The sequence below is a fragment of the Mya arenaria genome, chromosome 5 (assembly GCF_026914265.1).
Source record: "Mya arenaria isolate MELC-2E11 chromosome 5, ASM2691426v1".
Classification (NCBI taxonomy): domain Eukaryota; kingdom Metazoa; phylum Mollusca; class Bivalvia; order Myida; family Myidae; genus Mya; species Mya arenaria.
Window position 1 is genome coordinate 3,949,314 of NC_069126.1, and position 72,089 is coordinate 4,021,402.

Below are 72,089 nucleotides of genomic sequence, written 5' to 3' on the forward strand. Positions count from 1 at the left end.
AGTCAACTTCTTTAGGCGATATTGTACGTACATAGAAAAGTAAAGAGTAACTCTTTAAATTAATGTTATGTCTTCGATCAGTCAATGGCTCGACTGAATAAAATCATGAACAAAATCCCAGGATAAAAACTTCCAACGCAGTAATTATAAGATAAAAGATAACGAATAAGTTTAACGAATTGTGGGGAACACAGAAAACAAACACGTAAGTCTCACTTTGTACTTAGTTAAGGACCATAACCAAAGTTATATGGACATCGAACGCATCAGACAAAAAATGACAAAGTGCTTATTGGTCCTAGGACGAAAATATGTTTTCTCAAGATCTAAGAAACTCTTCGATTATTCACACAAATGGAAACCAATTTCCGACTTTGTACTCGGAAGAATAAGCAATACCAGATACAATACGTTTCAACAGCTACTGTACTGTAATGAAAATCAAAGAAATAGTCGTAGATCACTTTGACATTTTGTACACGAATAATGGCCCGGTTTAAGAGCTTGTATCGGAGGTGAAACGTTAATGTCAACTAAGTACCAGAACAGCCGATATGGTACATTGCCAATGTATCTGGTTACTATTACACACGTTATGTGGTTGGTTTACTACTTATCAACCGACCGCATTGTTCCATGAATCTATTCTTTAAGAAAGATCATCAAGAATACAAACAATCTCGTTTGGTTAAAACTGTTCATTGGAATAAGCAATACTGCCATAGCCAATGAATAAGCAGCTCATTTTCCCAATCAATGCCTTATTTAATCTTAACCCTACAGGAAAATAATATCAATTTCCTTTGCCAGTACGTGACCTTGTTAGAAGCACTTCGAAATAAACAGAACCCAAATGTCTCTCAGTCAATTGTTTGTATTTAATCAGATGTTCAACCATGTCCCGAATAGTTCACAATTGTTTCTCAGAAATCAAGGCGTGAGTTTTGTTGTTTCTGATATGCAAATAACATAGATATGTAGTAATCAAGAATTGTTGTTTACTTACAACTCCATCCTAGCAGGCAATACAAATACCAAATTCCATTTTCTAAGAAATTACTCGAGCACAAACATCTCCTTCTAGAACTGACGTGTGACAGGAAATAATACCTTTATTTGTTTTAACCCAACGAATCCTTAGTATTAATTTTACCCCCAAACAGAAGATAATACAAAAACGATGTTGCAAAGTATTCTCTGTTTTAATTATGTGAAATCACTCCAGAAGGTATACCGAAAGTGACAGAACACGATGATGAATAGGTACTGTGGTCGCTTGGTTAGTGTAGCGGAAACTAGATCAATAGATCCCGAGATATATCCCCGCTTCGGGAATTTTCAATGATTTACTGATGATCACACAGAAATGATAAATGGTTTTTCTTGAAATGTAAATAGCTGCATTCAAAGCTGAATATATTATCAAAGGTTTTCAGGGCGGTTGATGCGTTTTCCTCTTTGCAACTATAAATAAATCAAAGTTCAAACCTAGCACAAAAGACACATATAACCGTACAAACATAAAAGACCGCAAACGCGTTAAAGTAGCCTTTTCAATAAATCATTGGACTACCGCCTTTATGAAGTTAATGAAACATGTACTCTAGAACGCAGGGTCTTTAGGGATTACCGCCTTTGAAAAGTAAGTGATACATATCTCTGGTTCACAATGTCATAGGGAATTAATTCCTTGGCAATACCAGGAAATCATGTGCTCATGTACACAATGCCATTATGGACTACCGCCTTGGAAATGTCAGTGAAACATGAGATATGATAAACAATGTCATAGGAGAATACCGCCTTGGAAATGTCAGTAAAACATGTGATATGGTACACAATGTCATAGGGGATTACCGCCTTGGAAATGTCAGTGAAACATGAGATATGGTACACAATGTCATAGGGGATTACCGCCTTGGAAATGTCAGTGAAACATGAGATATGGTACACAATGTCATAGGGGATTACCGCCTCGAAAATGTCAGTGAAACATGTGATATGGTACACAATGTCATAGGGGATTACCGCCTTGGAAATGGCAATTAACCATAACTATGGTACACAAGGTCATTAGGGGTTATCGCCATTAAGAGGTCAGTGAAACATGTCTCATGGTACACATTTGCATGGTTAATTGTGAATGTGCATACACTTCAGTGCCAACTGTTTAAACTTATTTTTATCTTTTTGACGTAAAAAAATCATTAACAATTGGCAAAATTTCCGGATGTTACAGTTAGCTGCAAAACAATTAAGTAATTGCTGTTAGCACCAAAACTTTCTGAAATATTTATCAACTGCATGTGTCTCATCGCCTAATTGATAGCTTAACAGTGTTTGTTATCATAACCTGGCGTGACCCTGAAGCACCCGTATTTGTGTGTTGTATTTAGGACTATGATTTCACCAAAACAATGTTTTCATTTTTATAACCTAAACATGTAGGGGCTTTCAGGCTTATATTTATAATAAAAATATTAATACGGCTACAAGTACTTCACTGCTGCTCAACCGAAACAATCTATTGTTAGAGCGCTATATTTATCAGATGAGCCCAGGCCAAAATGATGGATCTTCTGGAAGAAAGGTTGATTCATACTATCAATCAAGAATGTCTGGTACGGATCAGAGCCAGTATGCCACCTTAAATAATAATTGTCTGAGGCAGTGGCCACTACACATATAAATATACAATTTGTTTGGAACTATTTCACATAATTATTGGTAACCATTCTATCGGATTTATCCCTGTGCAGTGTTTTGAATGAATTATTGCAAATCATGACGCAGTGAAAGTAGCATCTATAAAGACGGTTTATCGTTCAGAACTGTTTTTGCGGACATTGAAACCAAACAAGAATAGGTTTAAAAGGAGGGACGCATGTTATTGGCGTCCACCAACAATTTACGTCCCGTTAACATCAATCCGTGTATCCACTCCTGAATATCTACATGATATGACTTCTATTTTAGTCATAACGTGTATATGAGCTGGTGTTAAAACAAACTTCAAATAAAATAGCAAGAGTAATTGTTAATGTTCTCGGCGGGCATTGTAGATGAAGCCAGTTTTCCTTCGTGGTGATGGACAAAAGCTGGTTGATTTGCGCGGCTTCAAAGACTATGACTGGCTTATACAACAACAAAGTATCTATCCATGAATTGTTGTTAAATGTACATGAAAAAAGCGTAAAGAAATGGTAGTTTTTTTTTTTCTCGGAAATGCACCTTAACACTATTTTTACTCCTTAAAGAAGAAATTGAAGTTAAAATATAAACGAGATGTAGTCGAACCCATGCCGGGAGACTGAAAATATGAATATCGGCGCGTTATCGTCTCGGCCAACTCGACTCTTTTCTGAATTTGTACTTTTTCCAATGTTTATAATTGTCATAGCAAGAACTTAGTTTAACATGCCTTTTACTGACTGTTACAGGGCTTAACAACGATAGCATTGGCTAGCGTTTGACATCACGCGCTTTTTTGCACGAAATAGCTGTCTAAGACATAGTGCGCATTTAACGATACCATAAAGGCATAAACGTTTCAAATGGTAACCTATTCTCCAATAGTTTTTAAATTATTTGAACGATAACATACCACACTACCCAGCTTATTTAAAAAATCACAGTAAATAGGACTTTTAAAATTAGTTGTGTAAATGGATTCCCACTGTCTAGATTTACCCCAGAAAAAACACAACCATTCAGTATGCATCCACAAGCATGTTTTCGCAGAAGTTCTTGTCCGCATTCTGCGCTTTGGTTTTATATAAGGCAGTTGTCATACGCATGCGTCAGCTTATAAAAAGCTTACTTCATATCACTAATTAATGGCTAAATAGAATCTGTCAAAACAGTTTTGTAATCTGATTAATTGATATTTGATTGTCAGAGGAATTTTAAATAATCAAATATGCCATGCGATTTTATTGTCTGATGCATGGGCGTGAACAGTAAGCAGTGTTTATCTTGTGAAAAAGGAAAATTAATGAAGTAAAATCTTATAGATCTTTTGTTGTCTTTTTGTTAAATTACTATATCGAAAAATGGACATGCGAACATTAATGGATGAAAGCGCAGAATGGTAAAAAATGGTCCAGATTTGATCAACTTATTCAGAACAATTGGAATAATGTTGAACATCCATTTCCTCGGTCTTCGGTGACATTGTGTTCAATTAGTTCTCTTTAATACTTTCTCGAATGTACCTTTGCTTATCTTTGATGCAGCTCTTATTTGGTATCTTGGCGGTTTGCGTCATTAGGAATGAATTTGCTGCTTATTTGTGACGAATCAAGTTTACTTTTCTTTTAAGTCTTGGAGAATTATTGGATTTTCTTTTCCGAATGAAATAACAACAACAGCAACAACAACAACAACGCATATCAAATCTCAAAAAGTAACTTGTGCCTTTGACAAAATATATCCGGTGCCGAAATTTATATGTAACTGTTCATGATAGATAGAGGCTTCGTGGAACCGACAAGCTAGAAAGTTTATTTCCGTTTGTTTTTATAAAAATGAAAGAAGAAAGAAAGTAAATAATTCTTGTTTGGATACGTTCTTTGAACAAAAAAACAACAACGAAAGTATCGGGATTGAAATAGGTTCTTGTATATGAGTTCTTGTATTTTATCGATAGTTTAACAAGTTTTAATTTCGGAATCAAATCACAAACATACTAGAAACACTTACTGTTTGTCCAACCGACTTCAATTTTCAATGCAAAAATGACGGATAGATTCCGCATCGGCGCCGGATAGAGCCTGGAAATGCCGAATGTTGACGGAAGTATTTCGTAATGCATCATTTCCGTGATAAGGCAAACGGTTTAAAAATGAAGGAAAACAATTTCTTAAAATGATAGATGACTTTTAAGGTAGAGACTCTCAGAAATCTGTTTTATGATTGTTTTGACACTGGACAATATGTTAACTTATTTTGATTGAAATAAAATAATTAATCATGGTTGATTTTTTTCAAAATTTTATTCCAAAAATCAATCGCAAAACACATCATACATTAAAATACCTTTAAAATGGTTCAACAGTTCGCTTTTGAAATCTATTATAAGAGACTTATTAATAAATATCGTGAATAAATCAGATCGGATCAGACAGGAAATATATATAAATTAATTTATACATGTGTTTGATATACTGCTCTACTTTTCTATACCAAATTTCAGTGAGTCTTATAGCGACGGGTATTTTGTCACTGCCGTTTCCCTTCAAATGGAATTCAGGGATTTGCGAATGAGTAATCGGGACTCAAGAGGGTAGGAACGCGGTACGCACACACTCCAAATGTGACCCTATTTGGTACGAAGTCCTAATAATAGTTAAAGTGACACTCGTATTCAAAAGCAATAAATACACATGTATAACAAACATAAATGTTGAATTATAAACCTTAAACTACTTAATAAATAATGCATTTCTTAAAAATATTGATTACTGGTAACAAGATTTTAACCGTGTATTTAATAACTCAAAACGCAAAAAATATTAAATGATTGGTGAATACTAAACGCTTTATTATAATCTACTATTGTCTCATAAGGTAGAAATACCGTGTTTTCTGCACATTTCTTTAAAATTAAAATCGGTATCCTTCATTAGAACCATTATTTTCGACATGTATTCATGCTTTCTGGAATAATAAAACAAAAGTATTAATTGTAGTAATTTTGATGTGGGAGTAAGAGTGCGTCCTTAAATGATGTTCGTTATTATTTCTTAAGTGTGTAAACATTTAAAATGAACAGTGTTTGTTTAGTACGTGTGTTTGTCAAATGAGTCGAAAATGATGACAAAAAGTAATGTATAATTTTGACAACGGAATGTTAAGGTCATGAATGGGGCATCTGTGATATTTCGCCAAGACCATCGAGCTTTTATCTATCACATGCAAGAAAATACTTAAGTCTCAATTTGTGAATGTGGAGATGTTTTGCCTAGACAAACATTTGTTATATCTCGTATGATCGAACGTTCCATCGTCGATACAAACAAATGGGAAATCAACTGACCTTAGCACACTTTATCTCCCGAACGACACCTCAGCAAACAGACCATACATTCGATATATTTGTGTTTAGATATATACATACTTACACCGCTCGGAACATAATAAAAAGGAAAACTATGTTCGTTTCAGTGTAAGATCGCATTTATAGCGTTTGGTGCTCACTCTGTAAAATAATTGCAGTATATATAATAAAATGGCGTCATTATATATTTGTGATGGCAATGTATTATCTTGCGACGTATATATCATAAATAACAGCATTGCAATTTAGGGCGTGATTATTGTGGCATTTATGTTCTTAGCGCTTTAAATCTATAAATACGTAATTATGATGTGGACAGATTATCCCGTTCGTGCTCACTCAATACGAAGATGGTCAAGCCATAATGACTGACTACTTGTGTATATCCTCTACGTTACATATAGATATTTACTGTCATGACCAAATGTTCATCACAAATGAATTTCGGTCGTATATTGTACTTAAAACTCAAGTTTTTAAACCCCTCGTCTGTTGATTTCTGGTTAACAGACCAAGAAGATTGTGTGAATTTACTTAAGTATTCTAACCATTCATCACTGTCTAAATGACGAACATTTAAGATTAAAAGCATCTCATCAAAGCAATTTCGCATATTTTTCCTACTACAGTAAATAAAATTAACTATGAATTACATGTTTGCGTAAACACTTTGTTTTATTTCATCGCAAGATATAGTTGTATTTATTATTTCACATTTTCATAGTTCTCTATCGGAAAACTTTCCTGCGTCTTTCGCCAGAGCTGCTATCGTTATATTGTTCGGCACAAAGTAATATTAAACAGGACGTGCTTGGAAGCTAGTGTTTTGAGGAGGAATTGTCAATAACACAGTGTTGAACTTTCTCGAAAATTTATGTTGTATGCAAAGTACGTAGTCAGAATCGTTTCGTAGAGACTGGATATATTCAATTAAAATGAAATTAAAATAGTTTAATATAAGGTCTTTAACATCGATTGGAAGACAGAAACAAACTTAATTTAGCTAAAAGGATTTGGGCTGATGGATGGATGGGTTATTCAATCTTATATTTAGATTGTAGGCTTAAGTTTGCTTTCATCAATCAATACACTTGTAAATAAACAAAATCAAGTATTGTGCTTGTTTCTTCCAATATTGGTTTATAAGATAACGTCCTGGTGAAATCAAACAGGATTCCGATATGAGGATATCATTCGTATCAGTTTATTAAAATGTTTCACGAGGCTCTCCTAATATAGAGGTGATGGTGAACATTATACAAACAATGGAAAATATGTCAATAGACATTACAGTGGAAGATCCGGAGACGATTGAGGTGGAAAGTTTTCTGGAAAGGAACCCTGCTGTTATGGAAGAAATTTTTCTCCGAAAAGCCGACCAAAGTCTTGTCAGTAAATGGCTACAGAAGAACGGTTACTGCAGTCTGGGCGAGATGAATAGCCCCAAAATGAACAGTTCGTCAGAGGGAAATGCCTCGCCGACGTCACCGGCTGAAAACAGAGGAGATATGTTCTTCTCAAAGCACTCCAGAAGTAATTCAAAGAAACACCTAAGAAACGATTATGCTAAGTCAAAATGTAAGCATATGTTCAGAACATACGAGCCTACATCCACCTCAGACAAAGCCACAGACGAACGCAGAAATAGCTTGAAAGAAATGAAAATCTTCAGGTCTTTACCACAAAATTCCAGCAATATTTTAAGTCTTCTCATTGAATCTAAAATACGGCTTCCTCGATATCCAAGTAAGGACATAGAAAAGAAACGCGAAGAGAGACATAGCAACGAAATGGATTTTTTCATGGACATTGTCAAAGACATTTCAAATGATCTTGATCTACGCAGTTTAAGTGAGAAGATCGCCGCCAATGTGTGTGTACTTACAGACGCAGACTATGCGTCAATATTCATGGTTGAAGGACAACATTCCGGCAAACCCTCACTGGTCTCCAAACTCTTTGATGTTCATTCTGGTACCCAATGCATGCCAACTACTACCCCCAGCAATATTTTACGGGTTCCCTGGGGTAAAGGCATAATTGGCAATGTCGCAGAAAAAGGCCACACTGTGAACTTGGCGAATGCAAATGAAGTAAGTTGTTTTTAATTCACTATATATAATGCATGTTTCTGATGATTGATTAAATGATAAATGAAGGGTTTAAGCAGAATAAATGATATTAAATTAATATTGTTAATACATTTTCACGTTGGTTATCATATCTAGCATACTTGTCAATTTTCTGCAAAAAAACACTGAGGCGCCTTGTATCAAGTTTCTTAAACAATACAGGGGGCCTCTTCCTGAAGAATCATTGGAAAGTCTTCGTACGTAAGGGATATTATCAACTGTGTAGAACTACTGTTATATGAATATCTCTAGCAATAAGATTGCTTCTTAGACTAAAGGTGAAGCAATCCCAAGCTATAATGCAAGGCTTCCATCATGCCATTTAACAAGTTTTTCTAATGCACAAAGTTGAAAACTGTTATTAAGTCTTCTGATGTGAATTCTACACTTTCTTCTTTAAATCGTATGAAAGAGTAAATAATGACCCATCATGCATGGTGAAGAACTGATACGTTGTTGTACGGTTAGTGCACATTTTTGTCGCCGTTTCAATCTACAAAGGCACGTTAAATGGTTTACATCCGAGTTTATTATTACTTTTGGGGTACAAAATGCTGTTAATTGATATAAAAATGGAATAAATAGCTCAAAATACCCACCTTAGCAGGTACTTGCGTGACGTCATAAGAAGTGTTTTTTGAAAGAATGAAATTGCTGCTTAGATTATTGATGAAACAGTTCCGAGTTTCAACGCAGGACATTCACCATGCTATTTCACCGATTTTTCCTAATGCACAATGCTAGAACTGTTATTAAGTCTTCTGTTGGTGTTTTCTTCAGTTTCTCCTTATCATTATGTTTAAGAGAAAATAAAGACACATCATGCATGGTGAGGAACTGAGTCGTTGTTCCGGGTTAGTGCGCATTTTCGAGGTCGTTTCCATCTACCGAGGCCTTTTTAATGGTTTGCAGCCCGAGTGCCATCATTGCATATAAAACATAGTATCAGTTACTTTTGCTGTATGAAATGCTATTCAATGTTATGACAGTGCAAAAAATGAGCTCAAAATAACCTCCTTAATAGGTGTGACGTCATGAGCGGTGTTTTTGAAAAAAAAATAACAATACGCTCCTTCAGGGCCGCAACAATACAAGAGAGTTGCAATTTGGCTATAAATTTTCAGTTAAAACACTTTCGCGCTTGCTCCACGGTGGATTGGCGTGAGTGGATTGATATAACAAAATGTAACTGGCCAGTCTTGAACAATATCGAGACTCTGATATACTATTCCATCGTTTTTGAACAAAAGTTTGCATCGTTGACACACATTGAGCCTGATACCATGTTGCTCAGTGTCCACTGTTATAATGTGGACCCTGATAGCCTGTATGTAAAACAAAAAATACGGTCGTTTACAGCACGTGAATATACTTGAAAAAGCCCGTTCCTGCCGATAACGTCCGGTGTTGGTCGTTAACCAACCGCCATAACGGACCGAAAACACACATTTTAAGAAATATTAAAAAAAAAATTGTTAAAGATAAGAATACAAGCAGTCACGAAGAAGAACATATTCGAGTTTTGACCAATGTTGCTTATAAACGACCAAAAAATCAGTTGAAATGTGTACCGCGTGTGTGATCCGTGTGTGGTGTTTGTACGCATCTGTCGCTAGTTCCGGGTCGTTTGTTACATTACTGTGTGCCTCTAAACCGGATGTATACGTGAATGCTTAGGTACTGGTCTAGTCCCTATAGTTGCCCTTGTGTCAATATAACATATTCGCGTTATGGCCAATGTGGCTATTACATGACAAAAATCAGTTGAAGATGTGTACTGCGTTTGTGTTCGTTTAATGGTGTATGTACGTGTGTGTCTCTCGTTCAGTGACGCTTGAGCCCGGTTATGGTACATGCTAAGGTTTCATTATTTAAATCTTGCCTTATGGGCTTTTTAATCCCTGTAGTGTTCATTGTAATAGTAATAACAAATTTGACTTATGACCAAGTTCCTTGTATATGACAAAAAAAATGGTTTTAAGATGATTTGCATCATTGCTTGAATTTACGGATTGTTTAAACATACCTGGATGGAAAGTATTGGCTACTGTTATCATAAATCTGCGTGGGTCAACTGTTTCCATCGTACCAACGTATTTATTTACTACGCCTACTTTTTCAGAGATACCAGAACTAATTATTTGAAATATAAGATCTACTTCTTCATTAACCCCTTCAATAAAGGTATTTGATACCACTGCGATTTTTTATAGAAATAAAAAATACAAGAAGTAATGAGGCATTATTAAGTTGATTACATCCGCAGTGCGTGGTGGAACTCTGATCGCGAGTATTGAGATATATGGCCCAGTGTCGAATAAGCTGTCATTAGAAAGGATTAGAAATGATTTCTGTGCCCTCTTCAAAGGGTAATAATGACGTCAATATCACCAATAACTCATATGCCCTATCATCAAACTTCATTACTTCCGAGGAAAATTGTACCTAATGAAGTTAATTCATAACAATTTGTTTGCTTCGTTGATAGTGGCACGCGGCAACAGAGAGAGGGATTGATTAGGTGATCATTAAACTATTGTATCTTTTGATGAAACTATGTTACCTTTTACCTTTGTGAGAACGCCGATTATTTTCAATAATATGTTTATCTTCCAAACTAATATTAATCAATTCTTGTGTTTAATACACAAACCATGTTTAGGTATTGAAAGATATATATAGATGAGATGGAATAATTATGTCTAAAACATGTTATGTTCTGTTCTGTTTATCGATATGTTTATGTATTTGCATAACGTTTGGTAGGTTTTTTTTAAAAATTATCTTGCAATACTGCCATTTAACGTTTGAGGTGTTACTCTGCTTCGATAGAGAAACGCAATTAGTACCGATATTTAATTATTTTCATTACGTTAATTCATTAAAAAAAGTTTCATTTTTTGCTTCAATAAAAAATATACGCTTTGAATGACAATTCTTTCAAAGATATGATAGAAGAAAGATGTGATTATTTGAACTTTTGCTTTTTTGCAGAAGATAATTTAGGGTACATAAAACCCTCATTTGTTCAGCGAACAATCAACTGAAGAGCTTCGTAATGTTATTTTTTCAATGTATATTGATAACGCTATCGTTTATGAATACTTGGAGAACCAACATCTAGCCATTAAATAACAATAATCACTAAAAAGAATTATTTTTTAAAAGTGGCTTGCAAAATAATGAAAAAAAAATCTAATAACATACGACACAAGTCATTACATTTTCATTAAACATCCATACTACAATTTGTTTATTGTATTATAAAAGTCATCGCGGTTACGAATCTCTCAGGTCTTAGCCGGTTTAACTTCCCACATATTTCTGTCGCGTTGAGAAAACAAAATGTGGAATAAAAGCCAAACATAGGGCGAGCACAACATTTTCTCAGTTATAAGTCGTAATTACAAAATGTGTTTTTAACTGATCCAACCGACCCTATTTTTTTCATCCCGACCCTTAAAATGCCGAAGTGTTTATTTTATAATTTCCAATATAATATGACCTGATTTACCAATACAATGCAATCTACAAGGCTCATATATAACGGTAACAATAGAGGTACAGTGTTCAAGGCTTAATCCTCAAGCCTTAATTATAAAATTTAGCATACGCTTGATCTTATTAGATGGTCATGGCAGAAACATTAATTGGAAATCAATAAATTCATGACAGTGACACATGCCACCTTTAAGATGGAACGATGCTTATATATTGCTTATAAAATAATACGGAATGAAAGGTCATTAAAAGTTAAGAAGGCTTTATCACTTTTTACGGCTTTCGTGTTTTAATAATTTCAGCATGTTTTATAACAGCTTAACTTCATGAGGCAAGAGTTATAATGTCAATACTAAATATTTGTTTCTTAAAGTTCTATGACAGCTATTGGCCGGTACCGTTTCCATTTTATTTCAGTTTGTTCCTGGATGGTATAACTCTATTGTATATCTGCATGTATTTGATTATTTTGCCATCCGCTCATAACCAGTTTCTTAACCGATACCAGTTTGAGCGATGTATGAAGTCATGTATATGTTTTGGTCTGGTCTGCTTTTTTACCAAAAAAAATAAAAAAAATAAAGGTCGATATTTCTTTCATAGGAACGATTTGCAATGCAATACGCTATAACCTCTTCGTTACTTTAAATTTAATTTGTAACATTTCTGATACATAATTGATTGGAAATATATATGCAAATGTTTATGAATTGCCCTTGTATTTTAGATCCTTTTATTATTTGGCTATGTGCCAGTATTCTTCTGTTGCAAGCGACAATGGAATCGTGGAAATTCGATTTGTTTTTTAACCAAATGTTAACGTGTTTCAGCGCTTATTATTCTTATTTTCTTAGACATGTTTATAAAGCATTGAATTTCCTATTACTTTTTATTGACCTTTTTGTAAATATTTGTGTATCAAAATCTATGAACTGTTTTTGTCCTAGATAAAAGCATCTTGCGTCGTCCGTCCTTCGTTTAGTCATTATTCAGAGTGTAATATATTCCAAAATCGGTAGCCTCGATTAAAAAAGGTTAACTGTTAGGCCATACATTTCATTATGTTGCAAATATATATATATAAACGCAATATTATACAGGAATAAGCTATTGACGTACTTAGTTCGAAATAAAGTATATGAATACTTAAACTGTTGGCTTAGAGTAACCAATATAGTGTTTACTACAAGTGGAAGCCGGTCAAGATCGTTATATCAATAAGGAAGCACTTATTATTTTCATTCGTATAATTATTCTAAATACTTATATTTATAGCTTGTGTTAGATCCTTATTAGTTAGGACCAATATTTAACAAATTACGGAATGTCTAGTGAAAATAAAGCAATGGAATACGCATGTGATCCATTTTAGAAGGTGGATCAGATTTTATTGATTAACAGGTAACAGAAGGCCGATGTTTACAACATGTTGCCGTTTCGCTCTTTATTAAACGGTCAGACAAGTAGCAACATGTTTCCCCCATGTTAACTCCTTTGAAGTGTGATAAGTATGCAGAGACTGCAAACAGTCATTGATCTTCAAGACAAATTTGCCATGCAAAACCTGTTCGTCACGTTTATCGTTTAGGAAAATGTTTTTATGTTGTTCTTTATAAAACGATATTATTTTTTTTCATTTTGGAATTAAAAAAACAATAACATAAAATTGAATCCATCGGTACATTGAATACCATACATTAGGGCTTCACGCCATGTAGGTACGCCCCTTTTATGACATATGCACATTGAAATATGACAATGATTGTGTTCATTAATGGTGCCATGTTTTCTTAATGTTTTATATCGAAAGTAGATCCAAATGAAACCATCTGTGAACACATCTGTGGTTTTAAACGAAGTAGCAATTTAACGTCTTACTTGCGTAGGCTGTTTGAAATAATATCATGTCTAGACATATTATAATAAAGTATACAATAGTTATGTAATTCCATATTACCAATTTTATCTTCTAAAAGATATCAATGAATGCCTATATCAGACCGTTAATAATATATGGTTAGAAGAGAGAATTGCCACAGACTTCAAACAATCATTACAATGAAACTGGATGGCGTATTTGACATTGTAATAAGAATCTGACACGCAATAATAAACGTATGAAGTGGCCTTATGCTTTGTTATTAAAGTAGGACAACTTATAAAGTCATTTTTATTGTCAGAAATTGGATGCTAACTCCTTAACTAATTATGTTTATAATCTGTTTAAGATAAAAAAGACATATGAGTTTTGGAGAACTTACGAAATTGTAACCAACAGTATTTAATATTAACGTAAAGTGATCTAAACTTGATAAACATAGATAGATTATTTATATAAGGTAGTATGTATGCACTGTGTTGTTTGTGGAGTATTTTTGCTGTTGTTTCATGTTTCTTGTTTGTGATTATTTTGTTCTTGTGTTCTATTTCTTTGGCGTTTACCCTGTGCCATTAAACGGGGATAACGTTAAAACTTTTGGCTACTGAGCTTGTTCCTGTAGTATTTCACAAAAGTATTAGGAGACACAACCTGCTGGCAACAACCTTGGTGCAGTTTGTTTCTGAAATATTCGTCTTAATAATTTAACAACAAAGAAAATGTTTTCCCTCTTAATTATTAAAATCAAAAACATCTGTTTTACTCGGCAAAATTCATGACCCTTGGGCCAATGATGGGAGGATATTCATCGAAGCCGACTGGGTTATTACAAAAGCACCAATGGGACCAATGTAAAATTTGTTGCCTAATTATTCCCCTAAAATCGAGAGGTTTATCAATCACCGTGGGATCCATTCGAAGCATCGGAACTAAAAACATTGCATAGTTATGTAGAAACTTAGTTGGTGACATTATTGATCGACGCCCTTAGAAAACCAGGCCGGCACTGTTCCTAAATTAAAAGTCTAAGACTGTTTATGATGTTTTGATCTGTTATCATTGCAGGATCCTCGTTACAATGACGAGGTTGACCGTATCACGGGCTATATGACCGACTCCTTGCTGTGTATGCCCGTAAGAAACTCGGACGACGACATCGTTGCAGTAGTTCAGGTCATCAACAAATCGAGCGATCCTGCTTTTACAAAGGAGGACGAAAAGGTAGTAATGTAGATTGTTTCCTGAACTGTGTTACTATTGCAATTTTTATTCCACAAATAAAAGATCAAACCTTCTAAGTTAAATTTATTATAGAAGCAAATAGTTGATTACTCCGCCACAAAAAAATATGCTTTAATTGACTTTCATGAACTTATACGCAGCTTTCCCTGAAATCAACAAATGAAGGCCGGCTTTTTGAGAAATAGTGCTCCAATTAACTTTTTAAAGTATTTTATGTACTCATGTTTCTGTTCAAACATCTCATTAACATAAGCTGATAAATTTTAAGAAATTCTACTGTCCTTAACCGAAAGAAAGATAAACCAAACGACAATGATGTACTTTTTTATATTTGTGTGTGGTAAAAACTGAAAAATACAAATAAGTTCATCTTTAACACAATGCAAGTATTCAATACATAAAGTACATTGATAATGTGAATCATGGTTACCCTCATGAGATTGACAATCTATTGTTATATAAAAAAACTTTCCAAATCAGTTAAACCTATGTCGAGCACACACTAGGGTCAGCGCAAACTGGACTGTTCTTCAATACAGTGTCTTTCACTAGTATCTATAAATTACAACAAAAGAACAATCTAAATCATATTCAAATAAAGTAAAACCAACCTTAGATTTATCAAGACTTAGTACGCCTACATTTAAAGTTTAGTCCTTTAAAATTTAAAGTTAAGCAACAATAAACTAATTAACTCTTAGTTAAAAATCAGTACGGCCGAAGTACATTTGAATAAGATTCGTCCGATAAACTACGCAATGTCTTGCACAGAAATGGTCGCAGGGTGGTGGCATTAAATGACAATACTGAACTCACTTACAGATATACATATTGAGCTATAAGGCCTAAAATGTTTTGGTTAGAGTAACATCCTTCAAAAAATAGGTAGGGTAGGTCAGCTTTAAAAAAATATTGGGCTTTTTATAACAATTTCATTTTCATCATTGGAGAATGGTGTTTAAGTAATATTCTGTATAAAGCATTCAAGGTTTTAAACTACATATTGGAAAGCAAAAAAAAAACTGACTCAAAAAACAGTAGGGTCGTCACCTATTTCGTAGGTAGGGTCGGGTAACCCGAACTAAATGTATCTTTTAGGCGTAATACACATAATGCTAATAGCTTTTTAACAATGTGCTTACACAATAGGGAAAAAGGACTAAATTTGGGGAGGGCTAGAGCTCGATGGAATTTACAAATGGCCGATAAACAAGGTAGCACGCAACAATTTTCAAGAAGTGAGAAAGTTTTAAAAACCGGTTAATAATAATTGGAGCAGACTAAAATGGCTTCAGAAAACAACAATGACTTTAAAAACAAACATTAAATGAATTATATGAATAACTTAATACTCTTTCAGTACAGAAATACATATATATTTTGGATGAAGTTAATAACAAGAAACGTTACAATGAACACAACCTGAATATATACGACCAAATAACGATATTCGCCGTGTTAACCGAACGACTGTTTTGAAAGTTCAAAAGTGAAACAACACTGGATTATCATATTTAAAACATTTTCTGCTTAGTTCTCAAGTGTGTTTCATTGTATTTAGTCATATATGGTACTTAGTTGTGTTTTATTACACAAAAAGGTGAATTGTATATACATAATAAGAAATGCGAAACTTCGGGCGTTTTTTACGTTTTTAAAGGTTAATGTCGCTTAATTTCCTTGATAAACATATGTCTGTTTGTTTATAAATGATAGTTAAAACCTATAGCACTTGGTCTTGATATGACATAAGCACACTAAAGAATTAGTCATGTATTTCGCCATATGTCCCAACACGTTAGACCAAATGAAAATACAGGACTTCCATTGCGAGCATATGGGCTTGGAGAAAAATGCAATCCAATTCATATATCAGCTGCTGCAAACAGAGTTATTAATTAAAACGCTTTCCATCCTTTATCGCTTTGTGCTAGACAGAAGGCTATATTTTAGGAGATGTAATGGCAATTATAGCACTCGTATAACAGGAACCCACACATTTAATGGCATTACAAGACATTAATTTCTGCGACGCATGCGACTGACACAAATTACCTTGTTTCATTTCTACTTGGAGGATATTTAAGTAACACTTCACGATGTCAAGGCGTTATAGAGTATTAAGTATACAGTACATCAACTTATCGATAATGTTGATTTCTTGCATTTTGATCATTACGAGTCAGGCCAATATTTTACAAGTCAGTATTTTATTGGCAAAGTTGCAATTTTGTAAATGACATTTACATTTGTTGTTCACAATAATGTTACAACATTTGCCGACTATCGCAAACGTGTATAATACTTAAACTATTACTAATGATAATGTACGAGGGGGGTTATTAGGTCACGATGAAATGAACATATAAATAGAAAGTGGTATTCAATTTCAGCACAGTTCATATTGAATTTAGTAAATATTATATTTCCCCTATTCATAGTTCCAAAGCTACCTTATTCTATCAAAAAGGTATGTGTTGAATCTTAATCTCGTCAACATGATTCTTTTATTTTATTGTCATTTTCAATACGTAAAACAAATATTACTTTTACAAATTCCGTTTTGAAATTTCTGTAGCTATTTAACTGTGTCGATGAAGTAATACTTTTACACAAATCTTGTAAATGTACAGTATTTATCTGTCTTAAAACAGTACCAATTTGTGATCCAATATCAAGCAATACTCGAGTTTATTTATCAATTAGTGTACAGATAAAGACAATTTATAAATACACTGACCACGGCCTTTCTTTACATCTACAAATGAACCAGGTATACACTTTTATTGCAGAATTGCACAAATTTAATTTTCGCGACACGTTCATCGGCAATCTTGCTTCAATGCCGTATACAGAGGTGTTACTTAGTTTGTTGTCTTATACAAAGGATTTAAAAAAGAAAGATGAACACGTTCTTTGTCTGGCGTTTTATGGAATCCCCAAATTTCCGAACCATAATCAAGTATTGGGGTAACGCCTCTATAGTTATTTTAATCGTTTAGGTTACCTTTCTTAGTTGCAAGGACAATAATACCATTTCTCCAACTAAAAGGATAAAGAGAAATACAATGATTATCGTTTACTTATTTGTGTGGCATCGGAGCAGTATGTCTTTACATTTCATAAACATTTCCAAGGTAAACTTGTCCGTACCACTACTTTTCCATCGTTTGCGGCTTGCAGTCGTTTGAGTTTCTTCCTAAGTATCAAACTCAATTTAGAATCGCTTTAGATCTTACCATCACAAAAAAATCTTAAAATGAACCAAAAACTACGTACGTAAACTTTGTTTCTTATTATATTCTTATCATTCATGTTTTTTTTTTTTTTCGTGTAACAGATATATGGCCATTGTGCTTTGACAATACTGTTCTACAGTTATCATCACATTTGTATTTTCTATTTTTTTCCATTAGACAAACACAATTCCAGTCTTGATTGTTAACATTCCTGGTAAACACATGGTTTTTTTAATTTACGTCTACTTGTTTACGTCTAACGTTCAAGGTTCTTCCAGAAATGTTTAAAGCCTTTTAATATAATTACATACCAAAAGCATCAATTTCTGAATCAATATTACACTTATTTTCAACGATAGTGTCTAAAATATTCCAATTTTCAGTAGCATTAAAACTATTGCGTTCTAATAACATTCTCCATTGACATTATTCCACGTCAATATATTATAACATTTATGCCTGTTGGTGGTAGTTATTGACTGTATATGCCGCGCGTGTCTCCACATATTTCTTTCAATTAACTATTAGTAAAATAACAACCCCCAGGTAGACAGTAAGATCATTTTCTATATTTAATTTAAACTCCTGACACTTGACAAAAGTCCCCATTTCAACATGCAACGTCTTTTTCTGAGTTGTTGTAGTGCTGTCAGTTGTTTCGTGATAACAATACACGAACAGCATTTGTTAATCAAAAGTTGTCAAACATAAGCTATTAAATTATTCTTTCTTATTTCAACATGCTTTTTTTAATTTGGTTTACCTGTATAAGTAATTTTATAAGTCAAATATTCACCTAAATTCTATTTAACCAATATGCAATAGATACAAAGGATAGGAGTATGTCAAAAGGAATATTTGGGTTATGATTATACTAGCGGAGATTGTAACCGTATATAGAGCGAATATTGAGTGGCTTAAACTGGTCTACACATTCCTCATAACCAATTATTGTTCATCTCCTTTAATGTTCACATCAATGTAATGGGGCATTAATGGTAAAGTAAATAAAACGGCATGCCACACTTAATAAATATTTTCTCAAATGTGTTATTCTAAGCAATGTATACAATGTATTTTTTACCAACACACTAACTTTAAACCGCTAGTATTTGCACAACATATGCTTATATTGGATTGCCAACAATATGAAACCTATTCAGATTTGGTTTAATGGTCTGACGACCATATGTCTGCAAGTGCGATTACTCTACAAGGCAGAACTCTCACAATACAAAGGTTGTACAATCAACTACTCCAACCAAGCCCAGTATCTGATAATGCGATTATTAGTAAAGTTGCGGGTTACTGCAGTTTGACCATCAGTGAATCAGTAAATATTTCATTGTTTTTAAACTGTTTTACGAGTTTTCCAACCAACAAAGAAATGACATTGTTTTAATGAATCCAGCTGTTACCGAACATGCTTGGTCTGTAATATTATTGCAAGTTATAAACCAATTTCTTAAATATATCGATTACTATTTCAGCTACTTTCTGCCTACTTGTCCTACTGCGGAATTGCCATTTACAACGCACAAATATTTGAAGCCTACAGCAAAGAGTATGAGCGAAACAAGGTAACATACAAAAAACATATGTGTAATATGCGGAATCATATCAAATGTATGGAAAATAATGAACCTCATTTCTGTTATATTTACAAAAGAATAATCAATTTTACTCCCTTCCATAACAATAAATATGCAATACTATTAAAAGAATGAGGTATACTTCTTTCATGACTTATCTCAGTAATACTGTCATTTTGTAGGATCTCCTTGAGGTTGTGCACGATTTGTTTGAGGAACAAACATCACTTGATGACGTCATACTCAAAATAATGCAACGTGCTCAAATTCTTTTGAAGTGTGAACGCTGTTCGGTCCTGTTACGTGCTGAAAACAACTCAGAGGTGGGTTTGAATGATACAGAAACATGTGTCTGCTTATTTAGTTTTAAATATGTTTACAGTATTCGTCGAAACAGGGATTGTGGTAAGTTTTACCCCTACAGTCCTCTTTGTTTTTACAAATCATCACGACTACAAGTTCGAAAAATCGTGTGAATCAGGGTGTGCATTTATAAAGAACGGTAATCGACAGTTTGTATAAAAAGTAAGCCGACGAGTGTAACGTATACCATTGGTTAAATGACGTTGCGCTTATCCAATTAGAGGGCGCTGTTTAAATATATAATGACGTTATTACCCCATGTTGTCTGTACAAATGCACGTTCAGTTTTCTCTATACTTATGCACCAGTCAATTGTAACCACGGCCCCCAGGTCCGGGGAATAGCAGGTACTTTGACTTTCGGTCCAGCCAACCCCGGCTAAAATCCCCATTAAGTTGAGGCGAATATAGACAGAAGTTTTGTATGGATTTTTTAATTTTTTTTTCTTGTAACCAAACAATCAACTGCTGATGGTCAGATACACTTTAAACGAAGTATTCCTACCGTTAAATGTGCGACTTATACTCATTTTCAGATAAAATATACTTACTGATTCGGACTCGATTTATTTGTGAACGTTTTGAAGATGAGTGGCTGCAATGGCTCAAAATTGCCATTTTACCGCCGTATTCATTTTGTGTAATGCCTGTGGACATTCAATGTCATTGATGCTTTAACAGTTTTTTTCTTTCACTTTGAGCTGTCAAATTGTCAACACGCGTATGTTTTTCGTTATACTTTTATCGCGTGTCTGACAAAATCGCTTAAAACGGAAGCATATATTGTTGTTATACGTGAGCAACATGTCTGTACACTACACATCTATCTATTTAAATGACTAGGTTGTTGTCTCGATGAGAGGATACTAGACAAATGAAATATGCTCAGAATGAATCATTCGTACCGTTTTCACATTGCTGAAAAAATCTGTTTAAAGGACTTTCGGTTACAAACATTACTACAAGTTTAATTCATAGCTGAATGTCCTTAAGTATCATGGCTTATGATATTATAAACCCATGCTAAACTATTGTCTTTAAAAATACCATATCTTATTAATGGTTTTGACAATTGATGAACGCTAAACAAAATTGGAACATGCTTGCAATTATATTCATGCGTGTTTCAAGTTAACGGTACAGCAGTCTTAACGATCTTTTCTGATATATTGTTCCAACTAAATAAAACGAATCAACTCTATTCGAATCCACACTTTTATGTTTACAGACCATCAGTTGATTGGACTTGGGATTTTAAATGATAAAGAGTTTGTCATATTTCCTAGGAAATATTTGAACACCATTGATTTATGGTAAAATGCAATTAACAATACTTTTTGAGTACTTGAAGCTATTTTTGAATCATTTTTTGCAGAAAGTGTTCAGCAAGGTATTTGACCTTGCATACCCGTTGACGCTGGGCACAAATGGCCATTCAGCAATGAGGTCAGTGCTCCTTCATTTTTATTTGTGTTTGCATACCTCAAATATCTGTGTTGTATGAACAATATTATCAAAACTATTTAATTGCGAATGAATTATTATGTGGAATGAAAATAGAATCCAAAGTAGTGTGTTATTACAATTCTTGGGGATTTTTGTAAGACGTGGTAATCTCTGATTGACATACTTGCTTAATCAAATTGATCATAATTTCGCAATCAAAATATCATTAATGGGTTTTTTATAATTAAACCAATGGAAACTACATGGTCAGTTGTCAAGATACAAAACCTTATTAAAGGCTCATGGCTTAAGCTAAACACTCATCAAACAAGAGACAGAACGCTGCATGACAATATTCACAAAATACACATTTCAAAATATCACCTTTGGACAACGTTTGGATATTCTCCCTCGCACAGTGATTCTTCGGATTGCTCTTAAATTCACATTTGCATTGCAATATTACGAACGTATTTAAATAAATTGGTACTTCATTCCGCAGTTATTGTAACCGCATAACGCCATACCTATTATTTTGTAACAAAGGCGCATTAATTCTTTTAACATGTCATGTCATAAACTAGATCTAAAGATAAACTATCTCGATTTACATTGTAATAGCATACAGGCCTGCGCCATACAGCCTAAAAATTGTTGTGTCCTAAATTAGATCAAACCGTTCAAGGTGCCTTATATATTTCAGATAATATGTTTTGATTATTATATACATTTTGTGACATTCATCGTAATATATTAAAGTTGGAATGCATAAAAGCAGTCTTATACTCTTTTAGTGTTGAAGTGTTTTTGCATGCCCTTTTTCTCACTCTTTTCACTGTATATCTCTTCAAGGAGACGTCAACAGTTTTCTCGTGCAAAACTCGACGTCGGCTGTTCTCGTTTCCGGTCTCACAGTGCACCCTGCACATTTATTCCCAGGTACAAACTGGTTTAAAGTCCAATTTCTGTTCCCTTTGATAACATTATGTTCACTTTATTCTCGTGTTATGTGCCTTCCATACACAATAAACTGTTAGTTCAATTATATTAAAGGTCTGTAAGTACCCTGTTTGTGTGTCACCTATAAGAAACCTGTTTCATGTTTACATTTCATAGAGATGCTATTAAGATGTTGTTGATTGAAAGCATTAATATATAGTAACATTCTAATTTTGCTTGAGTTAAGCTAATCGGTAAGTTTATACTTTCTTTTTATGTCATATATCTTCAAAGGTTATCATATCATTTAATTTACATTACTAGTTAACAAGCCATTAGGATCGTATTATGTAATTATTATATAAATAGTTGAAATCATAATTATCCAATGTAATTATTCTCAGTATGTTAATATAAAAGTCATGTCCTTGGCGGAGACTTGTATATATTTTCGTAGTATTTTAAGTACTAATAATTCTCACTAGCTTATGTATAACGCGGCAACCTTACTTGATTGCATCGTTAAGTAAAGACAATTGGATACTGTGTGTGTGTGTATGTGCTTACGTGCGTGCGTGTGTGCGTGCGTGTGTGTGTGTTGATTTGTGTTTGTTTTACCTTAAGGATTTATGGGATTTGTCACGAATAATCATATATCATTCAATTTTATTAAACGAGTCTCATGACATTTGTAAGAAAGCGAGCCTATGGCGACCTAACCAATTTCATTAACGATTTCAATAAAACTTTACTATAAAATGACGAGTTTAAGATTATTATTTTCACATGCTTTTTCCGGTGTTAACTGACATAAGAACTAGCTGTTTTATAAGCATTGATAATTCTCTCATTACATGCATATCTGAAAGATAACTCCAGGAATCATTTCATACAAATGAGGAATCCGATTGTTGTAATTCAGTTAAAAAGTTAAGTAAATATTGAGATGATATCCAGTTGTAGTCATATAAACTGTAAGGAAATGAAAGTTTTTCTTTTTTTTTCAATATTTGCAATATTGACGTTATAGTTCTGTAATATTCGTTATGTCATTTTCTTATGTACATTAAATATTAAATAACTTTACAGATTAATTGTTTTTAAAATCAGAGAAAATAGCGTGTTGCTATCGCTTTATATATTCCTGTAAATAACTTCATTATGACAAGTAAATGCGAAATGGAGCATACAATGCTGGAATTTTGCAAATCACACATTTCTTTGAATTTATTTATTACTACATATGCGGAGTGATAGGTTCTCTAACGAATATATATGAAGCAAAGTTATATTACATAACCGCAGTATATGATTGATCGTAAAAGTTGTATCAAACCAGACTCAACGTTTAGCTTTTGATAAACGTTGTCTATTCTACAAACCAGAACCATTAAATGGATGCTGGCTCATAAATTCACTTATAAACCAGACTTATGTAGGCATTATCAATGCATTGCTCTTAATTATTTTTGTGCAGCACGACCAACTGTGCAGACTTGCAGATGGGCAATAAGATTGCTGAGTTGGTGCTTAAAACAGAGGAGACTATCAACATAGCTGATGCACACTCGGACACCAGGTTTGATAAGGAGGTTCGTTTATGATTTGTATTCTGTGCTGGGACTGAGTACAGATGTCCGCTTCCTTGTGTCGTCTGACCTAACGATGAACATTAGTATACTGGTGTTGCGTATTCAGACAAAATGTTTGAAGCTATTCGTATTTTGAGTCCTCATACACAACAGAATAAAGAACAATATTTTACCCTAAAAGCAAGTGACTTATACAACGATGGGCTCCGGTCTTGGATTGAAAATTAATTAAGAGTAGGAGAATAAGAAAACGTAGTTTAGAAATTGAACACACTTCTGTTACATAGGTGTCATTAATGTTAGTCCGACCATAATGTCGAAGTATCACCGCTGCAAAGGCTGTCTGATACTTCAATGACTAGTTCTGATAAACGGAATATAACTGCACTTTTAGCTGAGCACATACAAAAGTATGTGAGATTGCCTTTTACCGAAGGCTTGACTGGAAGACGGATTTTGTTTGCAACTAGGTGGAATTGGGTTTTTCAATGCTTATCGCACGAATTACTGTCATAATTATAATGTCCATTATTTTCGCTATCTTCTATCATGGTAATTTCGTGAATTACCTTATCGCTAATGCGTTTAGACATAATTCATATTTGAAGCTCTATGCTTACTTACCCGATGTAATTACGCCAGGACACCAACTAGAAATATATTTAAGTTTCTGACAGTCATAATGAAGTTAGTATAATTGTTTGAAGCGCACACAAATAAATCTTTTAATTAGACAAAGAAATCATTTCGACTTACATCTCCAACTCTGAGTCTTGGATGAAAGGTAATATATGGGTCATTGGTCATTGGATCTCAGATCTTTGAGCACAACAGACTGATACCTAGTGTAATACAGATTAGTTAAATTAAATAATATTTTAGAATGGAAATAACAGTGCAATGTTAAAGCTGATATAATTACATTTACTTACGACTTAATTATCATGACGGTCTAAAGCACAAATTGAACATCTGTTTTAATGTTGTTTTCGCGAGGAAATAACTAATTTCATGTCTGAATTCACATAGCATTTGAAGATAAAACTCATATTAACATTTAGTAAAATAGACTTGCGTTTAAAAAAAGTACTAACTGTTTATCTCAGATGGTATTCACGCGTTTCCTTTTGCAAAATAAAATTAAATAATCTCATAATAAGGAAGGAAATAGTTGTCAAGACAACCCATTTAGCGCTTCACGGAACACTTTGAAATTGATGTTTTCTGAAAGTTATTCACAATTCATATATACTACTCCGTCTTAATAATAGACGCCAAAACGTCACGTCAAAACCTATGACGACAGAATGACGTCAGCTGCATCACTTTGCAAATTATTGACGCAATCTAACTGTAGACATGGTTGTAACGATCAGCGGAAGTAGAGAGGTATTTCGAAGATGTCGGAAAAAATTCCAACATTGACATCACGCACGGAGCAACGCGCTATGATCAAACCCTGTTCGCAGCGGTATAACTCCTACAAATACTTAAACGTTTCTAACACGGGATAAATCAAAGCCAAGATGTTCAAGGGCTTTGGTATTTCACTTGCATGGACGTTTCAGTGACGGGCATGGTAATGTGTGCGTTTTCAAGCGGAGTGGAAGACCGTCAGTCTTGAGTGAAAGTCAGTGCTAGACATGTTACAAGAAGACCGACGGGGACAGTGAGGGAAATTGGCGAATCCGTTCAGCTAAAAAGGACAGTTGTTCATAATTTCATAAAAGAGTTGTTGGGACAGATATTCAAGCAATGGGTTGATTGTCACCGTAAGTGTGTACGTGCAGAAGGCGCGTATTTTGAAAAACTGTAAATGACGTGACGCAATGAGACAACGAAGCGCTCCGTGGCTTGTAACCTGTACTTTTTGCAATGTTTGTTGTATACGTTCACTTCATAGTATATTGTTGAAACTTTCAGGATTTGTTTATATTAGATACAATTGACAGCTTTAAATGCATCCTATGAGTGGTAAGTTTTTTATGAATGCAGTCTCAAAGCTTTCCGGACAACCCTCGTATAACGAATGGGTTTGTTAAACAAGACAAGAGGTAGAACAAAATGTTGGATATGTACAAAACTTCGATCCTGTTTCAGTTTAACTTATTGAAAAAGTAATAGGTTTGTATAAAGACCTAAATTCCTCGTCGTTGCTAATGTGTCGATGCCAAAATGATCCAACGTTTTCTTGCAGAGGGATATCCTTAGTGGACATCACACGCGATCTATACTCTGCAAGCCAGTCAGAAATAGATACGGCCAGATTATAGGTAACGTTTAAGCTTTCCGTTTGAATAAGGTTATTTTTCAAGTATTTAATAACATCAAAATTGTGTAGTTTAATTATATCTTATTCCACTTAGATTCAAACATTGCAACACTGTAAGTCATACTTTTATTCAATTGATATGCTGAAACGAAAGAAGAACTTTTACGGGTTTTTTTATAGTAGTATAGTTATCGACTTATTCAACAAAAATCCATCAAATTTACTTCAACTGTAAAGAAAGTCAATAATTTCCATTAGTGTATGGCCATTATCGAAGTAATCCTTCACAAGTCATTTTTTGAGATGCCTTACTTGAATATCGGTAGATATTTGAATAATGATACCAAGAATATTTCTATGGTTTATCCATTAATTCTATTTTACCTCTGTAAAAGATATTAGTTTCAAGGCACTTGCTAAATTACAACACTTACAATATCCGGTGTTGTGCTCTGTATTGCTATATTTGTATGCAATTCTTACTAGTACAATTACTATTTCGTTCTGATTGTTCAACAAATATACAAAGGTTCAGTTTCAAAACATGCTACATAATTTTTCGTTGGTTATCACGGATAATGAGATTTTATGTCGTCTGACCCCACTAGTTAACATTCCACTTATTTGATATCAATGCTAAAACGGAAAGCTGGCGAAGCTCGGATATTGGTTTCCCGCTTTAATTTGCTGTCTATTTGATGTCGCAAACATCTTTGGTACCTTAAACTGTCTAAGCATCTTTACATTCTCATTTCAATGTATCTTCTTTAAGGTGTTGCAGAAATTATAAACCGCATCGATGGCATGCCATTTGACGAACATGATGACCAGCTTTTCGAGGTAAGCAGAACCCTTTAGAGTGTTGCATTGAGATTGATGAATTTTTAGTTACAAGTTGATTTGAGGTATCGGCATGATTACCTGTGTTCTTAAATCTTTTAAATTCGGAATAGGTAAACACAAATGAAATTTAGGGGAGCGTAGGTTTTGTTTTGAATTCATTAGACACACATTATAAATAATACTTAATTCAGAAATAATTCAAAAAAATCAATTTGACATAATAGTGGCACGGTTCTGTGTTACATAACAGTTGTCACGAAATTAAAAGCCGCGACGTTTATACTTGGTTAGGACGTAAATAAACTGACATACCACTGTTTGATACTTGTATTGTCCTACAGGCATTCACCATATTTTGTGGACTCGGAATCAATAATGCTCAGTTGTATGAGGAAGTCGCCCTGGCTGCAGCAAAACAGAACGTGGCGCTGGAGGTTATTATTACAATGCAATTTTCTCCTTATGGAAGCAAACACAATTTCCTTTGAAATTCAAGATCATAGATTTTATATTAGTCTTTAATCTTGATAATAAAGCAATATTCATTTCCAATTACTTGATGATTTTCTACTTGAAGCTGTTTCACAATCATTGCATGCACACTTGCAACATGTATTATCATTGGTATGATAGATATTGTTTGTTTATATGAGACAAATGACATTGGCGGATGGAAAGAATAAACCATAGTATTATTTTCAGATGTTGTCGTACCACGCAGGAGTAGAGCCAGAAGAGGTGCATAAACTCAAAGTATGTTTATTATAATACAGTAACGGTTAAATCCGTCATAAGCTCATTTGTTTGTTTGAAAGGTCGAGGTATAGTCACACCCTTTGCTTCCGCGTGTTCAATATTGTCGTCGACTTTATTTGCCCCAGGAATAGGAAATTTTAATATGTATTTATTACAGAAATACTATCCCCCATTCATCGATAATTCGCACACTAAATTCAAACAATAATTATACAGATACGCTGCAACGTCTCGACGTTTAAGTAGTTGAATCTAATATGCAACTTCAGTAGCTGTGTTATCAGCAGGGTATTCTCTGATTACAGTCAGTCCATGTTCCACCGGCACGAGAATGGGGCCTAAATGAACTGATTTTCAATGACTTCTCGCTCAACGCTGACGAAATGGTGCTGGCTGGAATAAGAATCTTCAAAGACTTGGGACTTATGAAGACATGTAGGATCGATTATGATGTAAGTCGGGAACTCAATTTTAGTTGTGTATTGATCGTTTTAATGTCAAGATGGCAGAAAATCGATACCTGTATTCAGTGTAAGGTCACTACACTCTACTAGAATAATTATTTTATTTATACCCGCGTACAAGAACGGTGATATTTTAGAACAATATGTCTTATGTCAAGTTATGATTCTTTTAAGCTGTAACAATAAACGGAAATGATAGGATACATAACAACATCCTCAAAATAAATGTTAAAATTATTCATTTATATAACATAACACATTTGATATGAAATATTGTGCGGAAATGTCACTGTCAAAATGTATTAACAATATTTCCGCTCATACATATACATAGATGTTCTGCAATTTTAGACGCTATGCCGTTTCATGCTGACTGTTAAGAAGAACTACCGCCACGTTGCTTATCACAATTGGCGTCACGCTTTCAACGTTTGCCAGCTCATGTTCGCAACTATGCAAGTACGTGTTTTGCTGTTTCTTTAAATATGACACTGAATTATCAGTATGCGTTTGTGTCCTAGACTGCAAGATAATAGCATTTGTATCAAGTAACCATGTCATTTGCATCAATTGCAGAAATGTAGTCTGCGGCATTTGTTGACGAGGTCGGAGACCCTGGCTATGATCGTCGGATGTATCTGCCATGACCTTGACCACCGTGGGACTAACAATGCATTTCAGCAGAAGTACGCATACCTGTTTTTGCTAAACATTCATACTCTTCACATTTATCTACTTTGGCTCGTGTGTTGGCAGTCAACCCTGCTAAGTGAGATATGTTTGCAGCGTTAATTCCAATGCAATGACTTAAGTCGTTTTCCGCTTTGAACCCAAAAATTGATTTGCTTATAAAACAAACAGTGTTAAAGAATGTCTCTATAATGAGTATAAGGGAAAGTGTGTATAAGCTTCAGATAACAGTAAGCATACATTACCTACAAAGAGAGTTGTTATTACTCCAGAACGAGCTCAGCGTTAGCAACCCTGTATGGTACAAGTGCAACGATGGAGCATCACCATTTCAACCACGCCCTCATTATTCTCAACAGTGAGGTAACAGAAAGGGTTACACTTCAATCATGTAATATCTTAATTACTCGAATGGGGAAAATCCCTAAAAGCCCTCGATGTCAGTAAAATGTTTCAACGTGTCATGAATATTAGTAAATCTAATTAGGAAAAACTGGAAGAATATAGTGTAGATTGTTTGAGTAAACTAAAAGTTTCATATGATGTTTACAATAGCCAACAGAAATTGACGCGTAGTATCTGAGTGGTTTAAAACGACTGTATAACTAGTTGACCAAAATACTGATACATGTCTAAAGATAAGGATCGTAATTATATTGAATTCTGACCTTTTATTAGTCTTTGACACGTTTTGTTATGTCTCTCACATCTTAAACGTAATGTAATACGATTTGTATGATATTATCATGCGCGAAATATTTTTTTTTCTAAATTGCAGGGTAATAACATCTTCTCCAACTTTTCATCAGAGGAATACAGTAAATTGATCAACTTGTTGAAACATTCCATTCTTGCTACAGATTTGTCCCTGCACATACAGTGAGTATAGTTGTTTTTGTCTGCCGGCCTGGCTGTATAGTTACTGTCAAATAGTATTTAAGGATTATTTCATGTATTTCTAATGCAGATATAATAATCTGATCCGAGGACACGTTTAAAAGAAGGTAACTAGGCTACCAACAATTTTTAACTGTATTAAGTTTGGAGCTGAAAAAAAAATTTGCACTTTATATCAAAATTCGCGTTCGTTGTTCTTGACTGATCTCAGGTCGCGAAATATTTAAAAAAATCATTGTCGACGTCAATGAGCTCCGAAAAGCTTCATATTTTAACAGAAATATTGTAATTGTGTAATTTCTTGCTTCAAATAGTTCATTTCTGCCTTTTTATAATATTACGTTCATAGCAAGTTTTATATCGAAGTACTTTAAATTAATGCTCGCCATGCAACAATGCCTTATCTACTGTTTGTTTGATGTGAGTCTGTAGTCTTAATGTATGTCCGTCTTTCAACATATATATCGCGATCTCTCTCTCTCTTTCTATATTATGCCTTTCTGGTTGTCTCAGAGTCTTTTCATGTCTATTGTGCCTTTCTATTTGTCTCCGTGCCTTTCCATTTGTCCCCGTGCCTTTCCGTTTGTTTCCGTGCATTTCCGTTCGTTTGAGTCTTGGCTACTTATATGTCAATCAGTTTACTACCATTTCATATCAAAATGCTTTTATACGCATGCGATTAATTACAATTCGACTTTCCATGTAACACATTAAGCGGAAGACAATATCCCCGACGGAAGACTGTTTGCTGTAAATGGATACGTGAAGAAAACGCATTTGCGAGTACTAAATGTATTCGTTCGGCAGAAAATGGAATATAAACGTGGCAATTGTATGTGCGTTACAATAATGAAGTTAAAGGCTACTTAATGTCAAAGAATCAGAACAAAACACCGAATTCTCCGGTGTTTTATGGACATTCTCCAACAATGCAAATGGCAACGCAACATGTATTTGTTTTTAAAAATACTTTAACTATGTTTTGAGGGAAATAAACACGGACAAATATTGCAACATGAATTAAGAAAAAATATGTGTCGATGGTTCAGTATGAAATGCCAAAAGTCGTATTTTAGATGTGGAGCTTCTTAAAAAAGTGCTATCTCCAAATACCCACAAAACCGTGGTTAAATCTTGAACATTGGATTTGTTCTTTTATATGGAATTAACGTTATTGTTAAACTTTTGACTCAAGTCAATGATTAATTATTAATAGTATTTCCACTACATATAAGGACAGGTCAGAACACAGATATTTAATACAATGTGACTTGATTTTTTGCCGAGGTAATAAACAACAATTTAAATATATATCATAATAATTATTTTCAGAAAAGAGAGTTTTAATGACTTCCTAAGATTTGATCTGACCAGTGAATAATATCCTAAAGAACTACGGAAATGGGAACCAAGAAATATCTATCTTAGCTTTATACAATACCTTTAAACCTTATATATATATTTAATGATGAGTGTTAGATGTTGACATAAATCCCATGAAAGAAAGGTCTTTGTTACTTGTTTTGTTGCAGTGCGTCGATGCACTACAAGCCTTCATTCATCACATACATATTATGAATTTGCACGCATTGTAAACAATTCCCCTTGAATTTTGTTTATTTATACAATGGGAAATCCAGGAACATTAGCGATAGCTAAGCTTATAACCGATTACCTTTTCCGAATCATATGATTCAAACCGTAACAGACACTTAACACATATTTTACTGACTTTATAGTTTGCCTGTCAATAGAACCAAAACATATGTTCATCACTGGGCACTCCATGTAAACCTTTTTAATGTTCCTGGGAAGAAATCCTTGATTCCTATTCGAACTTATTTTATCAACAGGGTGCGTAACACGTGGTTCGCCATGGTGGAAGAAGGTCGCATCGACTGGGATGATAAATCGCTCAAGGAAATCTTCAGAAGCATCCTCATGACGGCCTGCGATATAGGGGCCATCTCAAAACCATGGGAGGTCTCTAGAAAGGTAAAACATAATTCTTCGATACTTATACCAAACAAACGTCTCTTAGGTGTACACGGACAATTAAAAGTACTTCATTTCAAATTGATGTGGAATGAATAAAAACTATTTTTGCTAACCATACAGACTTTTAAACTTATACTACAGAACCAACTATTACTTAGACAATAATACATTTCAACAATATAATGGTAGCGTGTTTGTGTTTTATGAACCCTTCAGGTGGCAGACCTGGTGATGACGGAATTTTTCGACCAGGGCGACAAGGAAAGAGAAGAATTGAAGATTCAACCACAGGTAGTAACTGTTTTACGCCGATAATGGCTTGTAAATTGCCTCTTACTGAAATCCTAAACCCCTTTTACTACTTGAATTGCTTCCACGTTTTCTAATATTGCAATTAAAAACAGTGTCAAGAGACTATTTAAACGGTATTAAATAAAAGATTACACGATGCTTATGTTAGATGTTTCATAAAATCTCGTCATGCTAACAATTAGAAAAGTGTTTCTTCTTCATGCACTATTGCTACGATTTAAAAAAAGATACCGTATTTTCTAGAATGCGCAGCCATTTATGCAAGTAATTAATGACGTAGTTGTTGGTGAACATGTTTTCTTAATGTGTATTGGGTAACATGTAGAGTTCCAAATGCTTACATGACGTGATTCACCTTATTGTATGCGTTGGGGAAAATGTTTCCCTGAGGTGTATTTGGGAATATTTAGAGTCCCGTTTACTAACATAATGTGATGAGATGTATTGCATGTATTTACACTGTATGATATTTAAGATAGTGTACACATTTTTAATATTTAGTTTCAATTGTATAACGAGGAAAACATGCGGACACGATTACCAAGTCGATGTATGCAAAATAAATAGGAGCAAAAACGAACATAATGTAGAACAATGCAAATTTAAATTTAGCTTAATAAGTGTCTTCGCTATAATTAAAGATTGAATCAGAGTTTTCCATTTCAGGCTCACATGGACCGACAGAAGCAGGACCAACTACCCGCCTTACAGCTTGGTTGGATCGACGGCATTTGTAGACCGTTATATGCTGTAAGTTGCTCTGCCATCTAATAAATATATTGTTGAGAAAATTATATAGAACGTTTCTTACTTGTACCTAAATTGTCTTCGTGTATGTATTAAGTCTTTAAAGTGTGTCTTAGTGAGATAAAACGCATTTCTGTGTATAGGCTAATTTGAAGCGTCTTTGGCTGTAAGTGCGGTTTTGTCTACCAAGAAATATATTGTTATGCACGACTTTAATGGTCTGAGCATTGTCATTCTGCACAATTGCATTGTCTTCTTTTCCAGTGTTGCGCCGTTACAGAAGTAATTTAAACTGTTTGTATAGAACTATATTATGCAAGTGGTATTTGATTTCCAATAAGTGGGTTGTAATTGAAGTTCGATCAAGAACTTTTCTCTAGAACGCGTTTTTCTTATTACCTTTTGATTAATGAGTATAAAACAATCATTCAAATGTCTGCTATAAATCATATAAATAGTAACAAAACTACAGAGATGAGCACAACAATCAGCCCATAACTATGGGCTTGGTTTAAGGCACATAGATCAAGCCTTAAAATATCCAAAGTGACACACAGCGTCAAAATACAACATATACATATATCATAGCCATTACAATATCATTATCGATCTATGTGCGGGTTATCATCATTGTTGATGTATCAGTTTAGAAAACTGCGATAATCTTTGTTTTATCAAATTAGGCGTTACAATAAAACCATGTTAACTAAATAAAGTCACTTATGTAGCTCATCGTATAGAAATAGAATAATACCTCATTGATGTTTTATTTATAAATGTGGAAAATGCTTTCAGAACAACCTTTCACGATAGGGTGTGTTCAGCAAAACGCACTGGCACATCAAACGTGATATATTTAATACACTTTTTATATAAATGCTATCGTTAGTTCACAAATAGTTTACTGCTATTTGACTTTTTCAGAGTCTAGTCAAGTTTGACCCTGCGTTTCAGCAAATGATGGATGGCGTTTTGAAAAACAGAGCCGAGTGGGAATATCTGGACACCGAAAGACTGAGCAAACAGGCGCGCGAGTCACTCGTTTAAAACAAGTTTATTTATGAATTATTGAATACATGCGGTATATATGATTTGAAATCGTTAAAAGTCTCCCTTCTGTATGACTATTTTATTGTATGTTTATATATATGTTGATGTAGATTTATGCTTCAGGCTTGGTATGCATGCGTTAGATAGGGCAATTAAAAGTGTACTGAAACGTGTTTAGTAAATTTATTACAATGTAAATGGCAAGTCTGTGATACGAATGTGTTTGTTTCATACTTCAAACATAAGGTATGATTAGTATCATTTGAACGTTTGAACATGCATAACCCTAAATAAATTACGGTTCCACTTTGATTAAGTTCGTTGTTTTCCCTTAAATATCCACTTGTCAATGAAGGTTTTATTCTTTAAAGCTTTTGCTACTGAGCTTAAGTAAGTTTTGCAATAAACTGTCTTATTTATATTCTTTCTTATAAACACGTCATTATTCATGAAAGGAATGTACACTTAAAGCTTTGCCAGCAATTGAATGTGTTTCAACACCTTTTCTGCTTGCATCTCTTCTTATATCTTTTTTTTTTAGTTTTGGCTAGTAATATAATTATGTTCAAGTTCAAGTTCAACTATTTTTACATAGTAATTTAAGCTCCTTTTGCTCTGAAATTGGTTCCGACCTGCCTTAATAATCAATGGCCTACCAAAAATGAATGAACGTGTCACTTACAGCTCCTTTCATGACATACAATATGTGACTCAGACATTTCTCAGATTAAGGAAGAGGGGATATGTATTGTATGGCGCCAGAAAGATGGCACAATATGATTTACAATTGGGAAATATTTGTTTCTGTGTGTCTAGTCCGACAATAATTTTGATATACGTGTTACACGGATGATATACGCGTTATTACACACGTGGCTTATATCTCCCTCACATTTCCCATTCACTTTTCTCAAACAAACAAAAAAGAGTTAGCGGTAAATATTTTAATATTATTTACCGCTATCCAATGAACAACGATCATGGTATAAAAGGTACGAGAAAAGAAGCATAAGACTGTTTATTTATTTGATCGTTTACATGAAGGGTGGGGATTTTATGTCGTACACGATCACCAACTACAGGCCAAGTTTTCTATAGGAAATACATACAATCGAACTTGATTTAGATAATATTACCCAACACACACAATTTCGGATCTTAAAATTTGTAGTGTTCATATTTCGATCCAATGTTTAGAAGACTTGTACGACTATTTTGCTCTATGATATTATATTATTTATTTGCAACGCAAAACTACTGTATATGACGCGCATGCTATAAAGACGTCTCTTAATTGAACGACATTATTCGGCTGAATAGGAGGAGAATTAAAAGTTATGTTTGAGGAACTGAATAAACCTTTTAATATTAAAGCTGTCAGAAAGGTGTGTACTTAATTGTATAATGGTACATCATGTGTCCCTGACTGTTTTTAATGATATTTTTAAAGAATGGATCAAACAAAGATACATTTAGTAAAATTTTATGTAAATTGTTTTTCAAATGATTTGATATTGGTTATTTCCAGTAAAGTGCGCATTTACACAAACAAGGAGTTAATGTTTCATGCAATTATAGAGGTATTGCATTGTTGATACCTCGTGGAAAGGTTTGATTGGACTTAAAATCATAATGTATACATTGATACACAGGCTGCCTTTAGACAAAATATGAGATATATTGGGTATGTCTATGTCATGTATAGTTTATATACTATTTCACAAATAAAAATAATAATATTTATATGACGAAATATAGAAACAAGCTCAAAAGCCAAACGTTTAAACACAGGGTAAACGCCAAAGACATAGAACACAAAAACAAAAACAAGAATCATGGGACAATAGCACATAACTCCATAAACAGCAAGGTGAATATAAACCTACTGTATATAAAGTAGGTATGTTTATCAAGGATTGTTACGTACCGCCTAGAACGGTCAATAAAAAGTAAATTCACTGGGAGTTTAATTGAGTTTACGTGTAAAACCTCACTCTTATCCCAACAATCCTGAATACAGAAAAAACATAAAAGGTAAGTTAAGTTATATATAATCAGTTATTTACATTATTTGTGGAGTTTACAATGACGTTTGAGTATGCTGTAAGGGAAAGTATTCGTTCAATGTACATGCATATTAAGTCTAGAGCAAAATATGAACATGTTGTAGGTTTTCGCCAAGAAAAATCTTTTTCCAAGCTTATTTTATATGTATTCAATAGACGAGTAATTCATGACTTATAACCAAAAACAACAACAACAACAAAATACTATAAAAATGGAATTGGGTACAAATTGTGATTGAAACATTAACCACCTTAAACTTTCACTATTATGTTGTTGCAAAAGACATGTCAGGAATATTAATTTTCGACAGCTTTTATTGTTATATTTATATTATATTACAGGGCTACAACATGAAATAATTATTGTAATTTTTCGTGTATATAATTAAAAAACATCTATAGATCTGCACGCGACATTTCCAGCCAATAATTACGATTTACACGCTATAAATATTGTAATCATATATGGGGGCTGACTTCATTCATTTCGGAGAAAGTGTGAAATAATGAGGAGGCTTTTCTCCAGAGGAAGGATGTAAATTAGTTTCATGCAAATATTAAGTGAGAAAAACATGTATAAGGAAAATTACCGATTCTTGTTTCAACGTTTTCCTGGTTAGTGGACTTTCTCTTTATATTTTGAACTTAAACTAAACCTTGTACCACCTAAAACCATACGACCATACATGAAACTACTCGAAAGAACAGACACCTTATAATACTTCGGCGCAGCAAGAACTGCAACGACCGAGTCTGTCTGCTATTTGTATGTAGTGGCACGTGTATCAATGGACAGCGGCAGACAAGTGAGCGATCAGTGAAACAAGATCAAATGGCGGAATCACGTGACTTAAAGGGGTTCTCACATTGGTCACCACGGGTCATAACCGATGTAAACACAGAAGTAAGTGATGTTAACTACTACATAACTTGTTTGAAAGAAAACCTATGCAAACATTACTTAGCCTATAAAAGAATAAGATATGTTCAGCTTCTATACGTGTGAAATATTTTTAATTTGCTTGTATTTAAATGATGCAATCATTGGTCAAACTTTCAGCGTTGTATCAATCTTAAAGAAATGAAATTTTGGCCAAGGAATACATTCTAAAGGACGAGCAAATCTAAAATATAGCACACAGTGTAAAAGTCGAAAAAACCCTATTTTTATACCTTTTCTGTCAAAAAAGTTTATTTAGAAACTGATTTGTTAACATCGGATGTGACCCGTGGTGACTCATGTGAAAACCACCTTTTAACCACGTGATTCCTCAACCTGCAGATGTGACTCCACTGCGAGTTTAAACCAAATAACGCCACTCGACTTTGTTGTTCAGCATGTGTCGACCTTCATTTACGATGCACAAAATTTGGACACCAGAAGATAAGTATTATGAGCAGAACAAGGTAGCTTTAGAAACATAATGTAATACTATACCGAGAAACCTTATTTATAACAATATTGTTACAACAGAACCTAGTCAATATCATAATTTTATGATGAACGTAATTTTTGCATTAACAGTAAAGTAATAGCTCATATTTTTATATTACTACATGTTAATAAGTATGTGCACGATTATTTCCACGATAAGACGTTACCTCATGACGTCATTCTCAGAATATTGAAACATGCGCACAAGTGATATTGATGTATGAACGTAGTTTAGTTTTAGTCCGTCTATGGGTTGAAACCACTCAGATGTTGATTGGAATACTTACTATACTGGAGTCTGCTATTTTCTGTTGTTTAGACTGTTTGTGAGTGAATATTGTTTGCTTGTTTGTGTTTCTCGTTATATGTCGTAAAGGCCGCCCTTTGTGCTTCTTCGGGGTTATATTTGAAATCGTTGAATATTTGAATTTGTCCCGGTTGCTGTTCATTACATAAATGATTAAGTGTTTGCGACTTTCCTCCTATACGTTTTGCTGAATTGGCGCTATAAAATACCTTTTTGATCCATATCTTTATGATCATGAAGCATAAGGTCATTAGTCCCGCACTTATAAATGATTAACAGATGTCCATACTTCCTGTGGCATATGTAAGCTCACGTGAAATCTAGTAGTACACTACTAACAATAATAATTAAGTTAATATTAAGCTTACCTTGAAACTCTTCTTGCATGAAGTTTTCAGGAAGGTTTTAGAGCTTGACTGCACTAAGTCACTAGGAACAATTGCTCTTCAGAAATACTGTCAGTGCATCTTCACCGCTTTTTCTGTTTGAAAAAAAACAGTGCCAACTACAGAAGACTGAAACAAAATATTAGCGGAAGAAATTGTAAGCCCATTTGGACATTCTTGTTGATTCAAATGTTTATAATAATACTGCCATCGGAAACAAAACGAACTACGTGTAATTTTCTTTCAGTCTATAACCCATGTTTTCATTATGACAACACGATCACGTGACTGTAAGAGAGACTCAATCATATAAAAACTATTCACGACATCAAACATCAACCAAATTGAATCAACGATTCAAGCAAGACTAACTTATCATTATGCCATAGTTCGCCTACCAATTAGTGGTTGTGTACGTATTGGAAAGTCAAATACCAGTTCGAAGATCACCACGTAAGATAGAAGCAACCGTTTTTGAAAATATGAATCAATTAGATATCAGTGTTAGTCAACAAATATAAGAAGCCTTTGGAAATAACTGGCTTCCTGTGCTACATCCAACGAAATGATTTATTATATTTAAACACGCGAATATGTATTCTCATTTGTCGTCAAAATCAAGAAATTTTAAAACGTCTAGCGTAAATATTTCTCTGATATAGCAGGTCTTGTGATGTCTGATTTTTCATCCATCGGGAAATCAAGCTATATAACCTGAAGGCCATATAAATAACATCGATGATTTGTGATCGAGATATATTCTGCACACTCATTCGTTATTTTTCGGTTAAAGTTAAATCGGTTGCAATTTCCCAGAAAATTATTCTCAAGTTTTCCATGTGTCGTGCAGACGTCAGTTTTTTTTGCATTGACGCGTATGCAATTGGTGGTTTTAAACTTTTTATTCAACATTGTTAAAAAATGTTGGAGAAATATTCGCTTAAGATCCTTAATGAAAACGAACTGATACAAAATTCATTTGTGATCGGTTTTAAAGATTATATTAGACAGAAGACATTGTTGAAAATCCCTTTACGACTGAAAGCTAACAAAGATTTATAAATTCGATATTGTTCTTGCAAAGGCAACCCTTTTAAGAGTATTGCATATTTGAGAGGTGTTATTTCAATTGTTTCTTTTACAGTTTGTGACATTTATCTGGTAACAAAATGTTAACAATCTTAAGATTGTTCAAGGCCAGAACTTTATAAATATTTAGGTGTCTACTTTCCACATCTTCAAGGTCGTCCACTCACAATGTTTTTGTACACAACTCGACGTTTTGTTTTCTAACTTCGGATCACACAGCGCACCTTCTACAATCTTTGACAGGTACAGACTGGTTAACATTCTCATTTTGGTTCATGACGTTTTCTCTGAGCGATAGTTCATTATTGAATAACACTAATGGTGAGTTTCTGACATACTAACTGGTAAAGAGAAAAGTGTATGGTGCTTCCTCTAATTCATGATTTATCTGCAGATATAGTTGGGATCCCTAATCACAGAGGGTTTAACTATTAGATTATTAAAATTGGTTTATTATTAAGTTTCAAGTTTTTACACACTTTGATAAGATTTACCTTAACGTTCTTCCTAGATAATGGATTGTTGGTGTGGTTATGCACACAAACGAGTAAATTTTCATTCACTGCCGGTCCCAAGGCGGTACCTAACAACCTTTGATAAACACCTCTAGTATTTTAATATGTATTTTATGTGTAGTGTGTTGTGTGTAGAGTTATGTCCTGTCTTTCCGTTATTCTGGTTAGTGATTGTTTGTTTTTGTGTTCTACATCTTTGGCGTTGACCCTGTGTCATTGATTAAGGTTTATGGTAGACATTCGATTACTGTACTTGTTATTACAGTTTTCCATTTAAATATAAATTCAATTGTACGCTCATGTGACTTACGGTTAAACAAAAGTTGAATGTTTGAAACTCTGACATACCGTTTATTAAGGAGGTTAGCTCATTAAGCTCACATAACTCACAGAATGGTCTGAAACACACAAGTAGCTGGTGGTTATTCAGATATACGGTTAAGTACAGAGGTACGCTCATAATGATTAGTCTTACATTTAATTTTAAAATCTGTCGATACAAGGGAAAGTTACAGCCCGGACACGACAACATATACTCTATGTCCTTATATGCAGCACTCCATTGTGAATAAACACCTAAGTGTGACCTTGACCTTAGAGGTAGGGACACGGGTCTTGCACGCGACACGTCGTCTTGGTATGTGGAACACATGTGGCAAGTTATTTTAAAATCTTTCCATACAAGGGAAAGTTACAGCCCGGACACGAGTTATTGAGCCGGACACACGGACGGACGGAAGGACGGACGGACGGACGGTGCGATTTTAATATGCCCACCTTCGGGGGCATAAAATGGATAAAATTGATCGACAGACCTTCATTAAGAGCCACTCATTTTAAATAAGATCCCACTTCTTATATATAAATCTTCGCAAAATAGTTTTAATTATATCTGCAGCAAGAACAGACTAGAACAGAGGATAGTTAAAATCTTGCCGAGTGGCAATGAACATCCCATTTAGTGCGTACATAACACTATAGTTCCCCCAAACAACAGACAAAACCGAACCAAAGGCACTCCAAATATGCATATTAAACAGAAATTCTTTACTTTTAACTATTGCATACCACTAGATATAAACGCATAGACAACGGCGATTAGAAGCAAGCCATTATTTATCCATTTTGTATACAGGTTCAAGTAAGTGATTATGAAAAATATAAAGCATATAGCGTTATACAATTTTCGTCAATATAGACAAGCGGGTAACTGGTTCTGCTCCTCTCTCGGTCCAAATGAGGCTGCATTTGACATCTCTTATTGCCAGCTGCTTTAATTATAGAGAAAAACGTATTCAGCTATATGCGAATGTGCTTTTGCAATATGATGGTTTGAGTTCTGACATTTATTGTTTTAGATCTTGTTAGTGTGATTTGCATCCTTTACTTATAATACAATGAATACAGTAATCGTGAAATATATGTATACCCATACGATACATTTTTGGCGATAATTAATTAATTAAATATTTGTCGTTTTAAAGACGCATATAAAAAAAACAAAGTAAAAGGCGTATTGAAATAGGAACCAAGTGTGTACTTTGAAAAAAAATGATTTAATTTTACTTATATTATTCATGAAAATTTACAACTTATAACGCTACTTTTACCTAGAAAATGCACTTTAAAGTTGTGAAAGTAGGAACAAATAACAATTCAAGACGTGTCAGGAACATCAATTTGCGAAAAAAAAGGTATTACTGTGTTATTTTATATTACATGAATAAAACATGACATGTGGATTTTTTCCGTATTAATAATTAGAAGAAATCTATAGAGACTCGCGCGACATTTACAGCCAATATTAACGATTAGCTAGCTCCAATCTTGCTTTGATCAAATGTTGAATTATTGCGGTCAATACCAGGCTAAGGTAGTTTGAAATACGACATTGATCTTGGCAGAAATACGAAAAACTGCGTCGACCTTTTTTCCTTTAGTCGGCTCATAACTCCCTACATAACGCTGCTTGAATATGTACATATTAAATAGTGTATACCCAGACTCCCTATTGCTTAATAGTTCACTGTCATCTGAGGCACTTACTCATTTATATCACCTTCAGTATGAACTTTCTATATATGTGAGTGAACTGAACTGTTACCAGTATTTAGGTTTAGAACAATGAAATAGCATGTTGCCATCTGTGATGTCCCTACAAATTTATTTTTTTTGTTAATAGCGACTAAGATCCATCAATGAAATATATGTCATGCTAATCATTTAGCTATTATATTTTTCTTTCTATTAAAAATGCTACGCAAATAAGGATGGAAAGAATTATTCCCTTTACAATATACCTTATTGCTAGACATAACATAACAAGATTTGAGATAGACAGTACATGACAAGTTTCAAGTGGAGCTCTACGTTGTTGTTTATTATATATGTTGCATCGTGACATTTATGGACCAAAGTCTGACAAATAGAAGAAAAAACAACGTTTGCTCGAAATAGTATATACAAACGATGTGTTAAAAATATATCAAAATATGTCTAATGATAGTTTATATATTCTTAGAACCACGCTTATCTTAATTAAGTCTTCCGACTACATAACATTCGCGTGTCATAAACCGAACATGTAAATGAAAACAAATGCATTTATTGAGGGGAACATATTGCGTAGATATAAACTAAAGTACTCGTTAAACGCATACAGACAAAAATGTCATTGTTCTGAAGTTCAGTGGATGGTATTATTATCTAAAGATTTAATACTTTAACGGTTCCTACACGTCAACTTATGGTTCCAGAACAAATCCGATTTCTTTAATCACTTGTCAGTTTATACACCTCATGACATGTATTATGCGATCACAAAAACAACTATATTTTAATTACAGCTGTTCTACCAGTAAACAGATACAAAATGATGAAATATCAGTTTTGACACAAATTATAATTATTTTCATGAAGATAATAAGTATATTGTACTATATACTTATATTTGTTGGCTTTAATGCTGCACTTCCACAGATTAAACGTTTTGACAACTTTTTTATGTTTTGTCTTGGAACGAGCCATTTTTTGCGAAAATGCATGGAAACCAGTGATATAGGACTGCTGACAAAAATTAGATCGCAGATTTTTATATTTAACTTCAAAAATTAATGTTTTATGCATTTTTCTTAAACCGTTAGTAACGGTTTAAGGCATAAAACAATAATTTTCGAACGGAAATATGCAAATCTGCGATCTGATCTTTTGTCAGCAATCTTTTATCATTGGTCTCCGGATAAATTTGCAAAATTTTGCTCTTTCCAAGGCAAAGAATAAAAAAAGTTGTAAAAACGGTAAATCTGTGAGAGTGCAGCTTTTAAAGTATTGAGCGCCGCATTTGCGATAAAAGAGTTCCCTCTGTTAACGGTGGGTGACTTTTCCACTACTTGCAAAACGGTTTGCACTGTTCAAGAATGTCCAGGCTTCATATGGGTATATGATTATCATTTTGCTTCGCGCTGCAGCAAATGACTGGTTGTCATATGACAAGGTTCATTGACAATTATGAAACCACTCTTGATACTCTTGATCAAGAATACAAAGAATGCTACAAGAACAAGTCCAGGGGTCAAAAATTCAACTAATCAGATGTGAGAGCCATAGGTACATGGGGTTTGGGCTGCCGTCATAAGGTAAATGAAAGTCCTGATGATCCTGCTCTTGTGGAAAGTGGTAAAACCTGTGAATATCTTGGGTAAAAGACCAAATGTGAAGCAACCACAATTAACTTCATCAAATATCCGTCAACACATTGCATATTCAATGTCAAAAAGTCAAATGCAGAAACCTTAATGAATGTCATACAGACAGTCTGGACATGGAAGGGGTAAATGCCACTAAATGCAGAGGTTTGGGAGTAGACGGTGTCAATATGATGCATGGAAAAAATCAGGTATATTGTAAAAAAAAAATACGAAGCCAGTTCGTCTAGGTTATTTCCCTCACAATTGACAGAAAAAGCCCAAATAATGTTATTTATATAAATATTCAAACATCTGCAATCACGAATCGATATTAAAGCTTAAAGCTCGCTCATCATAATCCTCGTATCAATAACGTAGCACTTCAGAGTACCATTGTGCCAAGACCTAACTTTTGTATTTTTTGCTTGATCAATATTAATTAGGCAGTGTTGGCATGTAGTGGAATAGCAAATGAAAAAAATATAAAGTCAAATGTATGTGATCCATTAATATACGGTTCTATTTTATCATTTGATAATACGAACACGAATGTCATGGCGCAATTCACTTGCATGGCTACTCAGCTAAAGTATATCCCCGTTTGTTTTACAGTGTATGGGTATATATGTCATTATATGACAGTATTTCTAATATAACTCCTCCGCACGTGTTTAGATCAAGATATCTTGCAATACTATATTTGCATAGGATATGCATACTTGCATTATATATGAAAACAGTTTATTTTTTTGTTACGCTTGTTATGTCTCACTTCGTTTACATACTTGTAAATGACTGTTTACTTAAAACAAAATCCATAAAAATCGGATATTCAGATATCATACAAATCATGAGCGAATCATATTTTGCATTTGGTCATGTGTTACATATTTCATAGTAAACAACACATACATCAGACCAATTCATATTTGTAGCATTCATTTATATTTCTTACAACTTTCAGCCCGAGCAAAAATGGGTATTTTTACCATTTATCTGCTGCTGCCATCGATAATAATAATTAGTATGCTTTGCTTTAACTACTGTTTGACGCAAGACTGAAACATATATATGGAGAAGTAAGGGCAATCAGAAAAACCGTATAACAGGAACCCACACATAATACGGTATTTGAAGACATTAATTTCTGAGACGCATGCGACTGTCACAAATCATCCTTGTTTCTTTTCTATTCAGAGGACACTTAAGACAAACTACAAGATGTAACTTTATCTTGTTTTAAGTAAAGGTATTCATTGATCAATATGGTGGATATCTGCCATTGTGTGTTTTCGCCGTGTCTACGACAGAAAGCTGCAGCATTTTATTACATGTTTTCGCCCTAATGATACAAGCTGCCAAAGTCCTCAACATGACGAATATGTTAGCGCACGTCCTTGATTTGAAATTGCAAATTGGCTAGACGAAAATGTGAACCGATGTTGTGCGAAAATGTGTCGGGATAATAATGTGTTAGGGGGTCAGGCGGAAATGTGGCAATACGTATGCACCAACTCCAATCAGAAACAGGGGCGGACGTGATTTCTTTTATGCTACTGAAATTATTCTACAAAAAATAGGCGCCAATCGATGAAAAACGTCACATACTGAACGCTTACTTTTTGCAAACTTCGAAGAAAAAGCTAGTAAAAGTTTGGTTCTTTTGTTTTCCTTTGCACAAAATAATTTTCTCACTTAATGTTTGTTCAAATAACAATTCGTTTGCAATTCCAGTTTCAAAGAGTGTTAGGGAATTTACATGAAACTACTGTATACAAAAGGCAGCTCAAAATACTAATGTGTAGCAAGAGCTACAACGACCAAGCCCGTTTGCTGAGCGTATACAGTGACACATGTATCGAAGAACAGAGGCAGACAGATGTGTGGTCAGTGAAACCAGATGTGACTCCCTTTGCTGGGTTGGATCGACCACTTGAATTTACAACCAAATAACGCCATTCGATCGTGTCAGCTTGTGTCCACCTTTCTTGTCATTGGGATTGTCATTCACAATTTTGAAGCCTGAAACTAAAAACATAAGCGAAACAAGTGAGCCTTAGAAACATCGTGTTATACTATACCGAGGAACCTTTTTTATAACAATATTATTTCTCCAAAACATGGTCGAAACCATCCATTCTATGATAAACGTAAAGGTTTTGCATTAATAGTTATGTTACTGTTCATATTTTAATATGACTACCTGTCAATGCCTGACCCTGACTGATATCAGTAATGCTGATAAGTTGTAGAATTTACTTGAGTATGTGCACGATAATTTGTTAGCGGATAAGACGTCACTTGATGACGTTACTAAAACAAATGCAACATGCGCAAGTGGTATTGATGTATGAATGCTTCTTAGTCCGTTTATGGGTTGAAACCACTCAGATATTAGTTGGAATACTAAATATACTGAAGTCTGCAAATTTCTATTGTTAAGATCATTTATGATTGTCTGATATTTGTTTGTTTGTCTTTCTCGTAAAATGTCGTTAAGGGTCGTACTTTGTCCTTCCTCTCCGGAGTCATATTTGAAGTCGTTGATGTTTTGGATTTCTCCCGTAGCTTTTCATTATATAAACGTTATATTTTCGGCGATATTTAATTAATTAAATATTTGTCGTTTTAAACACGCATATAAAATTTAACAAAGTAGAAGGCGTATTGAAATAGGAACAAAGTGTGTACTTTGAATAAACGTTAATGATTTTATTTTACTTATATTATTCATGGATATGTATTCACGAAACAACTTATTACGCTACTAATACCTAGAAAATGCACTTTAAAATTATGGAAGTAGGAAATAATATCAATTCAAGACGTGTCAGGAACATCAAATTGCGAACAAAGATGTTATTACTGTGTACTTTTATATTACATGAATAAAACATGACATGTGTTTTTTCCAAATTAATAATTAGAAGAAATAAAACTCGCTCGACATTTACAGTCAATATTAACGATTAGCACGCTTCAATCTTGCTTTGATCAAATGTTGAATTAGTGCGGTCCATACCAGGCTAAGGCAGTTTGTAATACGACATCGATCTGGGCGGAAATGCGAAACAATGCTTCGACTTTTTTTTCCTTAAGTCGACTCATATCTCCCTACATAACGCTGCTTGAATATGTACATATTAAATAGTTTCAAGAGTTTCAAGAGTTTATTGGCGAATCGGCATGTTTGCCTTTGGCCATTTACAAACTATCTACTTAATGGCCAAGACACAAAAGTATATTGATTTATGAAGCAATTATGTGATAACATTCCATATATGTTCACAAAAGCAATATCCTAATAATATATACGAAAATATAACCAATAGAAGCAGCTAAACTTCTAGCTTTTCTTGTCTCAATTTCATAGCACTATATATAAACTTAGCTAAGTTTTGTAAAAATAAATCCCTCTTTACTGACATCAAATATTTAAATTTAGCCATATTTGGCCAATTAAATTTAATATGATATTTTTTTTCTAAGATCTGAATAGGCTGTACAACAAAGTAGAAAATGGTATTCAGACTCCACAGTGTCATGTGAACAAAGTTTACATTTTCTGTTTTTTCTGTTAATATTCGTATATCGACCAGTCTCTATTTCCAGTGAATGAGATGACAGTCTAAATCTTGATAATTCTTTTCAGTGATTATCATTTTTGACACACGTTAAATATTCTTCAAATAAAAATTCTTTTTTAAATCTACAATAGTATTCCATTTTTGGTTGGGATGTTAAGTTATCATACCACCTTTGAAAATATTGATCCCGTACTCTTTGGGTTACCAAAAGAAAATAATTGTAATCTGTATTAAAATCAACTAACAAGTTACCATAACCCATTCCGTTTAACAAATCAGACATAGCTGTGTGCCATATTTTTTTACTAGCAGGACGTATGTTATTATTATGATAAATATTAAATTGTTTTGTTAACACATGGTGCATTTATGAATTCGGATTCCTATAAATTTTTATCCAATATTTTAATGCCCTTTCTTTACATATAACTAACAATGGAAACCGTCCTAGCTCGCCTAAAACGGCGGCATTAGATGTCTGTTGTTTGACACCAAGAATATGTTTGCAGAACTTTAAATGGAGTTTATCTAGCTCGCTATGATCATATGCTCCCCAAATCTCCGATCCGTATAAAATTATTGGTACAACTAGAGCATCAAACAACGATAGCTTAGCTTTAATATCTAGTGTTAATCTACTAAAAGCAGATAGTAGATGGTTGTATGCCTTTAAAGCCTGTTCATTCAGCATTTGTTACAGCATTATTCATTTTCCCAGCATAAGAAAAGTTAATACCTAAGTAACAAAAGTTATCCACCACTTCAACAAGTTCGTCATTAATTGTCCATCTAAAATTACACTGGGTTTCCCTGCTTTTAAACACACATATTTTAGTATTTTTAATGTTGATTTTTAAACCCCAGTTACATGAATACATGCACAGAGAATTTAACTGATGCTTACAGGATCAGTGGTAAATAATGCGATATCGTCCGCAAACAACAGCATAAAAATAGATAGTGTATCAATGTCTGACTCAGTTAAATTGTGAAAGTCAACAGAATCTTTAACATCATTGATAAACAAAACAAAAATAAAAGGAGGGATAATGGCACCCCTTGTTTAACACCAAGTGGTATATCGAACATATCAGAGTAGAACATATTACTAGCATCCTTAATTCAAGCCTTAACACTTCTCTATATAGATTTTATCATATTTATCATCTTGGAGCTAACTCCCGATTCTACTAATTTTACCCACAATGCATCATGGATAACAGTATCGAAAGCTTTTTCGTTATCAACAAATGCACAATATAGTTTATGTTTGCTTAGAATAGATTCTGAATTAGTTCATGTAAGATAAAAATACAATCAGAAATACTATTTCTAAATCCGAACTGTTATTCATTGTATACATTATTGTTCTCACATCATTTATGAATTCTATTTCTAAGAACCAATGAGAATATCTTAGCAGTAATATTAACTAAAGTTATTCCTCTATAATTTGCCGGATCAGAACGATCACCTTTTTAAAGATTGGGACAATAGCCCCTTTACTCCACGCTTCTAGATAGACACCCTTCTGAAATATGTAATTAAATAATTTGATCAAATATGGAGCAATAATTCTTTGGAATCTATGAAAAAATCAGCAACAACATTAGATGTGTCACAGCTCTTATTACGTTTCAGACTTGAAATAATTTTACATATCTCATCAACAGTGAAGTCGCAATCGAATTCATTGGTTTTAATAGTATTCACAGAATCAGGATAATCGTTAACATCGAAATTGCTGGGATGGGGTGTATTTGACATATTTTTGAAAAGCTGAACAAATTCATCAATACTTATGTTCTTAGAATTTATTTACCTTTATACTTATTAATATATTTCCAAAAGGATCTAGCATTTGTCTTGCTAAGTATAGCTAATGTACATTTTTAATATATGAATACCTTTGTTTAGCTTTACGCTTGGCTTTACAATACAAAGCCCTAGCATTCAAAAATAATAATCTGTTTTCAAGTGTAGGATTTTCAGTATACAGCCTTTTACAATTGTAAAAATCCTTTTTACGTTGCTTACAGGTGTTATCTGTATTTTCTGTGTGGTGAACTATTTCTGTTACCTGTAATACGAATAGTTTTACCATGTAAAGCAAATGATATATCATATATCAAGGTTGAAAAATCATCGATACAAGTGTTTAAATCAACACAATCGTAATAAATTTTCAACAATATTATCAAAATGAGACTTATTATCATTTAGTTTTGATAACAATTGTTCCTTTTTAGAAACATCCCACATAATTTTATCACATGAAAAATTTGCATTGCAATTTTTCATATTGTTTGGATTTATTGTAAAATGTAATGGACAGTGGTCCGAAAATGCATTTAGTTCATGCACTTCAAAATGATCGATCAACTGAAACATATCATAATTGACATAAAATAATCAACAACACTAGCGGCTAATCTATTCCTGATCAGATTATAGCAAGTAAATTTTCCCACTTCTTTGCGACCATTTACAATAAAAATACTGTTTTCTTTGCAGACCGTTAATATTTTATTTCCGAAACCGTTTGATTTATTGTCAAACGACGATCTTTTTGGTAAATTATCAGCAGGTAAATCATTTAATGGCATGTCAACAAATCGGTCCAGATTAATATTTTGTACAATATATGACCTCTGGCCTACCATGGAGTTCAAATCTCCCGTTATAAGAATATTTCCAAGTTGGCTATAATGCCTTATATCATAAGACAATAATTCAAAAAAGTCAAATTCGAATAATTGTGAATTAATGTTTTTATAGACATTAGAATCTTCAGGTGGAATGTAGCAGCTACAGATATAAATATCATTATCTGTTCCGAAGAATGTTTTGTCTAACTTAATCCAAACTAATCCATTAGAATTAATAGAAATGAGATTTATATAACCAAAATATTTTTGTTTATAGTAAATTATTACACCTCCACTATTACGTTTAGCTTTTTTATTACATTTTGGGCGCGGGCAAGAAAAAACAACGAAAATGGTCTATGTCTACATTTCAGAAAAATATAATATGTCATATTTGTTTATCAATTTTATAAAGTCACTGTCATTAAGTTTCGCTGTGAGTCTCTGAACGTTCCACAAAAGACAAAGGAGCTGCTTCTCGTCGAGCTCCTAGGGTATGTCACTCGCTCCGGTGGCCAGGCGCTCCTGATTCCGGTGGTTCCGGGGGGGGGGGGGGGTAGCTCCGGGACGGTACCTTGAGGGAGGCCGAGTGTAGCGAACTCTGTCTATATAATATGCCAATGACGCATCATTGCCTTGTTTCCTGGCATGAACAAGGTATGGGATTAGCTTTCTCCGTCGGTCCTGGATGGCCTTCGGGAACTGGTCGCTTAGACTGAACGGAGAACCACAAAGTTTAGTACGGGCCTCTTCCTTTACTGTTAGTTTGTCACCGTAAAAGTTGAATTTAACAACAATTGGGCGTGTGTTATCCTGTTCGTATCTGCCAATTCTATGAGCCCTACCAATATTAAAATAAGTTCTTGCGTTATCAATTTTGAGCTCTTTTTCACAAAAAGTTATGATTTTATCAGCACAATTTTCCGTCTTTCGCAGATCAACTGAGTTTTCTTCGGTGATGTTAAAAAAAAAAGATTGTCTCTCATTGAGCGTGATTGGAGATCAATAATATCTTCATTTAACTGAGAATTTATATGCTTAAAAGAATTCATTCCCTCAGACAAACTAGCGTTCTTCTCTTTTTGGTCAGCTAAAAGTTTTTCGACTTTGTTAAATTTGGTTTTTAAATCATCGCAAGTCTGACTTTCAAAACTTCGGCTTGCTTCAATTTCATTTAATTTGTAGTCCGTGGCATTCACCTAGGATTTTAAAGAAATCAACCTAGCTTCAACTTGAGACACCTTAGCAGAAATAGTTCTCATGTCCGATTCAATTTTGTCAAGTTTATTTAATTTGGTTTCCATGGTTTTCTGCCTAGATTCAATATCGCCAAGTTTATTCATATTGCTAAAAATAAGCCTTTATCAGTGGGCGGGGGCGATGTCATAGCCGCAAGCGGAGACTGCACGTAAGGAAATGCCGACGGCGGGTGTTGCGGTGAAATGAATTGGAGATGGGGAGCAATATAATGACCACCATGGGGGTGGCTCCTGTAGCTGGGGAGAAATCTGGCGGGGGCGTCAGCGTCTCCGTGCTTACGGTTGCGGAAGGCGGCTTGGTTTTGCTCGACATAATTTGACATTTGTCCGGCTGGTCTGCGGTTGATCCCGGCGACGCTTCTTCCTTTGAGCGCTTTTTACTCTTGGTCATGGATGAAACAGCATAGAGCGTCAATAACGAGACGTGACCAAAAGATCAGCAATTATGTCCACACAGTACACACTATACGCACTATAACCAATTATCCAATTTGCTTTCCTCTGCTCAATTAACTCATTTAAACCTTATTTTTCTGCACAAAAAGTTACTATAATCCACAGAAGTCCTTAAATCCAGTATATGTACCAAAAATCGCTATAAAATTCCATCAAATCTGACCATAATAAACATTTTTTTCAGAGCACAAAAACACAACCTATACGAACAAATAACTGTTAATACCCTAGTGTATATCCTACTCCCTATTGCTTAATAGTTCACTGTCATCTGATTCACGTACTCTTTTATATCAATGTTTATGTTTACATCAAACTGAACTGTTACCAGTATTCATGTTTAGAACAATGAAACAGCATGTTGCCATCTGTGATGTCCCTACAGATTTATTTTTTTGTTAATAACGACCAAGATCCATCAATGAAATGTATGTCATGCTTATCATTAGGCTATTTTTTGTTTCTTTCTAGTAAAAAGTAACACATATCAGGATGGAAAGAAATATACACTGGACAATATACCTTATATATAGACATAACATGACAAGCTTTTAGGTTGAATTAGGACTTGTTACCTTCCAGCAGAAACTATATGAGCTTTACGTTAGAGTTTATAACACATGTTTGCAACGTGACGGACCGAAGTCTGACATATAGAAGAAAAAGAACGCTTATTTAAAAACAAAAGTATAAACAAACCATGTGTTTAAAATAGGTCAAAATATGTCTAATAAAAGTTTATATATTCTGTGAGCTACAGTTCTTTTAATCGAGACTTCCGACTACATAACATTTGCGTATCATAAACCGAAAATGCAAATGAAAATAAATGCATTTATTGAGGGGAAATTAATACGTATATGTAAATACTAAAGTACTTGTAAAACGCATCCAGACAAAAAAGTCATTGTTCTGAAGTTCGATGGATGGTATAATTGTCTACGAAGTTAATATTTTAACGGTTCAATCAAGTTAATTTATGGCTCCAGAATAAATCGGATTTCTACAATCACTTGTCAGTTTATTCACCTCATGACATACATAATGCGATCTCAGAAACATCATTTTAATGCGTGATTCTAATTATATATATAGAAACAGGTATAGCTATTGAAACGATAAAACGTGAGCTGTCGTTGAATATCGTTTTACCTCGAACGTTATATACAGTAGTTTTGTGTGGTAAATAAATCTGCTACAATCTCAAAGCAAGCTGTTCCTTTGGGTAAACATGCCATTTGAACTCTCTATGACCTTAAGTTCCATATCATTGCATACAATTAACTGATATTGTCTTCGGTCTTTTTAATATATCACATATGTCACTGAAAAGTCATCCTTTCAGTATTTTACCATTGGGGACAGCTTCTGCTATGAAAATCTAAATAGAACAAATCAAACGTAGACTATACCAGTAAGGCCGAACAGCAATGATGTTCAATATAATATGTGTCCTACCCAAGGCATATTTTTATGAAACAGTTAAAAATGTATATGACGCACTATAAAAAAACTCAAATTAAGAAACATGTTCACTGCTATACGCAGATATATAAATATTAATATGAAAACTACAGATACAAGTCCAGTAGTCGAAAAGTTAAACATAAACATAACTTTTTGTACCGAGCTTGTTTCTGTATTTTTTTCACTTAAGTACAAACCCCGTGTAACAAAACAAGGTCAACGCCAATAACATAGAACACAGAATGACAAACCAGAAACATCGAACAACAGCACAAAACTCCACAAACAACACTAGGGGTGTGTATAAAACTATATTAAACATACACAGGTATATCAATGCCTTGCGTTTGCAGATAAATCGACTTTGAGCCATTTGAACATGATTGTACATCTACATAAAATGAGTGTAAGAAGCGATACAATACAAGAACTACAGTGCCCTGGCCCAGCCAAGACAGACACAACTGGTACTAATTCCTTTGTGCCAAATTACCAGACAAACATTTGTTATTTGTTTTTTCTAAAATATTGACGTAGTAATGATTGACTCTACTACAATATTGCTAAGGAAAAAACATTTGCGAATCGTTCCTTCTCATATAGAAAATGGGGATTCTTTACAGGTAGAAATGGTCGAGCAGAATCTATTAATGTCATACATACATGTCTGTCTGGAATTGGTTAAATGCCACTAAATGCAGATGTTTTAGAGTTGACGGTGGCAATATGATGTGTGCAATCAATCAGGTATTGATAAGTTGATTGGCATGGGCGATTGACTAGTCGTATTGATATACATTCTAAGATATATAATAGTGACAGTTTCTTTATAAATAATAATAATAATCATGAAGACGATAAGTTGATTTTATTGCATGTATATTCGTTGGTTTTAAAGTATTCAGCCCCGCGTATGAAATGAAGAAGTACCCTGTGGTGACGGCAGTTGATGTTAATTTGTCAACGTTTCCACTACTGGCAAAAAAGTTTGCATTGTTCAAGAAACAGTGATACTCTTATTCAAATATACAAAGAAAGCTACAAGAACAAGTCCAGGGGTCTAAAAATCAACTATAATCAGATGCGGGATTCGTAGGTACATTACGTTAGGGCTTCCGTCACAAAGTAAACCAAAGTCAACCACAGTCCTGTACATCCTGCTCTTGTCTGATGTGGTAAAATCTGTGAATGTCTTGAATAAAAGCATACAGAAAACATACATTTTCTTTTAGGGTGAGAACCCCAAAAATCGAGCAACCATAATTTAACTGTAAGAAATCAATGCAAAGATTCATAATAGGTATGAGCAAGTGGATGTCTCCAAGCAGGTCAAGATTTTGAGTGAACTTACGGAAAGCACACTCCTATAAAAGCGTATCGTGTCGATCCAGACGGATATAGCTTTTTCCTTTAAACTAAACATTGGTATCGTATGTTTTCTACATTTTGAAAATATATTATAATGTTCATGTTTTGCAAAACTTAGGATAGATAACTATGTTTTACATAAAATATAAATAAAAAAGGTTATTTGATGAAGTTTATTCGAATTGATAACATTTTTTCCCTAATCGGTAAAATGGTAGAAATATTTTACGACGCCAATTTGTGTTCCCTTAATGGACTAAAAAAAACCTGATAACTGTATTTATGTATATCTAAACAACTGAAATCACAAATCGCTATTAAGTCTGGATACGTGCTCACCATATAATTTGTTTAAATAATATAGCACTTCAGAGTACCATTTTTCCAAGACCTAACATCTTGTAGGCTTTCCTGGATCAATAACGTAGCACTTCAGAGTACCACCGTTCTAAGACCTAACATCATGTAGGCTTTCCTGGATCAATAACGTAGCACTTCAGAGTACCATTGTTCCAAGACCTAACATCTTGTAGGCTTTCCTGGATCAATATTAATCAAGAAACTTGGCAAATGGCGAAAGACCTAACATCTTGTAGGCTTTCCTGGATCAATATTGATCAAGAAACTTGGCAAATGGCTAAATAGCTAATGAACAAAGTATTATGGCATATGTGATCCATAATTCTACGGTTCTATGTTATCAGGTGACATTTGATAATACGACCACGAATGACGCAATTCACCTGCACGGCTACTAAGCTAAAGTAATAGACATATCCCCGTTTACTTTACAGCTGGGGTATGTCTGGCATAAAAGGATATTTCTTTTCTAATATAATACCTCCTTTTGAAGTGAAATTATTCCGAGAGGCTCTAACAAGTCATTAACCTTTATATAAAAGTTGTCATCCATGTTTTATGGCGTTAAGCATATATATAGAGATATCCATGTATTACGTTACTCATAAAACAGTATAGCCGGTCATTGCGTCATTAAAAATCACATACACGTGAAAACTGTTTGAATCAATGTATCTTGATGCCTGTGAAGTCTATTTGTGATGACATTGTACCTGGAGTGTCTCCCGTTTAGTGTATATAAGGTGATTACCTTGTGCCTTCAAACCAGGTTATACTTTTTTAAATGGTGTCATGGTATGTTGTAAATTGGTTGAAATAAGTCGATATCAAAACAAAGATATACTGAAATATTTCTAAAAACATAACAATATTGCAATTATGTTTTTCTTTAATCTTGTAAACACACACGAAGTACATATGATGATCTCGAAGGTCAATACTATTTGTATTCTTGTTTTCTACAAGTAGACAGGTGAAACAATGTAAAATACTTAAAAATTACTGTGACCAGCTTTTAACAAGATTTCGCCGAAGAGCAAAAAACTCTATGTGATTTCAAACGAAAATTCATTTCTACGTCTTGCATACGTATATTATTTGATATAATTGATGCCATATTACTACCAAATAAAGTGAAAGATATACTAAGAAATATAGTAAAAGCTTTTTTATTTTACCAGATTTATAGATAAAGTTAGTAAATGGCCATACATTATATTATGGGAACATAGTAACGCAACACTGTATGTCGTACAAGTAAGAAGAAAAATACAAGCCATATTAATGATTTAAAATGCACTATATTCACAAACGTATTATATTATCCTTTTAGCGGACACTACAATACAACGGTAAAACGTGTTTAATCAGTGATACTCCTGTTTATAACTAAAAATTATGCGTCTTTGAAAACCGGTCGATTGATCGATTCTTCGTACTGTATATACTAACGAATCAATGGAATATGTGATGAAATACATCTTTGTTCCAATGCTATTTATAAAACCATGATGTTTACATGGGCAAGCTCCAAGACACCTTATACTTAGTTATGACCCTATCCTTTGTTAATGCTCAACAATTGTCAAAATGCATTAAACCCGAAAGCAATTCCCGTTTCGAAATAAAAAGGTTAAAAGATTTGTCTGTTTATGTTTATAGGATATGTCCCGTAGTACATACATTCCTCTTTAATCTTGAATTATCAGTCTGCTTGGCAATATTATTGATATGAACAATTACAGAAACAAGTCCATTAGTCGAGAGTGATAACATAAGCCCCGTTTAGTGACAAAGGTTCAATGCCAATGAAACAGGAAGAAACATTCTCAGACTAGAAACACGGAACAACACCACAACACTTCGCAACAAAACGCTACATATATAATATATAAAACTAGGAATGTTTATCAGGGATAATTATGTACGGCCTTGGAACGGTCAGTAATATGTAGAATTACATGGGCGTTCCAACTAGGTTTTGTGCACAACCTAAGACTTATACCAACAATGCCGATTAAAGTAACATCGCATATGGTAAAGCCCGTCTCATTATCGTTTATTTATTGCGCCATATGCATTGACATTTAAAACAACACATTACAAGATACGATGGAGTGGTAAATTTAGTTAATAAAGTCCGTAAAATAATTTTAATAAATCTTAAACACATACGATATTGTACAACAATAAATAGCATTTATTGCAATTGTAGTAATACTTATTATTTCTTTCAACTTCCATGGAGTAGATTAAGCCGACGAAATGAGAATTTGTTTCAATATAACAGATATTAAGCACAAGAGCTATTCGTTATTATGTTTTTTGTCATTCATCATTTATTTTAAGACAGAATTACATATTTTAGAAGATGTAAGGGCAATTAGAATTCTCCTGTTACAGAAACGCACACAATTTATTGTCCAACAAGACATTAATTTCTGCGACACAGGCGCCTGTTACAAACTAACTTGGTGCATTTCTACTCATGGGTATATTTAAGTTACACTCCACGATGTCGAGGCGTGTTGTAGCTTTTAATATATATTTCAATATAATACGTCTTACTACTGAATACAATTGTCTGCAAGGCACAATATACGCTTTTTTAATTCATTTCAGTATGATCATTGCCCGATAAATGCATTATTCATTTGGCTATTTCGATGAATGTGTTGTCTATGTGTGGTGTTTCCGTGTTTGTGTTTCTAGGTCAGTGTAATTTGGGCCCTTACTTTGTACCCCTTAAAATACCTTAATTTAGTTTTTAACTTTTTCTGTAGTTTTAATTTGTTATAGTATTTAAGCTTTAAAGCTTCATTGTCAATTGTGTCAAGATTGTTTTGTTTATGAATAAATCAAGTTTCTATTTCATACGCATTATGTCACAGTATATCCATTTATTTTGCTCACACTTTGTATATTGTACATTGAAAATTGTTTGACTTAAAAATGTTGAATCTAAAGACCTAGAACTCATGGAGGCATGAACGATCTACCATTAATAGTGTCGGTGAAACAGGGAACCGTTCCATCAGAAATCTTAGGAGTGTTATTAATATTCGCGCGTAGGAAGTATTTTCAGCAGTGAAATACTACTCATCTCATGAACGAAATTGCACTCAACAGACTGTATAATTTGCTATAATGCTGTATTTAAGTTGTGAATATCATCGGACGAGTGTTTATGTCTGAACGCTTACAAAACCATAAACGACATTATTTAGAACCTGGATGAGAAAAGTTTATGTCATTTTCTAGGCATTAACTGTTTTTTATAACCTGCAGCGATATGGCATTACAATGTTTCGGATAAAGTATGTACAAATACTTAATTTTTAATCAAACTATATATCAGTTTGATATGTGTTAACATCACTACAATTGCAATATAATTCTATTTTCGATATTTCTCGATAATTTATCAACTGTAATAGTTTCATCTAATTGACGAACAACTACTACAGTGGTGCTTAATAGAACAGCGTCACACTTTCAACATGTGCATGTTTATGTTCGTAACTATGCAAGTACGTCATTTATTAGCTCATCAAATGCTTGAATTTAAAGGTCGAGGTATTGTTATAGCGTTAGTGTCGTTATCATCGGATGCGTCGTCAGCGTTCTCGTCCATGTCAACAATGTATTCAGTCATGATCATTATGTTATCGGATAGTACTTATACACGTCGTTTGTTTTACTCGCTCTCTCCGTGTCCGTTATCAGGTCTACCATGTTTTGTTATAACACGTCCTTGTGATGTTTTTTACACAAAATGTCATCGCATCCATTCCTATATAATCCAAAGAGTTCAATTAGATTTTTTATGAAATAATTGCCAATTTTTCTGAAGTTTTCTTTAACCGTACAATTTATTTGGTATATTAAATATTGAGTACAAACGTGTCGTCTTCGATAATGATACTGTTTTCCTCTTAATAATAAATATATTAAATAATTCAGTTTTTTTTTTTTAAATTTCTATAACTGCACAATATATTTGGAATATTAAATATTGAGTACAAAAGTGTCGTCTTCGATAATGATACTGTTTTCCAATTAATATTAAATATGTTGAATTATTTTCCAGTTTTTCTGAAATTTTCTATAATGCACAATATATTTGGTATATTAAATATTGAGTACAAAAGTGTCTTCTTCGATAATAATACTGTTTTCCTCTTAATATTAAATATATGAGCTAAGTGGTCTACTGTTTAACACGCTAATCATAGCGGAAGACATTCATTATGGTGTTGATATTTTGATGGAACATATCGAAAACGTTTTCTAAAATTGGATTCGTGAGCGATACGTATTTGTCAGAGATAAACGTCACAATTGAGTGTGTGTGTGGGACTAATGTATTGGCCTTATTAACGGATATAAATGTCGAAGAATCATCACGATATATCATCTTATATTGTGAATTTATGTAGTCTCAATAATAGACAGCTGATGATAAACTACCTCTAATTTTATATACAATGTTAATCAAAACAGTCGCAAAGTGAAGATTTACCCATAATTTCATAGGAGTATTCATGCTCAAAGGCAATGCATACACATATTGAGAAATAAAACATATCATAATCAATCTTAGTTGACATCAATAACTTTGTGGGGAAAGAGTTACTCATATCTTTGTCGACGATGACGTCCTAGTGCAAAGTAATAACAGCATACCTATACTTATAAAACGTCTTCCATATATTGAGTAAAATATTGTAATTTACAATATTCAAGGAAACCAGCGCTTGGCTTAATGGAGCATCCTTATTTTAGTCACACAACCATGATTCACGCATAAGACACTAACATGAAAGAAGCAATATCTTCTGGGGGGTTTTTCGCCGGTCCCTGGGAGTTCGAGCCAAAATGGTTCGACTGTGGTTAAATACTACAAGCATTACTTCTGCCTTAGAATAATACGATGAATTGATAAACTCTCTTAACACTCCATTGTCGCTATAAACTTGTCTCTTCATACACGGGCAAAGGATTGTCGTGGTTGTTGTCGCCTTATTGCGTTTACACAAAGCTTCAGCGTTTACCATGTACAATCATACGGATTTTATGTTTCCTAAAGTTTATGCAAATTTTGATCAGATTTACCTTTAACATTTTAATTTATTCAGGATTGTTGGGATAAGTGTGAGGTTGTGCACACAAACTTGATTAAACCCACAGTAAATTTAAATTTTACTGACCGTTCCAAGGCGGTACCTACCAATCCTTGATAAACATATATAGTTTTTTTTATATATTGTATGTATGCACTGTGCTACTTGTGGAGGTGTGGGCTGTTCTTCGATGTTTCTTGTTTGTGGTTTTATGTTCTATGTTTTTTTGCGTTTACCCAGTGCCATTAGACCAGTTTTATGTTTAAACATTTTGCTACTGAGCTTGTTTCTGTAACAGCATTAACGCTTCTGTTGCATACCATTCCGAATTTGCCTCGTACACGGGGCATATGTTGCCCGAGCTCAATGAATCACGGTCAAAACGTTTATTTTAATCCTGAGAGTTGACCATGTGGTACAAGAATATGCCATCTTGCAACTCGCAGGTCAGCATTGCAAGTCAGTCATGATCATTTTGTTATCAGTAATTGCTCTCGTCGTTTAATTTACTTCTTTTCTTCGTGCCCGTTATCTGATGTTCCACCTTTTGTTGTAACATATCCCCGTGATGTTGATTACGAATTAATTCATCGCTTCCGTACTGCAGTCAATTATATTGGACATCTTTTGAAATAATTGCCAGTTTTTTTTCTGAAGAAATACAGTTTACTATATCATATTATATATATCATAGATACAGTCTGAAATTTTCGACCTCGATGAAAATATTGTCTTCTTCTTTGTATAAAATATATGAGCTTGGATCGACTTTTCAAGACACTAATTAAAGCGGGATACATAAATGATAGAATTGATAATTTCATAGAGCCCATCGAACAAATGACATTTTCTGAAATTAGGCTCGTGAGCGATACGTATCTGTCAGAGATAAACGTGTCAATGGAAAGTGTGTGGGACTGATGTCCTTGTCCCTATTAACGGAATTGAAATGTCAAAGAATCATCACGAGATAACATTTTATTTTGTGCTTTGATGCAGATAGATTTTCAATCTCATTATAAAAAGCAAATGATAAAAGTACTCATATGTTATTAATTATGTTTCTCAAAAAGAGCTGAAAGATTTGCCTTTAATTTCAGAGGAGTCCATTTTGTTGAAGCAATGCATAGACAAATTGAGGTATAGTACTCAGGTTATCATAATCAAGTTCTGTTGATCTCATTAAATGTGTGTTGAAAGGGTTACTCAGATCGTAACTCATTATGAAAATTGGAAAAAAGTAACATTTGGCGATCGATCTGTCAGCATGCCTTATAGACGATTATATAAATATCTGAAAACCCGTGTATTTACTGTAGTTTGATTAATTATCAGTATTTTAAGTACATGATATCTCGGGTTGTCCGTTAACCTTGTTTGGATATTCTATTTTAGGTAAAATTGTTCATTTAAAATGCACTCTTATTCCTAAATCAGATTTTCCCTCATTTAATTCAAATATGTAAAAATAGCGTAACAAAAAGATTGAATAAATGTCAAAGACAATGGTTGTTATGAAGCATTCTTTGTATATTTTATAAGAAAGGTGCAGAAAACTCGGTATATCTAACTTATAAGACTATAGTAAATCATGGTAAATCTTTATTTAATATTTTGCGTTTTCAGCTATTAAATACTCGGTAATTATCTTGTTATCGGTAATAATCATTTTTCATAAATGCATTTTTAAGTAAGTACGTTAAAGTTTATCACTCAAATTTTGTGTTTTTTAAACATGTGTATATACTGATTTTGAATAAGAGTGCCACTCTAATGAAAGTCGAACTAATTACTAATACGAACTCAAGGAATGTTTTTACCGATGGACTGGGATGATAAAAAATATAAAATAAAGGCCCAATACAAGGGCCCAAACGACAATGAACTAGAGAAACAAACGTTAAAACATCACACACAACTACGAACACCACAAACAGATGTACAGTGGATTTCTAATACTCATGATATACTTATACTATAATATCATAGAAAATTATTTTCTCTTTATGACTCAAACTTGACAGACAGTAAGCAAAATATTTCTAACATTTGACAAAAACAAACATTTCAAAAGAAATCACAGTAATTGCACAGTATTGCATTGATGAACGATCTAACATCTGGTCGTCTCCATATGGAGATATCGAAGGTCACTACTGTTAGTTGTCTCGTCTGTGTTTTATACTCGTGGGCAGTTAAAATCAATTTAACAAATTAAAAATGACTAACCAGTTTTTTAAAAACAGTTCGTCAAAACGCAAACAAATACATGTTATTTTAAACAAAAAATTAGATCTACGTATCCCATGAGTCATTTGACATGTGTAATGATATGTCTCTACATTTTAATATCAGTTTAATTGATGAAATACCTACAAAAATAGTAAAAGCAATTTCATTTAACCAATCTTCTAAATAAAGTACAACGAGAGCCTATATAAAGCCTCCTCAAAAATATCTAATAGACACACATTATACAATGGTTACTAAGCAGTACCTCACTGTATGACGTACATGGTGATAAGAAAAAAGGCAAGTCATATTTAGGAATGGAAATTGACTAGTAAATTGGATATCACAAACTTATTATATTATCCTTTCGATGGATCCTATCATAGTACGGTTTAACGTAAGATTTAATCATATACATTCCTGTTTTTTTGAAATATAATCAGACGCGCTTTGTATAACCGGCTTAATTATCGATGTACTTCGTACTGCTTTTACTAAATTATCAAACTAAATGTGATAAAATAAATGTTTATTGTTATGTATGAATTAATAAAATATGAACGGCTTGCTCATAGAACGCTTAAACGTAACAATGCCCTGACTTTATTTTTGTCTTAACGTTTAAAACCGGATAGAAACACCCCATTTCAAAACTCATAGATTAAGCACATGTGTTCTAAAGTTTACTTTCATTTTTTTGTAGCCCTTGGTACAAACTTTGTCTGAATTAAAATCAAAATGTTTCTTTTTTTGGAAAAAACACATGATACTTTGACCCATGAGACATTTTATGAATCAATGGAATATGCTGGGCTAGCTCCCAAAAACTTAAATCCTAAGCATGACCCTACGTTATGTTTGTTGTTATGTTTGAAACCTGAAAGGAACTCACATTTCGAACCAAAGAGTGTAGACAAATTGTCTGAAAGTTTATTGTCACAGGAATACGTGGTATTTTTTTCTGCCTTAAAAATCCAAATTACCCGTTTTCTTCGGCAATTGGAACCCTTGGAACAAAGACTTTTGTCAAACAAATTCATCTCGCAATTTAAAACTGGACCAAGTGCATCTCTTGAGGTATTTGTTAAAATCACGCATATCAAAATATTTTTTGAAACACCGATGAATGCTTTGCTTAGAACTATGTCGATATAAAACTTCAGAGAACAATGCACAGTGTATATAAATGAAAACTTATACCTTTATACCAAGCCCTACTAGTGATAGAGCATTACACAATATATCAACTTCTTTCATTACAGACCTGCATACACTTCACGAGGTACAACAAACACAGACAACTTTAAAACAAAAATGAATCTAGTGTGATGAACCTCATGCTATTATAAGGTGCACAACAGAAAGTTTGTAGAATTACGACGTTAACCATATCAATGGCTTTATCAACGACTTTCTGCTGCGTATGCAAGTTAATAACTCGGACGAGGATATAACTGCAGTTGATTAAGTCATCAACAAATTTAGCTACCACGCCTTTACTAAGTAGGGTGAGAAAGTAGGAATTCACGAATAATCATCCTCAAGAAAATAGTTCCCCTTCATTTTCTTAATTCAATTAGGAAGCATTAATACTCAAATTGGATAAATGATCAAGCCCATCTTAATCAGTTTCTCGATGCCGTTCGATCAAAACATTAATGATGTACTTTTTTATATCAAAGTTGTGTCTTCGTCTTAGACGGTGTATCACTTCATTGATTGTTATACTCATTACTGGGCTGTATTTGCCTATGTTTTATTGTTATTAGATCACATAGGTAATACAAAGATGTATAAGTGTTCAAAAATAAATAAAATAGAGTATTGCATTGGATATTCTTATGACTTAAATACCATTAAGAAAGCGTTTATTTATTACGCCATAAGTTTTTACATTAAAACCAACTAATTACAAGAGACTTTATGACAAGATAAGTCAATTCATTTTAGAAAGCAAAGTGCTCCGGCCTAAAGCAAATTTTATAATACATCGAGTATAGAATATATATTGCATTTATAACATTCATCAACATTTCTTGGCATTCATTTTAGAGTTGAAATAGGTCATTCATTCAAATAATTAGCTGTTAAAAAACGTTAATTATGATGTATTTCGTTATTAAGCATTTGTTTCAAGACAGAACACATACTTTATAAGATGTAAGGGCAATTATAGCTCTCGTATAACAGGAACCCACTCAGTTTATGGCCGTATAAGACATTAATTTCTGGGACGCAGGCGACTATCACGCATTGACTTGGTTTATTAATACCCAAAAGATATTTGATTCCACGATGTTGATGCGTCTTGTACATGTTCATGCTCACAATTATGCAAGTTATAAGATCATCATATGTTTGAATATATAAGTCAGTGTTTTGTCATAGCGATTGTTTCATCATTGCCGGCGGCGGCGGCGGCGTTTTCGCCGTGTGTTAACATCTACATCATCAACATACTTACTAAATATCATAACATACGTATTATGTAAAAAGGTCTAGTTCTCAGTTCCCATGCCGACCAGTGCATGTGTTTAATTAGAGCATCATCATTTCATTCACGTCATCATGGTACACACATTATGCGGCTTCACAAAGATATACTATCATATAGTCAAACCAAGTTAGTTCGAATTCGCCTGGCTTGATTTCCTCGTTGGACCGATTTTATTCTACTGAAGGTAAGCATTCCCGCTAGTCTCGAACTTCCAGAAGCTCAAGGGTTTTGCACCAGTCCCTGGGAGTTTGAGTCAAAGAGGTTTGACTGTATATGGTCAAATACTAAAAGCATTAATATTCATGTAAGAATAATAATATAAATTGAAAATCTCTCTTAACACTCCATTAGTGCTATAAACTTGTTTCTGCATACACGTGTCATGTTTTTGCACTCGTTTCAGGAATGTAAGCCAATCATGATCATTATGTTATCCGTCTGTCCTCAATCACGTCTTTTGTTTTACTTCTTCTATTCGTGTCCGTTAATTGTTTCACTATGTTCTGCTTTGAAAAGTCCCTGCGATATCGATTTCTCATAATGTCATCGCCTCAATTATTTTCATCATCCAGAAAATTAAATTTGACTTGCTTGCATATTAATCAGTTTCATTGGCCAAGAATGTCTGTAACTGAACATTATACTTGATTTATCAAAATTTGCGTCTTACTATGTCAGCCTCGATAAAGACAAAGGTCTTCCTCTTTTTATAGGATATATGAGCTGGGGCGACGTTTTGTTATAGCTCATTATAGCAGAAGACGTAAATTAAATTCGTAATACTTAAATGGACAACATCGAACAAACGGCGTGTTCTGAAATTGGATTCGTAAGTGATACGTTTTTGTCAGGGATAAACTTGTTTATATAAAGTGTGTGAGACTTATTTCCTTATCCATATTTAAGGAGTTTCAATGTCGAAAAATCAAAACGCGATATCATTTATATTGTGAATTGATGGAGATAGGTTGACAGTATCCGTATAAGGCTGCTAATGATTAACTACCTCATATATAATTAACAATGTTTATCAAAAGAAAGCAAAGTTAAGATTTACCTTTAATTTCATAGAAGTCTTAATAATCAAAAGAAATGCATACAATTATTGCGGAATAAAAATGTTATCATAATCAAGCCCCGTTGATTTAATTTAAGTGTGTGGAAAAGGTTACTCTAACCGTAATGCACTCTAAAATAGCGAACATTGGTTGGTCGATATGTTAGCTCTATAGATGGTTATATAAAATTGTGAAAACCATGTATGATGTTTTACTGTTGTTTATAATCAGTTTACAAAGATATCTCGGGTTAACGAGTTATTTATTAACCATGATAAAAAGGCATTTTAAGACAATACCGTCCATTAATTATTATCGTACTTAAAACTACTAAAGGCAGCGTTACAGATTGTGTGCCATGGTTTGCGATAGACCTATATACTTGGATGATATATAGTCGTTATGAGAGCATTTATTCAGGGGCATCCTGTAACGGTGTGCGATAGGAGGGCCAAGTTAAATGTCTGGGATGTCTTTATATGTTCCGGAGACTCAGCAAGACGTATGATATGTTCCGGAGACTCCGCAAGACGTCGTACGAAATGGTGCACATTTGAACAACATTGAAGGTATATATCTCATGTTCAGGAGCAAAACTATGACGGCGTGCGATACGGGGGCCACTTCAAATCCATGGGAGGTATTACGCTCATATTCAAGGCCATATTTAAGACGGCGTTGTAACAGTAAGATACATTGAAAAGTACGTAACTAGTAAGAATATTATAATAACCTTTTAATAATTTCAGACAGGACAGTTTTAATCAAATCTTCATTAACTTTGGTACGTGAGTGTGCCATTCTAGATAGAGAGTGTATCGATTAGAGTGGCATCAGAGGAGGCACAGTATCAAAAGGACATATATGTATTTGTTGCCTCGTCCGAATATATATGCAGGCAATATAATTAAGGGAAAGTTTTTTGGCAGAGTAACAAATACTTTCATTGTGGGTTTAAAACAAAAACATTGACAATACAAATTGTGTGTTTCAACAAGATGAAGTAAACAATTTTTAATTTTTCGGGAATAAATTTTAAGTTGAAAATAGTTTTAGAGATGTTAAAAGTGATATATAAGGTATAGATAGGGATCCCAAGGTTAGACTTTAGAACTAGAAATACTTTGGCAGTTTTGTTGCACAGTGGTGTCACTCGTTTAAATGATCTGACTGTTAATATTAAATTATCAAAACACAATTATATGTTTAACGACACTGATAATAATACGTCATACTTCGATCTTATAAAGATGGCACATGGGAGTATTCCAAAGGAGAAAAACAAAAGGTACCAAATATAAAATGCTAAAACTACCATTCTAATTGAATATTTTTACTTTTTAAATAGATTTATATCAATTTTAAAGAAAACCATCGGTCAAGATTTATTTTTGCGGGTATTTTGTTTATGAACAGACAAAATGTTAAGTGGTTCATCCATTCATAAACTTTTCACGAAACACTGGCCATTTACTGAAAGGATCGGTATTAGTTAACGATATATCTTACAAGATGTCCATTACAATGACAGTTATACCATGTTCATGTTGTAAAGAACATTGATTTACGTCTCAAAATAGCTTTTATAGTTCTTAGAATTAATGTCTAGATATGAATATCAATGCTAACTTTGTAAGCTGCATTTGAATTACGTTGGTCCTTTGTTGTCTTCGAAATAAAGTCATCTATTGAAACAGCGGGTACCAATAACTGTTCAAGACATAGTAGTAGACGGAGAAAATTGTTATGGCTTATTTTTTAGGTTGCTTTCTATAAGCAATATATTAAATATGACATCTATATTGCGCAAATGCGGCATTATTGAACGAGTACCTGTCAGCAGTAGTCTGTTACAGAATGAAGCAAATGCGAACTTTCTTTGGACAGCCATATTTCATGCTTCTTGTCAAAGGTGATTACATAAGTCGTGAACATTGGTATTAAATGGCTTGTAAAACGGAAAATGAGCATGCACTTACTGTTTTCTTTTGCATGCGAGCTACTATTATTTTTGTCGTATTTTTCTTATTAACATAAAGCTGAATTTGCTATCGATCTGTTTCTGCTGTCAAGTTGTATCTGTGTGTAATGTTGCTGTATTGTCTTTTATATGATTTTATGTTGATACATTTTCGGTCTAGTGTGATTAAGGAAAACGTTTAAAACCCATAGAGTTTGTCTTTGAATATGTGAACTGTTCAAAAGCGGAAACAAATACAAAAACAATAGATAAAAGATTTGTTGATAATTATGTAAATTGTGCGAGTTTTTCTGAATTCCCTTGTTTCGTATTCTTGTCCCAATATACATGATCATATCAGGTTTGTTAAATTAGCTAATGTACTAAATGCTTCATGCTTAATTCATTGACGTTTTAACACGCGACAAGATACAAAAAGTATTCAGTATTCATTTAAGTAAAATATCAAGACTTCAAATGTGTGTTAAAACTTTGAATGCAGTCCCCTTGACTTGTTAAGACAATAGGGTTAAAGCTGGAAACAAACATTTGGACTGGTGCAATTTATTTGATAAGGTTATTGTAGATTAATGATTCGATACTCAATTACAAAATATCAAGAAGGCGATGACAAATGGTGACCAATAAATACACAATACTATGTTTCCGGATGAGTCAATGTATTTAATATAACAATATTAAACAATGAACCAAAAAGGCCTTATTAGATACATAACCTTTGAACTTTGGTTGTCCAAGGTTCAATATATTATCTACAACCGACTTTTCATGGCCCAAAGTGACCTGAATATCTTTAATACTTTCTGCTAAAATGAGTTACCAAAAGCACAATTCCTGCAAAAGGTTTGATTGAAAGTATTTATTGACAGCAATATTAGGTTCGACACTTTTAACAAGCTCAGTACGTGTTCGAGTCTGTGTTCATTGTGTATTAGGTCATCAAATAATCTCGATGATAAAACCTATCATATCCGAATATCTAGACAAGACAAAAACTGTTTATTTCTGTTAAGCTTAAGTTATTTATTTTAGAAAGCATTGTATTTTTCGCATTTACCCCAATATGTATTAAAATGCATGTTGATGCCTGTTGATGCAAAAGCACGCAAGCTAGTTCTGCCAATGTGACGCGGATAACTAGACATTGGCCATGGCTACAATAACAATTTAACCGACGTTGTTAATTTCCTTACAACATAAGCACATTAGCACATACGTTTTTCAACATTCAGATTTCAATACAATGCGAATAATGTAATTTTATATAATCGATACCGTGTCACTATCAATACATTGAAAGAACTACGAGCACAAACAATAAAGGAAAATTCTTGTATACTGTATGGATATACAGTTTATCCGTTATATCCATTTATTTATTGAGCACTATGTATTAGTTTCAAAACCAACACAATTCAGGGCACCTAATGCAAAAACTTTTCAAAGATACGATGCAGTCATTATTTGAAACTATGAACATCACACACAGTCCACCTTATAAAATAAAAGGTTTAAAACTGTGTGATCATAGAGTTTCATAAAACAGCATCATTGTACTAAAACTGGAAACAAATAAAGAAAACATTATTTAAAAAAGCGACATGTATTGGCTAATCTTTCCTTCCAAATGATTTGAAAATGTAAAATATTTGAAGAAAATGAAGTCACACGCCAAACTACTCCGAGTCAGTCAATAAAGGTTTTAAAGTTAACATGAATTAGCAAAATGTTCATAAAATCAAAGGACCGAAAGCTTAGTTATGTAAGGTTAGTTTTACTTCTTTTCTTCGCCGCCGGTATCCTGTATTCCATCTTTTGTTATACACATCCCTGTGATGTGATAACTAATAAAGTCATCGCCTCTATTTTATTCATATTGTAATCAATTAAATTGGGCCTCTATTTTCAGGAAAAATACGGTATACGGTTTATTGTATTTGATATATCAAAGTTTGCGTCAGAACTGTTCATCATTGATAATGGTAATGTCTTCCTCGTTATATAAAATATAGGAGCTTGAATCGACTTTTCAAGACGCTTATCAAAGCGGGTGCCATTGCGTATGGAGTTGATGATTTAAAATGAACAAACAACGTTTTCTAAAATTAGATTCGTTAGCGATACGTATTTGTAAGAGTTGTACGTGCCAATGGAAAGTGTGTGGGATTAATGTCCTTGTCCCTATTAACGGAATTTGATTGTCAAAGAAACATCAGGAGATTACATATTCTGTTGTGTTGTGATGCAGATAGTTTTTCAGATTCAATATCAGACAGCAAGGGATAAACTACTAATCTTTTATTAACATGTTTGTAAAAAAGAACTCAAAGTTAAGATTGACCTTTTAGTCCATTAGAGTCCTTATTATAAATGCAGTGCGTACAAATATTGAGGAATAAAACTCAGGTTATCAATATCAAGCCCCGTTGAATACATTAAATGTGTGTTTAAAAGCTTTCTCCGATGGTAGAACGTGATGAAAATTGGAAAATCAAAAATTTGACGTTCGACCTGTCAGCTTTTCGAATATATGATTATGTATATATTTTGAAAACTGGCATTTTCTGCAATTAAATAGATACGTAGTGAATACATGAATACTTAATTCAATGTACTTGTTATCTTTCATCGTTAAAACTTATCCATCACACATCTGGTCATCTGGCCATATTAAGATGTCGAAGGTCATTACTTTTTGTTAAATATTGTGTTTTCTACTTGTGAACAGTTAAACCGTGACACGTTTTTATCGAAAGTTCGCCGAAGCACAAACAAATGAATGAGATTTTCGCGAAAGTTTATTGCGTAGGTTATTAGATATGTTTCAGACCATGTCTCTACATTTTAATATAAAATACATGGAATAAAAGACTTCCAAAACTAGTAAACGTAATTTCACTAAACCAATCTTATTTTCTAAATAAAGTCAAACGAGTTCCTATATAAAGCCTTTTTGAAGGGTGGATAAACACATTATACAATAATTACTAAGCAACACGACATTGAATGACGTACATTGTGATAAGAAAAAGGCAAGCCATTTTAAGGATGTAAAATCGAAGAATAGATTAGTAATCACAAACTAATTACATTATGCATTCGGTGGATCCTACAACAGAACGTTTTAACGCTAGATTTTAACTCTTGTTTTGGAAATATAAACTGAAGCGCTTTTTAACCGGCTTAAATATCGATGTTCTTCGTATTACATATACGTTTATTCCAATGGCACTTATGAATCAATGAAGTCTGAAGGGACTTGCTCCCAGAAACCTTAAATTTAACTATGATCCTCCGTATTTTTTTTTAAAGTTTTCACGCTTATAGAAACAAAATGTTTCAAAATACGTGGCTGAATGTATACTTTCATATGCTCTACCTGATGTCATAGCCAAGTTCATCTGTTGAGGTATATGCCAAAGTCGCGCCAATCAAATTTAAAAGCATAGCGTCGAACTATTTCAAAAAGCAAAAATCCAGAGAATATTGCATAATGTTATCAAGTCTCTATTAATAGAGAACCTACACAAATATACCAAGCCCCCTTATTTAGAGAACATACACTTCTTTCATTAGAGATTTTCACACGCTATACAAGGTACTATAATTACGGGACATAACCTAATTTTTAACAAAACAGACAATTGTGTGCTGAATTTGCTGTTATAAGGGCCAGTCTCCTCATGCCATTTCAGGTGCCCCTGAACAATGACGAGGTTAATTACATCAATAACATTATCAACGACTCTCTGCTGCGTATGCCAGTTAGAAACTCGGGCGAGGCTGTAGCTCAATATAGTTTAGGTCATCAACAGCTAAACCTCCCCGTTCTTTACTTATAATAAAGAGAAGGTAGGAATTCACGAACAATCATAAACGAAAAAAAGTTCCCGCTCACAATCCTATTATTCGATAATTCAGCATTAATAATCCAATCAGATTACTGATCAAGCCTGTCCTAGTCCGTTTAACGATGAAGTTCGAATGGATCGAACATAAAGAGACGAACAGAAGATTAATGCGTTTGCTTTCATCTTTTGTACACAATCCGTAACATTAATGATATACCCATTATATATTGAAGTTGTGTCGTTGATTTAGAGTATAACTGAATTGATGTTATAATAATTGCTAAGGTATTTATACCTAGGGTTAATTGTTATTAGATCAAAAGGGTCATATAAAGATATATGAGTGTTTTAAAATAATATTGGATATTTAAATGCCTTAAAAACCACTAAGTAGTCGTTTATTTGTTGCGCAATATGCTTTAACTTTAAAACCAACACATAATAAGACACAAACTACCTCACAAGAAGAGTCAAGTCAACTCTTTATTTTAGTAAATTAAGTGCTCCGGCAAAAGATGCATCTAAAAATAGTGTACAACGATACTTAGTATGTATTGCATTTATAGGACTTATGAAATTAAACATAAACTGCGTTATAATATTAGGAGCAAAATATTTTAGTTCAATTAATCTATTTACTACACTTTAAATATGTGAAAATGGGAACAAATAGTAATTCGAAACAAGTTAAGAACAGTTATTTTCGA

The 72,089-nt window shown here is 33.6% G+C and overlaps 1 protein-coding gene across 4 annotated transcripts; it reads left to right on the forward strand.

Annotated features, from left to right (window-relative positions):
• Window positions 1-6,877: 6,877 nt before the first annotated feature.
• On the forward strand, window positions 6,878-34,323 carry LOC128234991 (dual 3',5'-cyclic-AMP and -GMP phosphodiesterase 11A-like). 4 transcript variants are annotated; one of them, XM_052949656.1, is made up of 20 exons: window positions 6,878-8,151; window positions 14,636-14,791; window positions 19,542-19,631; window positions 19,826-19,966; window positions 21,381-21,451; window positions 22,304-22,390; window positions 23,868-23,982; window positions 26,180-26,255; window positions 27,027-27,094; window positions 27,439-27,531; window positions 27,788-27,850; window positions 28,159-28,305; window positions 28,669-28,776; window positions 28,894-29,003; window positions 29,280-29,370; window positions 29,786-29,886; window positions 31,758-31,899; window positions 32,119-32,193; window positions 32,881-32,964; window positions 33,886-34,323. In XM_052949656.1, exons 1-20 carry the CDS (start codon window positions 7,303-7,305, stop codon window positions 34,006-34,008), a joined length of 2,790 nt encoding a protein of 929 aa, XP_052805616.1. In that variant the 5' UTR covers window positions 6,878-7,302; the 3' UTR covers window positions 34,009-34,323. The 4 variants fall into 4 exon arrangements, with proteins under 4 accessions (XP_052805616.1, XP_052805617.1, XP_052805618.1 ...); XM_052949657.1 differs by having other exon boundaries at window positions 27,800-27,850; XM_052949658.1 differs by lacking the exon at window positions 22,304-22,390.
• Window positions 34,324-72,089: the final 37,766 nt, after the last annotated feature.

Excerpts from the sequence above, each read along its gene's own strand:
- LOC128234991 (XM_052949656.1), top strand. The coding sequence starts at position 7,303 with ATGGTGAACATTATACAAACAATGGAAAATATGTCAATAGACATTACA. Across the intron at positions 19,632-19,825 it reads AAGAGTATGAGCGAAACAAG|GATCTCCTTGAGGTTGTGCA; the intron begins GTAACATACAAA and ends GTCATTTTGTAG. Across the intron at positions 29,371-29,785 it reads TCATTATTCTCAACAGTGAG|GGTAATAACATCTTCTCCAA; the intron begins GTAACAGAAAGG and ends TCTAAATTGCAG.